Source organism: Quercus lobata, chromosome 11 (genome assembly GCF_001633185.2).
Source record: "Quercus lobata isolate SW786 chromosome 11, ValleyOak3.0 Primary Assembly, whole genome shotgun sequence".
Taxonomy (NCBI): Eukaryota; Viridiplantae; Streptophyta; class Magnoliopsida; order Fagales; family Fagaceae; genus Quercus; species Quercus lobata.
Window position 1 is genome coordinate 45,702,496 of NC_044914.1, and position 72,089 is coordinate 45,774,584.

General features: G+C 37.0%; 2 protein-coding genes and 1 pseudogene across 2 annotated transcripts; all 3 read right to left on the reverse strand.

The window, feature by feature from the left end:
• LOC115966966 overlaps positions 1-5,957 on the reverse strand; it is a 10,641-nt pseudogene extending 4,684 nt beyond the window's left edge.
• Positions 5,958-24,377: 18,420 nt separating this feature from the next.
• On the reverse strand, positions 24,378-40,471 carry LOC115967963 (phospholipase D delta-like). The gene is made up of 10 exons (XM_031087140.1): positions 39,662-40,471; positions 31,421-31,570; positions 30,698-30,892; positions 28,854-29,120; positions 27,787-27,837; positions 27,537-27,666; positions 27,221-27,366; positions 26,846-27,016; positions 25,379-25,609; positions 24,378-24,978 (listed from the first exon to the last, which is right to left on the reverse strand). Exons 1-10 carry the CDS (start codon positions 40,445-40,447, stop codon positions 24,640-24,642), a joined length of 2,466 nt encoding a protein of 821 aa, XP_030943000.1. The 5' UTR covers positions 40,448-40,471; the 3' UTR covers positions 24,378-24,639.
• Positions 40,472-45,451: 4,980 nt separating this feature from the next.
• Positions 45,452-54,606, reverse strand: LOC115966967 (phospholipase D delta-like). Its single transcript, XM_031086089.1, has 10 exons — positions 53,725-54,606; positions 52,048-52,206; positions 51,039-51,233; positions 50,551-50,820; positions 50,035-50,088; positions 49,522-49,651; positions 49,228-49,367; positions 47,671-47,838; positions 46,972-47,175; positions 45,452-45,754 (listed from the first exon to the last, which is right to left on the reverse strand). Exons 1-10 carry the CDS (start codon positions 54,601-54,603, stop codon positions 45,452-45,454), a joined length of 2,502 nt encoding a protein of 833 aa, XP_030941949.1. The 5' UTR covers positions 54,604-54,606.
• Between the last annotated feature and the right edge of the window lie 17,483 nt (positions 54,607-72,089).

A 72,089-nucleotide genomic window follows, 5' to 3' on the forward strand; every position in this document is an offset into this window, starting at 1 on the left:
CGTCTTTGTGGGATGGCCATGCATATGACGACCCAATAAAAAATTGATTCTCGATGTATATAAAATGTTGGGCAGATCTGATCGCTTGGATGTATGCTGATTGAATGCTCTTCTCTATAATCAAATTCTGCAACAGAAGTGAAATTCATATAAGAAATCTGAAATTCAAAGAAGCATGCCACTCTTATTTAATTATTTTCACACTAGAAGAAGTAATTATTAATGTATTATACTCTATAATCTATATATAAAAATCGAGTATGGTCACAACAAAAATTTCTCAACACTTGGGCAAATTTTGCACACCACCTCACACATATATAAGTCATTAAAAAAAAAATTGTAATTACAGATTGTAGTAAAACCAAACGAGTCAATATCATACTGGAGACTATTTCAATTTAGTCAAAGAAACGAAATATTTCGGTATTGATTAATACCGATGTACCGTTTCGGAATCACTGCTATATATTACAAATACTTAAAATTTACATATTTTGCATAAGTTTAATATATTAGTCACTGTACATTACTCCAATATATTAACATAAATTTCATCAGAAAAATGTATTAACATAAATGATATATTTATAATAATAAAAAGAAAAAGAAAAAAAAGAAACATGCACACGTGACATCTCAAAAATACTTTAATCCCAGCCCACTCCAACTCTTACCCAACCATCTGACATAGTTTAATGAGAAATTTAAAAATACACAAAAGCACAAAGCTATCTTGCATTGCCAATGGAGAAATCAAGAAGCAGAAAAGGGAAAGAAAGGAAGCAGAAGGAGAAGAAAGAAGAGGCTGTAGAGACAAGCTGCTATGGAGGCTGAACAAGATCCAAATAAGAAAATGTTTAAGAAGGAAAAATGAAAGATTTGGAGCACAGATCAAAACCCACAAATCAGGCACTGTGTGGCTGACCCATTCTTCTCTTTCTCTTCTTCTTTTTCTTCTTCTTTCTTTTTCTTTTTATTCTCTGTTCTGTACCGGGCCGAAATATCTTTTCTAGCCATGAGACCGGTACAACCTGGTATTTGAGGCGATACGAATCACAACTATTTCTGTACTAGTTTAGGCTCCGGTGTGGTAAATTCTGGCCGTACTGGCCAGTATGGTACAAAATTCACTCCTTTAGGCAAAACTAGGTGTGAGATGATAGGCAAATTAGAAGATTATGCAATTGTAGTGAATTTTTACAGTGATCCTAATTTTATTGATATAATCATTAATGTAGCTATCCATTTTAACTTAAAATGTAGTAAACCTGATCAGTTGTTCTTGCAGGATGTGTTTTCAAACTCTCTGAATCGATTGAGCGGAAAACCTGCCAATTTCAGAATAAACAACTAAGACATAAGACAAAAAAAGAAGTAGAACTAAATGACTTTAATAAAGGGTGAATTACAATAACTTCCTTCAAGGTTTGAGGAAATTTCATAAACCCCTCCTATTTTTATAAAGAAACTCCACCCCTTGAGATTTTTATTTATATAACAAGTAACTCCTATAGCTCATCTAGAACAAGCTCAAAATAATGCTTACTAACCATGCATATTGGTTATATGTTATATAACAATTTTAAAATAAAAATAGTAACTTCAAGGAGTTATGCATCATTTTTAAAAATAAGAGAAAGGTTTTTGACATTTCCTCACATTTTAAGGAAATTTAATGTAATTTACCCTAATAAATTATAGGAAAAGTTTTTGCTACATACTAGTACACAGCAAAACTTGCAGCAAAACTTTCCCCTAAATTATATAAGCACTACTTAGGGAAGAGCAAACTAGTTTATAACCTGAATATGCCAGTTTTCAGGATCATCTTCCTTGTAAGTCCAAAATGTAGGGTCGTCCTCTGGAATTGATTGGGAATGACTCAGTAAGGGCATGTCTAAAAATCTTGTCACAACATGAATTAGAAATTGTGCCATTTTGGAGCCCTGCTTGAAATCTGACGGTTTTCCGAACTTGTTCCAAAGCTGCTCAAAATGAATGAGCATGAAATGAGCAGCAGGCCCTTCTATCTTGCAATGTAAATCATGCCATGGTAGCCTTGGACCCGTCACTCCTTCCTATTATTTGATGAGAGAGAGAGAGAGAGAGAGAGAGAGAGATCATCCAATCTGTGGGTTACATATAAAATAATTACTATAAATTGCCATTTTTTTATAACTCATCAATGGTACTGATAAGTGCAAATTCTTCTTAATTTTCATTTCATAAGGTAAGATTTTATTTTTAGTATTTGACAGTATATATACAATATCACTTCATTTAAAAATTTTAAATGGTGGATTAAAATACTCACAAGAAGTGTTGGATTAAGATAATCGTTCTTAAATACAGTGTCACGATCACGAAATAGTCTATGCTCAGGAGTATCATAACGGCCATCGCAAAGGTCTAAACCTCCAACAAAAGCAGTTGTCTTTCTGCTATTTTCATATGCTCGTGTATCCACAACCACAAATTTTTGATGATGCGAATAAAGAAATGCATTGACCTAATTCACCAAAACCACGAGATAATTGTCAGCAATTTGCTCAACTATGCAACAACTAAATTTCCTTCTAATTTGCAATATACTACATGTAAGATAAATTGACAAAGCCGATGTCTTATTTTGCCTCTGTAGACATCCGTTAACATGTTTTCCATAGCCCCCTCAAGTTCAATTTATTTTTTACGCAACTTTTTTTTAATATAAAAATCTATAGTTGGGAGAGGAGGTTTAAAATTTTGAATCCTCAGTGTCTCTTTTAAAAATATGAAGAGATGTTAGTTAAGTTACAACACTCGGGTTTTTTTTATGCAAACCTTAAGATCTTAAGTTCAATTAAATGGGTCATTAATCTTTAGTATAATAATCAGTTTTCTAAGAACAAAAAACATTACAAAATATGGAAAGGATTACATATGGAGCACTAAATAATTGTTCAACCATGGTTTCTCAACCAAAAAAAAAACAAAAAAAGAAGAAGGATTAACCATGGTATTCTCCGATGCTATTTAGATTGAGGAACTCCTCCGAGTTTGGAGAGACTTTTAGAAAATACTATATTTTTGGAGAATATTAAATTATTAATGAAAGTTAACTACCTTCTCATAAATAAATAAAAAATTGTTTAACCGTGGTATAAAGCGTACCGTATCCTTATGATCTGTTTGGATTGAGAGGGAGAGAGGAGGAGTAGAGTAGAGTAGAGTAAAATTAATCTAAAATTAGCCTAATTTCAGCCAATTTTACTCTACTCTCCCCCATTTTCCCTCAATCCAAACAGGCCATTAATGTTAACCGTTGGTCCTCTAAATGTGATTATATATACACACACACACAAAGAGAGGGGTTCCCTTTAAAAAAGGAGTTTTGAAAAAAAATAATCTATCCCTTTTTAAAGAAATAAAAATTGTTTTCAACAATCTGATCCTTTTATGTACTTTGACTAATGAGTTTTTTTTTTTTTTTTTTTAATTATTTTATTTTAATGAAGACTAATGAGTTTGATATATGAATGTATAATATACAAATTATGAAATTATTTATTTGTTTTAATTTTCAGTTATTTGTCGATACTTCTTCAGAACATTAAATTCATTATTATAGTGCTTAAAGGAATAATATATAGCATAGTAGAGATTTAAATTTAACATTACAGATGATAATAGTTTTTTTTTTTTTTTTGAGAGAAGATGATAATAGTTAGATAGGGGAGATTATATATATATATATATATATCATAAATATGGGAGTTTTTCCTATTAATTGCAAAACTTTGCTATAAAATTGATAATAGGTGAATTTTATTATATTAAAGATTGTCAAGGTGCCTAAATTAACATAAATTTAGAAAATCTTTGTATTCTAGTTAAAATTTGGGAAGGCGTTAAGTTTTTTTTTTTTTTTTCAAAAACAATCTATATGAGTGTCACAGTGTAACAAAATAGATAATTTTGTATACAAAATATTAATTTAATTATAAAAAATGACATGCATATCAATATATATATTTCCTTAAGGAATGCTTTTAGGGCTTAAGGTATCTGTTAACCAAAATATATATATATATATATATATATATATATCAAACTTATTACCATATGTTGGATGCCAGAAAACAAACTTTCTATTTTCGTCAATGGATAATGAGAATTTTTTAACTCATTAATGACGGCCGGGACGAGTCGAGGTGCCAGGACACATAAAACGGAGGAGTTCTCAAAAAACTTGATAGTTTCTTTAGCGTGAGTGTTGATCATATCAGCTGACTGCATGAAAAGCTTCATAAGTTAAAACATGATTTTTTTTTTTTTTTTTTTTTAATTTTAAGTACACTCAATTAACCTATTAAAAGTAATAAAAAATAATCGTAAAGAGTAAAGTAGACATTACTAAAATCTTCAAATGGAAAGTTATTATAATCCACAAAAGAACCGATTTGCATTTAAAAAGAAGTACCTATATGAATATCGGATACATATATAATTAATCTCACCACAAAGTTTGGCTAAAAACTTTTTTTTTTTTTTTTAAGAAACAAACTAATTGCTAAATACACACACTTTTTTTTTTTTTTTGAGAAACAAGACCAGAAAGTCTGGGAATTTATTTAGAAACTAAACAGTTCAGAGAGCATTTCTTACAACTAAAACGTCCCTAAACACACACATACTTTAATTACACTCTTTTATCAAACTAAAACATATTACTTAAACCAAAGTACCACTATAAAAGTGTCTGACTAAAAACATGGTTGTAGCCTAAATCTACAATACTCACTCAAAAAATTAATATTACTACATATTTTAAAATCTATTCATTAAATTCAATATTCTTTATGTTCTTAACATGTATGCTAAATTTTGTGACAATTGGATGTTATTTACTATTTGATCTATAAACTTATTTTTTATGTATAATTTTAAACTACAAAAATTTCCTATTATATTTGAGTTATATATATATATTGAGAGGAAAAATTTTTAGGTAATCTCAAAATATGAAAAATGATATTAGAAAGAGTATCATCCTCTAGAGAGTATCTAAAAATTAGTCACGTGAGAGAAAAAAAAGAATAAGAAAAAGAAAAAGAAAAGTATATTCTTTGACTACCCAACAATTTTCCATATATATGCACACATACGGGATTACTCCAAACAATGACCAAAACTGGCACGCCCTGCTCGGCCTTATACTTGAGCAAATTCCCCAAGTTGTAATTGGTAACACCATTAGGCAATGGCCTCCTCGTCTGCTCTCTTACCAGCTTCACCTTGTGATAAATGGACCAACCAACAATGTACACCATTTGTTTTGCCTCCAATATCGCATGGCATATATCCACCCAACACTTTTTCTGCTCAAACACCTTCCCTCCATCTAACTCTATCTTTGGCAGCATCCCATCTGGCACGTGCGCGTCCTGATACAGCGTCACCGATCCGCTTTTCAGAACCGGAAAGTCAGTATTCTGAAGCCCGAAATTTTCCGGGTCTGACGCAATGCCGTACCGGTACAACGGACTGTACTCGCAATTGTTGAACGTCATTTCGATGAGAATGGCGACACCACCTTGACTCTCTGGCTCAGAGCCACTGTCCAATATCGGGAACCATTCGAGGATCGTTTCGCCGGTTAGGATTCGTTGGATCGGAACGAAGGCGGTTCCGACCGTGATTTTGTTGTGCTTGAGGTCGAAGTGGATCGAGTCCGAGTTGGGGAGCTGGTGAGCCAGGGGAATCTGCAAGGGCTGGCCACTTGTAGATGGAGGCATATCAGTTTTGCTACAAAACAGGACGCGCGTGGAATCCAAGTTGAGTTTACCGAGACGGACTGTGACGATAGGGGCTGGGGGGTTATTGAAGGCCGAGTGCATAGACCTGCCTTTGATGATTTTCACATGAAGGTCTCCGTGGAGGTACACCTGCGAGTCTGAACTACGTTCGGCCATGGAAAATGAACAAGAGGAAGGGAGGGTTGGCGGGAAAAAGAGGAAGAGAGAGAGAGAGAGTGTGATTAATTATTTGCGCAATGCTTCCTTATATGGTGTTGGTTGGACATGTGGAATAATAATCTCCCTCATTTTACATACTTGGGGGAACTTATTTTCTCTTTTAATCAAGAAAAGGGATTCTATGCTTTGTGCTCAAGTAATTCTTGCCTCGTGTAAACTTAACTCTCATTATTTTTTTTCTTAAGCTTTGTTTGAAAGAGATTAATTTCATGGGTATACAGTGTTCTTTTTTTTTTTTTGGTAATTCGATAGTTAAAGTACTGAGGATTTGAACCATAAATTGATTTGTTGGAATCCAAGAGATGACGGTTAAATTACAAGTCACTTGATAATGATATATAATATTAGTTACAAGGAAGGCAAGTTAAATAAATTAAGAAAATTTTAATTCAAAGCATAACTACTAATTAAATTTATACATAAAAAAAATGTTGAGGAAATTACATAAAAAGAAAAAGTTTATACCAAATGTTAGATAGGTCTCATAGTTTTAGTTTTGTTAATTAAAGTCCATAATATATGACATCGCTTCAATTTGAAACTTTTGTATATATCTCTGTTTTTTGTTTCTATTATTATTTTTAGTAATAAAGTAGAGAAAAAAAATAGAAAACCATCAATTAAACTCTGTGTTTCACCTAAAGTTTGTTCATAATTAATTTGATAGCTATTGAGAGAGTTTCACCTAGAGTGAGAAATTGAAAATCAATCTTCTATGCTATAAAATCGAAGTAGCATTACTTAAATGAAACACAATTTATTATCAATGGTTTCCATTTTTCTTTGCTTTGATACTATCATATTAATGAAGATATGGAGGTTTCAAATTGAAATTATTTCATAAGTTTGAGACTTTAATTGACATAATTATAAATATGGGACCTAATCTTACAAAATGTATAAACTCTAGGATTTTTTCTATAATTTCCCCAAATTTTTTATAAACATAATTTAACAGAATTTATATTCTCACATATAACAAAAATATTTACATCAAATTATTCTTTATATGATTGAACACATCTTTTTTTTTTTTTTTTTTAGGTCATTACTTCTTATAAATCACATTAATAACAATTAATATTTTTTTAACATTTGAAATCAACATTTTTTGTTAAAAATATATAAGAGATTACACAATTAAAGTACACTAATAGCTTTAAAATTTATTAAACTTATAAACATATAATTAATGTTAATTAATTTAAATAACAGACATCACTTTTACATGTCTAAACATAAACGAGTTTATATAAGAAAACTACCAATATCATCATGCTATATTACCAATTGTTACAAAATTTTAAACTATTAGAAAATTATGAATTTAATCATAATTCTAACAATCATTTAATCATATATAGTCATCTATGAAAAGAATATAAATTTTCACAAATATGTAAATGAGGAGATAGTATTAGTGTGCATTTAGCTCAGTTTAAAAAGTCAACTTATTTTACTATTTAGCTTATTTTTGTTATTATTTATAGGACCCACCGTACTTTTTGGTACTATTTATAAGTTTCATTGTACTATTTCAACTAACTTTTACCTTTATTTACAGTACTTTTAACAAAAAAATTTCAGTTTCAGCAAAATAAGTGAATCGCAAACAGACCCTTAGTCTCCACATTTACCCCCACACCAATGGCAAAGGGAGAGAGGGACAAGACTAGCTTTTGACAACTGCCCTTCTCCTTATAATTTTATAAAAAATTTAATAATATTTGATTACATATATGTCCACTCCTTATAATTTTATAAAAAATTTAACTATATATGATTACATATAAGTGGGGGGTTTTCAAAAGCTAGTCCTAACCTCCCTCTCCCTTTGCCACTAGTGTGGGGTACATGTAGAGAATGATATTATCTCCTCATTTACATACTTATGAAAATTTATATTATTTTCTTGACAAAGAAAAGGGTTCTATGCCCTATGTTAAAACAATTCTTGGCTTGTGTAAATTTATGTCTAATTTTTTCTCATAGCGTGTTTAGAAAAACTAATTTGCCCCTAGTATGGGGTATATGTGGATCGAGAATAATACTATCTTCTTGTTTACGTACTTGTGAAAATTCATATTCTTTTCTTGACGAAGTAAAGAATTCTATGCCCTATGCTAAAACAATTTTTGGCTCGTGTAAATTTTTGTTTAATTTTTTCTTAAACAAAATTTTTTTCTTAAGGCGTGTTTAGAAAAGCTAATTTGCAACTGGTGTGAGCTACATGTGGAGAATAATACTATCGCCTCATTTACATATATACTTGCAAAAAATTTATATTCTTTTCATGACAAAGAAAAGGGTTCTATGCTCTATGCTAAAGCAATTCTTAGCTCATGTAAATTTATGTTTAATTTTTTCTTAAAGCGTGTTTTGAAAAGCTATTTTGCCACTGGTGTAGGGTACATGTGGGGAATAATACTATTTACTTGTTTAAATATTTGTGAAAATTTATATTCTTTTTCTTGTCGAAAAAAGGATTCTATGCCTATACTAAAGCAATTCTTAGCTCGTGTAAATTTTAAGTTGTGTTTAGAAAAGCTTTTTTTCATGTGTGAAGAAAAGCTTGTTTTGAACGAAGAAAGGCATTTTGTGAGCCTATGTTGATTAAATTAGAGTCAATTAAGTAATTTATGAGAAGTTGTTGTAAATTAAGGTTTGGTATATAAAGTTAAAAAGCTTTGATAGCGGTGACGGGGTTTTGACGACGACTACAAATGGATTTTAATGGCATGAAGCGTGTTGCTTTCGTTGATGCAACAACTGATAGTGATCAATGGAGGCATCAATGATTTGTTTTTTATTCTTTGGTGCAATTGCATGCATGCATACACACACCCCAAAAGAAATAAGTGGAAGCTAGGGGTAGTAATTTTTATGAAAAATTGAAAAAGTTGTAAAAAAGAATTAAGTATTTATTTATTTTTTCATAAAAATTTCATGAAATAGTTTATTATAATATATGTCATAAGAGCATTCATTAGTAAAATCTTTAAGAGTAATGTTACAGTTACATACTATTTTATAACATTTTTACAAACTGTTAATGTAACTAGCTTTTTATTAGTTTTCATCTAGACCCACTTTATATTCTACTTGATTTTCTGTCAATTACAAATTGCCACATATTTTCTTTTCTTTCTTTATAAGCCCACTAATTTTTTTGAGCAGGTTCATTAAATTTTAAAATAGGAGAAAAAAAAAACAAATAGCAATTTTTTATTTGTGGAGCGTAAAATTAGGAAAAATGATTTCTAATTTTTAAGAGAACTAAACAATGCTATTGAGAATTGCAAATGAAGTGATGAGTTTTGTGGGGCCCGGCCCAGAAATGATGGGCTATTCCAAATTCAGGCCCGTCCGAGGAGCGTCCTGTCCGAAGAGAAACCACGTATGAAGCATTACTCAATCCCAATAAACGCCCAGGAAACCTGTCCGAGGAGTAACTACTCCTCGGACCTCACGAAGCCCAGACGAGGAGCTCTCCCCAACCACTTCAGTTCATCCTCCCAACATATAAAATGAATAAAATCCAAAATATCCCATGGAGAGCTACCACCACATTAATTGCGCCCCAACCACCCTCTTGGCCGCATTAATGAGGAAATGACCCCTGAACAGTACCGCCTTGGCCTCTGCAACTCACATGGGGAGAGATGAAGGCGTCTGATGGGACAGCCACTCAAGTAGGTGCTTAGATAGTCAACAAGTGTAGGGTTGAGATGAGAGGAGGGAACTATATAATGTAGTGGAGTCCCTTAGAGAAGAGGACGAAAAATTCTGTATGAGGAGCTAAAGAAATAAACTTATATGTGAGAGATCCATTTTCGTGTCTTTATTTTCTGCAACCATATTGCCCATGCATCAGACTGAATAGACTCGCTGAGGCCAAGTTCTTTGACCCATCCTCTACAAATATTTATTGTGGGTTGCGCTTTGGGCCAGGGCCTGATCAATCGAATTTGGGCTAGGAAAATCGTGCAACTACAATTGGCGCCGTCTGTGGGAAGAACTAGAGCATCAGCTAGCACAACGGTCAAGCATGGCAGAACTAGGTCCGCACCAGGAGAATCCTCAGCAGGCTAACTCCCAACAGACACAACCCGCCGAGTCCCAGAGGCAAAATAATCCCGTCAACCCAGGCCACAGGGAAAATCGTGAGGGAAGTGTGCATACTATCCGGACAAGCCAGAGTCACACTCAGATAGGTAGTCACGTGTCCCAGAAGCGAAATAGTCACCAGGCCATGCAGCGAGAGATAGATGATCTGAAGAGGAAGCTACGACGAGCACAGCGAAGGCGATCTCCTTCAGACTCAGACAAGTCCTCTAATGCGGAGGATGTGAGTTACCGACGGACCCCCCAAGTGAAACCTTTACCTACGAAAAGGAATTACGCCCTGTGCGGAAGTATGAGAGCCCATCTAGTAAGGGTTCGGGAAACGACGCCATGAAGAAGGCGTTGGATCAGGTTTCAAGGTCCCCCTTCACGTATAGAATTGAAGGGGCTGAGCTGCCTCGACGGTTCAACCAACCGGCGTTCGCCATCTATAGCGGTCGATCAGACCCGGTAGAGCATGTGAGTCAATTTAACCAAAAGATGGCCATCTACTCGCAAAATGAGGCCCTTATGTGTAAAATCTTCCCGTCCAGCTTGGGATCAATGGCGATGAGATGGTTCAACGGCCTGAAGACAAATTCCATAAGCTCTTACAAGCAGCTCACTCGGGATTTCTGCTCTCGCTTTATCACCAACACCAGAGTCCCCAGGCCCCTCGGTTCGCTATTGTCCTTGTCCATGCACGAGGGAGAGACTCTGAAAGCATACTCCGATAGATACTGGGAAGTATATAATGACCTGGATGATAATCACGATGCTGTCGCTATCAGCACGTTCAAAAGCGGCCTCCCCACCGACCATGGCTTAAGGAAATCCCTCACTGGCAAACCGGTTGCCAACGTTGATCAGTTGAGGGATAGGATAGACAAGTACAAAAGAGTGGAGGAAGATCAGCTGCAAGGGAGGGGGAAGGAGAAGGTTATCCACCCCAAAGCAAATGATTTCAGGTCGGAACGGCACAATCATGGTCAGCCGAGGAGAGATTTTTCGCGATAGGCTGGGCAGAGTAACCCGCAAACAGTGAATGCCATATTCAGAGAGCCCGTACAACAGGTACTGGAGAAAGTAAGAGATGAACCCTATTTCAGGTGGCCGGGAAAGATGGTTGGAGAACCTTCCAAACGTAACCAGAACCTGTACTGCCACTATCATCAAGACCATGGGCACACTACTGAGGACTGCAGGAATCTGTGGAATCATCTGGATCAGTTGGTCCGAGAAGGAAAGTTACGTCACCTGCTGCACCCATCGAGTGGCCACACCGGCCAAGCAACACAAGAGCCTCGAAAGGACGTGACCTTAAGACTACCCACCGGGACGATACATGTCATCTTCGCTGCACCAGGAAGAACGGGACCACCCATCCCCAGGGTGTTAGCTGTTGATCGGCTCCCCTCCGGGAGCAGGCAGAGGGAACACAAAAGGTCAAAAAAGGGAAGCTCTTTGATACTGGGGTTCTCGGATGACGATAAGAGAGGAACTATTCAACCTCACGATGATGCCTTGGTGGTCACTCTGAGGATTGGGGGCTTTGACATGAAAAGGGTGTTGGTGGATTCGGGAAGTGCAGTAGAGATAATGTACCCTGATCTATACAAGGGGCTGAACCTGAAGCCAGAAGATTTGGTAGTTTATGACTCCCCCCTTCTTAGCTTCGAGGGAAGAATGATTACGCCAAAAGGACAAATCCGACTACCCATACAGACTGGGACGGAGGTGGTGGAAGTGAATTTTATCGTCGTCGACGTTTACTCACCCTACACCGCGATAGTCGCCAGGCCATGGATCCATGCCCTGGAAGCCGTAACCTCCACACTTCATCAGAAGGTGAAATACCCATCCAAAGGACAAGTGGAAGAGATCCGAGGAGATCAGACCGTATCCAGGCAGTGTATGGTGGCCGCCGTCTTACATCGGCCCCATGCCGAGTCCTCGGCCCCTGAAAGTTTATAGCAATCAGCCGCCTCGGCAGAGCAAGACGAAGGACTGGCCGAGGAGATAGGGTGTGAAAGTTTAGATAAAATCGCCGTCAACGACGACCCGGAGAAGTTCTTTCTGGTTGGCTCGGAATTGCCCTCTCAAGAAAAGGAGGAATTGGTCAGATTTCTTAGAGAAAATGTCGACGTGTTCGCATGGGAAGCCTACGACGCCCCGGGCGTCGATCCCAGCCTTATTTGTCACCACCTGAACGTCAACCCCTCTTCCACTCCGAAGAAGCAGCCACCCCGACGCCCTTCAAAGGAACATGCTAGTGCCGTAAAAGACGAAGTGGCAAAGCTAAAAAGAGCGGGGGCTATCAAAGAGGTCTTTTACCCAGAGTGGCTGGCAAACACGGTGGTGGTAAAGAAGAAGACAGGGAAATGGAGGGTCTGCGTAGACTTCACGGACCTGAACAAGGCATGCCCAAAGGACCCATTCCCCCTACCCCGAATTGATCGATTGGTAGATGCAACCGTGGGGCACCCTCGAATGAGCTTCCTGGACGCATTCCAAGGCTATCATCAGATACCCCTTGCGCTAGAGGACCAAGAGAAAACGGCTTTCATGACGCCCATCAGAAACTATCATTACAAGGTGATGCCGTTTGGGCTAAAGAATGCAGGCTCAACCTACCAAAGAATGATGACTCGGATGTTTGAACCACAACTGGACAAGATCATTGAGGTTTATATAGATGATATGGTCGTCAAGAGTAGAAGGGCGTCCGAGCACGTGAAGGACCTCGGAACAATCTTCACCATATTAAGGGAGCACCGGTTGCGGCTGAATGCCTCCAAATGTTCATTCGGGGTAGGGTCTGGGAAATTCCTAGGGTATATGGTCACCCATAGGGGAATAGAAGTAAGTCCCGATCAAATCAAAGCCATTAACAGCCTACAGGCTCCTCGGAATCCGAAGGAAGTACAGAAGCTCACTGGTATGATTGCGGCATTGAACCGGTTCATATCGAGATCGGCGGATCGATGTCGGCCTTTCTACCTCCTGATAAACAAGTGGAAAGAGTTTGCATGGTCGGAGGATTGCGTTCAGGCTTTCCAGCAACTTAAAGACTACCTGTCCCGACCACCCATCATGTCCAGCCCTGAGGCGGATGAGGTGCTGTTTGCCTACATCGCCGTAGCTCCCCACGCTGTAAGCCTGGTACTGATACGGGATGATAATGGGGTGCAGCGACCGGTGTACTATGTGAGCAAATCACTACATGAGGCCGAGGTGCGATACCTACCTTTAGAAAAGGCAATTCTGGCAATAATGCATGCAACCCGAAAACTTCCTCATTACTTTCAGGCGCACACGGTCATCGTTCTGACTCAGCTTCCCCTCCGAGCAGTGCTTCGAAGCGCTGACTATACAGGGAGGATCTCCATGTGGAGTGCGCTCTTGGGAGCCTTTGATATGAAATATATGCCCAGATCCTCCATCAAAGGGCAGGTCCTCGCAGACTTGGTAGCGGAGTTTGCTGAGCCCTCCATAGAAACAATAACCGAGAAGAGGGACATGGATGGGAAGTCGGTTGGTGCGATCTCAACAGGGAGGAACACGCATTGGAAGGTCTACGTAGATGGCGCAGCCAACCAGAGAGGGTCAGGAGTCGGGATAGTTTTAATATCCCCGGACGGTGCTGCCATTGAAAAATCATTAAGGCTCGGATTCCCGGCTACGAACAATGAAGCCGAATACGAAGCCTTACTTCAAGGGATGACGATGGTTCAAAGGTTGGGCGGAAAAATGATAGAAGCGTTCTCGGACTCCAGACTGGTAGTCAGACAGGTGATGGGTGAGCTGGAAGCCCGAGATACTAGGATGTAAGAGTATCTGGGACAAGTCAAGCGGCTGCAGACGAATTTTGAGTCCTTCAATCTGACACACATTTCCAGGAGTGGCAACACCCATGCGGACTCGCTGGCCACCCTCGCCACGTCCTCGGCACATAATCTGCCGCGAGTGATCCTGGTTGAAGATCTAGCCCAGGCAAGTCCCATCAGTAGAGGCCCTGCCAGAGTCCACCAGATCAGAAAGAGTCACAACTGGATGGATCCCATAAAGAACTTCCTGCAAAACGACGTATTGCCGGAAGAAAAATTGGAAGCCGAGAAGATACGAAGGAATGCTCCTCGGTTTTGGCTGTCAGAGGACCACAAACTATATCGGCGCTCCTATTCTGGACCGTACCTACTCTGCGTACACCCAGAAGAATCCGAATCTCTGCTTGAGGAGTTACACGAGGGGATTTGTGGAAGTCATACCGGAGGGAGATCGCTGGCACACAGGGCACTTACCCAGGGGTACTGGTGGCCGAACATGCAGAGAGAGGCCCAAGAATACGCTAAGAAGTGCGATCAGTGCCAAAGATTCGCCCCGAATATCCACCAACCCGGAGGAGTTCTCAACCCCCTCTCGAGTCCATGGCCGTTCGCACAATGGGGCCTTGATCTAGTTGGACCCTTCCCCAAGGCCGCAGGGAACAAGCGATACATAATAGTCGGAACGGACTACTTCACTAAATGGGTGGAGGCTGAACCATTGGCCAACATTAGGGACGTGGACGCCCAAAAATTCATCTGGAAGAACATCATCACCCGCTTCGGGACCCCGCGTACACTCATTTCCGACAATGGTCTGCAGTTCGACAGTAAAAACTTTAGGGAGTATTGCCGCGAGTTTGGAATCATCAACCGATATTCCACCCCCGCCTACCCTCAGGGAAATGGACAGGTCGAAGCCGTGAACAAGGTCATAGTGAACGGACTGAAGAAGAGGTTGGACGAGGCGAAGGGGAGATGGGTAGAAGAACTCCCCCATGTCTTATGGACTTATCGGACGACGCCGCGACGATCGACCGATGAGACCCCCTTCTCGATGACTTACGGGGCTGAGGCCGTGCTCCCGATTGAGAACAACTTTCCCACACTGAGGTCTAGATCGTTTACCCCAAGCGATAACGACGAGTTATTGGAACGGAGTCTGGACCTAGCCGAAGAAAGAAGGGAAAAAGCGATGATTCATGTGGCCTATTATCACCAGAAGCTGAGACAAGGGTATGATGCTAACGTCAAACCACGGCCTCTGGGGCCAGGTGATCTCGTAATGAGGAAGATTCTTGGCAGCGCAAAGAACCCCTCTTGGGGCAAGTTGGGGCCCAATTGGGAGGGACCATACCGTGTCACGTCCGTGGCCGGAATAGGCGCCTACTACCTAGAAGATTTAGATGAAAAAGCTGTACCTCGACCATGGAATGTAAATAACCTCAGAAGATATTATTATTAATGAGAATGGCTTAGCACACGTTTTCTTTCATGATTATCCGCTGCTTGCTGGGCTACTGACCACTATTCATAGTTTTAAACAGAACCCAAGTCCTGCATGGCTCCTCGGACCACAGATTTGGGGGAAATTATTACTAATATAAGTTTTAAATAGAACCTAGTCCTGCATGGCTCCACGGACCATAGACTAAGGGGAAATTAATACTTAAGGCAACTATTCATAGTTTTAAACAGAACCCAAGTCCTGCATGGCTCCTCGGACCACAGACTTGGGGGAAATTATTACTAATATAAGTTTTAAACAGAACCTAGTCCTGCATGGCTCCACGGACCACAGACTAAGGGGAAATTAATACTTAAGGCAACTATTCATAGTTTTAAACAGAACCCAAGTCCTGCATGGCTCCTCGGACCACAGACTTGGGGGAAATTATTACTAATATAAGTTTTAAACAGAACCTAGTCCTGCATGGCTCCACGGACCACAGACTAAGGGGAAATTAATACTTAAGGCAACTATTCATAGTTTTAAACAGAACCCAAGTCCTGCATGGCTCCTCGGACCACAGACTTGGGGGAAATTATTACTATATAAGTTTTAAACAGAACCTAGTCCTGCATGGCTCCACGGACCACAGACTAAGGGGAAATTAATACTTAAGGCAACTATTCATAGTTTTAAACAGAACCCAAGTCCTGCATGGCTCCTCGGACCACAGACTTGGGGAAATTATTACTCATATAAGTTTTAAACAGAACCTAGTCCTGCATGGCTCCACGGACCACAGACTAAGGGGAAATTAATACTTAAGGCAACTATTCATAGTTTTAAACAGAACCCAAGTCCTGCATGGCTCCTCGGACCACAGACTTGGGGGAAATTATTACTCATATAAGTTTTAAACAGAACCTAGTCCTGCATGGCTCCACGGACCACAGACTAAGGGGAAATTAATACTTAAGGCAACTATTCATAGTTTTAAACAGAACCCAAGTCCTGCATGGCTCCTCGGACCACAGACTTGGGGGAAATTATTACTAATATAAGTTTTAAACAGAACCTAGTCCTGCATGGCTCCACGGACCACAGACTAAGGGGAAATTAATACTTAAGGCAACTATTCATAGTTTTAAACAGAACCCAAGTCCTGCATGGCTCCTCGGACCACAGACTTGGGGGAAATTATTACTAATATAAGTTTTAAACAGAACCTAGTCCTGCATGGCTCCACGGACCACAGACTAAGGGGAAATTAATACTTAAGGCAACTATTCATAGTTTTAAACAGAACCCAAGTCCTGCATGGCTCCTCGGACCACAGACTTGGGGGAAATTATTACTTATAAGTTTTAAACAGAACCTAGTCCTGCATGGCTCCACGGACCACAGACTAAGGGGAAATTAATACTTAAGACAACTATTCATAGCTTTAAACAGAACCTAAGTCCTGCATGGCTCCTCGGGCCACAGACTTGGGGGAAATTATTGCTTATGGTAGATTGGGAGATCATTACTTAAAGGAGACCATTTTAATACGTGCGCGTAGTCTGGCACCATCGCAACCCTCAGATGCGCAGCCCAAAAACCCATTTTTATCTTGACTGTTTATCTGTATCTACATAGTTGCAAATGTTTAAAGAAGAGCGCTACTGACGTGCATCCATAGTAAGCAAAACGAACATTTTATATTAATATTCCGAGTACATTAGAAGGAGAGGTCCTTACAAAAGAGCGGGAAAATTGGACGACTCTCGGTCAAAAAAGGAAAGAGTCAAAGATCAAAAGCCTAGAAGGCTAAGCCTCAGTAGGAGGATCTCCTTTCTGCTCGGGCTGAGGAGGCGGAACCTCGATGGTAGAGTCTACGACGGGATCATTCGCCATATCGGGCACAAGGACGGCATCAGGCGTTGCCAGATCCTGCTCAGAGGCAGCTTGGACACCATCAGGATGCGCTCGGATCTCTTTAGGATAGAAGATGCTCTCGGGCAGTCTCAGCGCCGAGTCAGCAGGAACTCCTGCAGCGTCGAGGGCACGAGACCATGAGATATCGCAATACTCCCGGCATACCTCGGGGATTTCCTCGGATAGCCTGGCCTCCGTCTCTTCGGCCCCGAGCTGGCGTGCGGTACTTTTCTTAGCCTCTGTGGCCTCTCGGATCAGTTGGGCCTCCTCTTTGGCCCGTCGCAGCTCATCCTCGACCCTTTGCAGAGCGGTCTTGAGATCCTGCACTGCCTGTTTCTCGGTGGCAAGGTTAATCTGGGTCGAGAACAGCTCCTTGCGCAGGTCCTCCGCCTGGGCCTCAGCACTCTTCAAACCAGCCTCTGCAGACTTGCGCCGGTTCTCCGACTCCTTGAACTTGTCCATAAGTTCAGCGTAATCGTGCTGGAGGGACCCCAAGGTTTTCTCCACCTCCGCTCGCGCCTGGTTCTCGACCTCAGCCCGACTACTGTTACCACGGCAAAATTCCTCAGCCACGAACACCTGCTGGGTAATCTAAAAACGAAACAAGATTGCTGTAATCTAAGGTCAAATAAATTAATGAAACAGTAAAAGGATTACTTACCATCGCGAGATCCCTTTTAAGGGATAGGAAGATCTCGGGCTGAGAGAACCGCCTATAAGCCTCCATATCCCGAGGAAGGAGTAGGGGCTGCTCTAAGGCCTCGGCCACGTAGCCCGCCCGGCCTCGATTGTACTCTCGGATCGAAGCATTGTAGGGAATGGCCACCCCATCCAGTTCCAATTTGGGGCCCCATACACGCGGAGTAGCACGTACATCCGCAAGAGTCTCCTCGTCTCGACTCTCCGAGGAGTTGCCCCTTCTGCTCCTTGGCGCGCGAGTGGTTTTTTGCTGCTTGGTCGGTTGGGCAACCACCTCGCCCTCCTCAGGAGTGTCGGCCGGCCTTTTCTTCTTTAAGTCCGGATTAACCTTAAGGCCAAGGTCTGAGGTGTCCGTAGGAGCCACAGGAGGGAGGGTCTTGCCCTGTGGTGGAGTTGGCGCCTTCGAGGACTGTCCTTTCGGCAACCGGCCTTTCCCTCGGAAGGCCATCAGCTCCTTTAGAGTTTTTCCTTTTTCTGCCATGGGCTCTATCTCCTCGTCCGAAGTATCGTCCGAGCAGATAACGATGGAAGGAACACCAACTGCAGAATGTCGGTCCCGCTCTCCTTCGGGATCAGAAAATTCCACCAGGGGGGTCTGTTGAACTTCCTCCTCAAAATAAAACTCGTCTATTTCTGCCTCAAGGGAAAGACGAGATGATTCAGCTTCCCCTTCGACCTGAGCGGCAGCACCAGGCTCGTTTGGCGGAGGTAGCTGCTCTGCCAAGTAGGGATCTCTAACACCGGGCAACACAACTGGTGGCAGATCGTGTTCAGCTAGGAGCCCGTCCCTGGACACGTCAATCCTAGCCAATCTCGGACTACCAGCCCTTATGGCGTGACCGATAGCCTGGAAAGAGCTGCTCAGGGGTTGATAGCCCAGAACCAGATGGGCAGCACGCAACTGCCCGTCCTCGGAAACGTAGATCTCTGACCTAAGAAGGTAGTTCAGCGCTGGCACGTTCACAAAGTTTAGCTGAGGGGCGACGTGAATTTTATCTGCAAACAATCAAGGAAAAGAGGATTAGTCCACGAAATCTTCTAAGTATAAAGAAAGCAAAAAGTGTAACCCCTCAATACTAAATCCTATCCCAAAAGGGACCGATCCTAGAGACGCCGCACCTGGGTTTCCTGCCCGAGTTGGACAATGAATACCGTCGAACCACTCCCCAGAAGTAATAAGGAAATCATTCTTCACTGTCTTATTGGATATTGGGAGACAAGAGATCAACCTAACGTCCTCGTTCCGGGATTTAAGATAATACCCCTCATCCCCGAGGCGATGACATTCGTACAGATAAGCCACATCGTGCTAAGTAAGGCCTAGATTCATCCGCTCGTTTAAGACATCTACACAGCCTAGTATCTTGAACATATTCGGGGCACACTGGTACGGCGTCAACCTATGGTTGAACAAGTACTCCCTTGTAATCCTACGCATGGGAAGTGTCATCCCTCCCTCTATAAAGGCAATCATGGGGATAACGACTTCTCCCGCACGCCTATCTGTCAATATTCCTTCAAGAGGACAGTACCGCAACCCAACCCCCGGGGGAATGTGATATTTAGCCCTAAAGGCCTCCATAGCGGCGGGGGTGTTAACTAATTTCTCAAATCTACCCATCTGGACTGAACCGGGGAACAAAAGTAAAGACTCAGAAAAAAAAAAAGTAGAGTCCGAGGAGGAAATTGAAACAGCAAGATGAACGAAATGTACTGGTACCTTCACAAAACGTTCAATGAGGCGCCTGGGAATCTCTCGTGGACGAAACGCTTCACAAAAACGGCTACGATGGCGTAACGGTCGCAAGTGTTCGTGTATCTCTGGGGTTCGATGGAGTTCTCTGGAAGCCTCTAAGGTTTGTGAAATGCAGATAAAAGAAGAAACTGAACCCCTATGACGTCTTATATAGCCAGGAGGAGAGAGAAAAGATCGCTCCTGCCTAAAAATACGGGAAAAAACGATAGCCGTTCGATCTACGCCACACCGTTGGATGAGGGAACATAACGCCTCCAGAAGTTAATGGCCGCGCCTCGTAAATTGCAGCGCGTCAGAAGTAACGGTCCGCACGCGCGCCACACGCTCTCCTTATTTCCACCCTCTCCCAAATATTAAAACCCCGTCTTTTCCTCCTCGGAGGGAGATAGAAACCGGAGTTTTGAGGGGCTAATGTGGGGCCCGGCCCAGAAATGATGGGCTATTCCAAATTCAGGCCCGTCCGAGGAGCGTCCTGTCCGAAGAGAAACCACGTATGAAGCATTACTCAATCCCAATAAACGCCCAGGAAACCTGTCCGAGGAGTAACTACTCCTCGGACCTCACGAAGCCCAGACGAGGAGCTCTCCCCAACCACTTCAATTCATCCTCCCAACATATAAAATGAATAAAATCCAAAATATCCCATGGAGAGCTACCACCACATTAATTGCGCCCCAACCACCCTCTTGGCCGCATTAATGAGGAAATGACCCCTGAACAGTACCGCCTTGGCCTCTGCAACTCACATGGGGAGAGATGAAGGCGTCTGATGGGACAGCCACTCAAGTAGGTGCTTAGATAGTCAACAAGTGTAGGGTTGAGATGAGAGGAGGGAACTATATAATGTAGTGGAGTCCCTTAGAGAAGAGGACGAAAAATTCTGTATGAGGAGCTAAAGAAATAAACTTATATGTGAGAGATCCATTTTCGTGTCTTTATTTTCTGCAACCATATTGCCCATGCATCAGACTGAATAGACTCGCTGAGGCCAAGTTCTTTGACCCATCCTCTACAAATATTTATTGTGGGTTGCGCTTTGGGCCAGGGCCTGATCAATCGAATTTGGGCTAGGAAAATCGTGCAACTACAAGTTTAGTTTTTGAGAACATAAGTGAAGCTAGAGTTATAGGTAGATAGCAGACAAAAGTGTTATTGAAAAAAATGATGTGAAATCAATAAAATTACTGTCAAAATTCACAACACTACTGAATTTACCAACCACCTCACCTCACACACATATACCAACTATAATCTACCATTTAATTTTTTTTTTTGTTGATGACCCATGTTTAAAGTGATAGAAAAAAAAAAAAAAAAAAAAAAAAAAGGTAAAATATCATTTTTCATCTCTAAATTTTCACAAAAGTTTGTTTTTCGTCCTTAAACTATTAAAAGTTTATTTTTTGTCTCTAAACTTTTCAAACCGTTTTACATTTTTTCCTTCTATCTATGTCTGTTAATTTGTATCATACGTGGCCTAATGAAGTGCCGACATGATATCTGACTTCAACTAAATTATTTTATATAAAAAAAATAGACACATGGCAAAGAGTTATTGGTACCCTAATAAATATTATTTAAAAGGACAAAATTACGCCCACACCTTTAATGATCCTTTAGGCCTCCACAATTGATTATTGAATGTTACTGTCCCATGGTCTGTCCATTGATGTGATGCAGTTAGACATTGATCTGTTTTGGGAAAGCTGAGATAACCCTCCAGAGCTTTCCCTGCCAGACCCAGTACACACACTAGCACACATTCATCTCTTTGCGCATAAAACAAACTCCTGAATTTAGATCGATTGAATTAGTTCTCATTTTTGTGCAGGTTACACCCTCGATCAGAAAGTGATGTTGAGTACTTGCATGGGATTTTAGAATCAATTGCACGTATTGAGGTATAAGGACTCCCTTCTATTTGTTTTAACTTTCTTGCATATTCGTAAAGAGGGAACACGTAATCTTCAACTAGAAACTAATGACTTGGACGTGTTATTATATAATATTCAGGCAAAGGCTTATAGCTTATTGAAGGATCTAGGAGCAACCCAAGTTGAAGAAGTGTTGGTGCAAAAAATGAGAAATGGTCGAAGATTCGAGAGAGGGTACTTGGTTTGCCTATGAATCGTGCAATTCAAACAGAGGCTGCTTATGGAGCTGCTTTATTGGCATTGAAGGGTGCCCAACAATGTGCCCAGTGAGAGAAGGGTGGAGGGGATAGACCTAAGTTGCACCGACACATATACGGATACGGATATGGGAGTACGGCAATTTTTGAAAAATAAGAGTATGACACGGTGTGAGTATAGCAATTAAATATTTAATTAATTTTTATATTTAGAAAAATTTTTAGACATAAAATACGTTTATGTGTAAAATTTAAATTATGTAAGAACTACAAATAAGTAAACTAACACCTAAAGTAGTACAATAATACACATAAAATGTTTAGAGTATGAACCAAAATTTTAAATAGGCTACATTCAACATCAAACTAAAAACATAAAAGGAAAACAAGCTTTAAACTTTCAAGATTACCATAGAACAAGTTCAACATCAAACTAAAAACATAAAAGGAAAACAATTTGTGAATTTTTTTTTTTTTTTTTTTTTTTTGGTTTTCACTACTGGCGTGTCCATGCCATGTTGAAAAAAAAAACCACTTGGACACCGAAGTCCGGCGAGTCTTACCAATATCGATGTCCAACACGTGTCGGACACCGGTACTTTGCCAAAAATGGCATGTCAGTGCAACCTAGGAATAGACCATGTAGATGGCAATGGAGTGAAGGCAACAGAGGAGAAACCCAACATTAAGTGATGATTCTTGTTGGGTTAAAATGAATTGACCTCTTGTAAATTAATTAATTATCAAAGTTAATTAATTAGTCAAATTACATGCAATAGCATAGTAACACAAACAAATCACCAAATAACTAAATACAGCAGAAAATAAATTTGACACAGGTGATTTGTTTATGAATAGAGAAAACCACTGAGGCAAAATCTCATCGGGTAAATTTAAGGTCACTACTCTCGAGAATCCACTATTATCACTTATAAGTGGTTACAAGTATAAGGAATCTTACCAAACCTTTTGGCCTATATTGAAATATCAACTTACAGTTGAACCCTTACCCCAATACCCAATTTGACTTGTATTGTAGCGGCAATCTCTCTATTCAATGCACGAATCCACGTATGTGACTAACCAATTATGCACGGATCCCAGTACGTGACTAAATCACCAACTTGAGAAAGATGTTGGCTGCAAAGTTTTTCAGTTCATCAATAATGAAGATCAAAAGACTCCATGGTCACAAAACTCTTAGCGTAAAGACGCAGTAACTTCTACAGAGAGAATGATGAACTAGAGCAATTCTGCCTTCGGTCACACAATGCATATATTATTCTTTTTGCATCACCTTGTGACGGCCCTTAAAATAATTCTTATATATGTCTAAAGTTGTGAGAAAAGAAACCTTACACAAATACTTAAGGATATGCGTGTAATCAGATCTGAAAAACCTGATTTCGTAATTCTCAATAGATACAACTTGTGCCAAGCTTCTGTCGAGTTTCAACATTAAATCTCGATAGAAAGGATTCTATCGAGACTTCTATCGAGACTTTTGTCGAGCTTTAATGAACAGTGCTTCCTTCACTTGTTTCTTGGTCAGACTTGTATAGCTCCAATACTTAGCTTGAACACTTATTTCTTAAAGTACTAAATCCATCCTAGATCTATTCAATTACAAGTAAAATGCTTTTTGTCAAAAGATTAGCCAATTACATAAATATGTCTCTAACAATTCTTCTGGTGAATAGCACCGGTTTATGATATCATGATATATTTATTTTTTGTTGTGATCATATCTCATATTTATTGAGCATAAATTTGCACTATTTTCTCGAGATAAACTCATAAAAAGGAGATCTCAAAAAAAAAAAAAAAAAAAAAACTCATAAAAAGGAAAAAAGTTACGAGTTTTTTTCTTCTTAAAATTTCATATTAAAATAGGAGGAAAAGTATTTATTTTTGGATTTAGGGGAAGGGGATAATTTACACCCTCATCTTCAACTTTTTTCCATTATGGACTCACACATTATGCCTATACAATTATATGGAGATTATAGAGATTCTATTTTTCATTCAACAAGTGGGATAAGGGATTCAAATCCAAGTTTTATTGCTTCTGTTACTGCGGATATTTGGGTAGTTCTAAATCTTTTTTTGAGAGGAAGGATTTCCATCTCCTTCATTCCAAGTCTTGTTTTGTTCCATTTAGAAGGAGATTGTGACAACACATTTTCAACTTTTGTCCATTGTGGACACATCATACCTATACAATTATATGAGGATCATGAAGATTTTTTTCCTTACAATAAGTGAGATGGAGGATATTCAAATGCAAATTCTTTTTCATGGAACAAATTGAACGATACTACTAAATCACAAGACTCTTAATAGAATTATAAGAAGTTGAATATATACATTTGTAAAAAAATCATAATGGAAAAGTTGAAACCAAAGTCCCAAACAAATTGCTCTATTTGGGTCAATAAAAATTTTCATTAAAATAAGAATTCATTTTCCCCAAATATTAATTAAACAACATTAGAATAATGTATTGAATGGTATATATGCCATATATTACAATCCAACACGCATTGCATCCTTTACAATGCAGGTAACAAATTATGAGCAAGCATAAATTCAATCAACAAGGCTCCTGTTGTTGCTCAAGCTCGTCAAGGAACCATTTTTGCCCCCTCTTTTAAGTCCCAATTAAATGCACCTTATTACTTTTAATTATTTTTATTTTGACTAAATAATGCACATTAAATTATGAACAAGAAGTGTACCTATGTAGTTAATAAAGACAAATCAATGTCAACCGAAATGGATCCGAGCACTTTAACGCTAATAGTTGGAACGTCAACAGATCCAAGTACTTTAACGTTAATATCTGGGAAAGTCTCTTGTTCATCCAAGCACTCTACCTTCCCATTGGCATCAACCTTAATGGGGTATTTAAGGAGGTGCCCTTGCAATAGCGTAAAGTCCTCGGTCTTGTACTTCCTCCAGTTTTCTTCAGCAATCTTGTTCACACTCTCAATGCAACCCAATGTTTCAGGCTCCATGAAGTAATCATCTAAAGTCCCCAAATGTTCTGCCCACAGAGACATTCTATATCCGTATATCTGCATATGTATTGATCAAGGTGGTTAACTTACATAACAAGCAATTCTGTGCTCGTGCATGCGCACGTGCACATAGATATATATATATATATATATATATACACATATATATTGATAATGCAATACTTGGGAATGAGAGGATTTGAATTATAAATATCTTCGTTAAAATGTCAATTAGTTGAGTTATAAGGCTATTGCCTCTAGATAACTATTACACATATCTGGTGCTGATGTTTGAATGATGAATTAAACCAAGACATCAAATTATTTGAGCTACCTTTGATACAACCAAGACATTAAATTATTTGAGCTACCTTTGATACGTCCACCAAAACTTGCAATCATGCAATAGAAAATATAGTACAATGTATATATACTAGGTCTAAATGAATGTGCAAACCTGGCCATGTGGGTGGCCCTTCCTCTTACCCCAAGTTTGATGGGGTTGATATGCACCCATGGCTATCTCACTGTCTCTTGAACCATCCAAAGATCGTTCATTAATATTGGCAGAACCTAATATCACGTACTCGTCATCTACAATCATTCCCTTGCCATGTACGTAAACCATAAACCGTTGAAACTTTTGTGAGTTAGAAACCTGCAAGTTTTTTTTTGAGAAACTAAAAACCTGCAAGTTGATCATGAAAAAACTCTCAGTCACAATTTCTTGCGTATGGTATAGGAAAATGTGATTTTTATTTATTTATTTATTCACTCCTAGAATTCTATTGACGAAAAGCTAACGCTCATCTACGAGTAAAAAGTATACAATTTTATGTACATACGCTTGATCAACAAGGATATACACATTTACATATGTGCAACTTGTATATGGCACTGTTTAATTGTGCTAGCTCAAAATAAAGCAGTAAATGTTACTACATCAGTCTTCCAAAATATATTACAAATAACAAAAAATTCAAACATTTGTTTATTATATATTAAATAATTACCAATCACATTAATTTATAAGTATTTTGTAGTAAAATTAGTAGTTGTTTTAGTAATTTGCTAAATTGAAACAATCACAGTCACACTCATGAGTTTTGGTTAAGTTAGTTGATTTATTTATCAATTTTAAAATGAGTTGATTGAATTTTGTACATACTTATTTTTTGGAATATTTCACGTGTAAGTGACGTAGTTAGTTAAGTAGTGAAGTATAATAACAAAAATAAATTGTTGATATAATATAATTAGGCCCAAACCCATAAGCTTAAACTTTTGGGTCAAGTCTTTTCAAAAAAAAAAAAAAATTATGTCGAGTGGTATATATATTATATTATTAATTACTTGATTGGATTCTCCCTAGATTTCTAATGACCCAAGTTTTTTTTGTTTTTTTTTTTTCGAAGGAAAATGACCCAAATAATTAAAGACGCTAACTACATATGTACTGTATCCCAGTATAGTACCCGAAGTAAGACTTAACACACACTTAATTAAGCATTGCTTGGAATTTGTAGTCTATGATGTCCATTGCCAAGATACTTTCTTGACTTATGTATGGCAACTATATTGCCACATAATCACACCAAATTTTTTGAAGGTTAATTAAACTCATTGTATTTTCGTGTGTTTTGCGCTAGATCTCTGAGGATGTATAATTGTTTTGTGAGGGTATTTTTGTGTCATCTATTTAATCTCTCTACCTTTTAGTAAATCTTTCTTTTAGACACCCCATTAACATAGGCCTATGAAAGAATAAATAAATATTTGGGTTTCCTATTTGATTGCTTCTTTTATCTTTCCATTCTATTTTCTCATAAACTCATATATGTATAAAAAGTTGAAACTTCTGCTATCTCAAAAAAAAAATAAATAAATAACACTGGCCCGAAATTTTCATAGAGCATTATGATACCTTCTCCACCTTCTTGACGGATTGAATAGGTGGAGCTGACACTTCTTTGGTCAGTTCTTCCCGCTTACCAAGACAATAGAAATTCAGGTAGTCTTGGGGACGTGAATCTTCAAGATGCATGGATTTCAACTCTCGTGCTATGATTCCATACATCATTTGCATTGTCTGGCTCTGAGAACAGCAAATTAAAAGAACAAGATAATAATATGGAATTTAATAATACAATTATTAAATGTAACACTGTAACTACAGTACCCCATGCATGGAGGAAAACTATTATCTACTTGATTTAACGTTTTGGACAACCATGCAAGGTTCAGTAAGTAGAAGGAAAATAATGTAAATGCTAATTGGTTAAAGAATTGTGAATGTTACCTGCCAAAATAGCACTTCTTCTGTGACTATGCGCCATGTACCTTCGGGGCACATTGGTATGACAATGTAAACTGCAAATCTCTCCTTTGCTCTAATCTTACTAGCAATCTTCAATGCCAGCTCCATTGGAATTAAATTATTGGCACCTGATCAAACCCAAAAAAGAGTCATTGAAGTAAGAGTTTGATGAATAAGGGGAAAAAAAAAAATATATATATATATATATATAGAAGAGCCATTGGACAGTTGAGTTTGAGCATTGTAGAGCGAATGGCAAGGTAATAATATTACTAATTGTAGAGATTGGGTCTATGACCTGGGTCTTTGTCAGATTGCCATGCATATGAAGATCCAAGAAAAAATTGATTCTCAATGTATATAAAATGCTGGGCAGATCTAATTGCCTGGATGTACGCTGATTGAATGCTCTTCTCTACAACCAAATTCTACAACAGAAGTGAAAGGCAGAGAACTTCCCTAAGCAGCTAGCTCTGTACTTATTTAAAACTAAAAGTAGTGAATGAAGAATCAATTAATATATCATTATCACTTAGAAAATGGTAAACCTGAGTTGCAGGAAATATTTCCAAACACCCTGAATCAACTGAGCGGAAAACCTGCCAATTTTAGAATGAACAACTAAAGACTAAGTAGAACTCATTGAATATATGTAATAAATTATAGGTTTAATTCCCATTTTAGCTCCTTACCTTGGTTTTATCTTTTATGTTTAAAAACGGTCCATAATGTTCTAAATGTGCTATTTTACTCCTTAATCTTTTGATATATTGTGCCAAAATAGCCACTACCATTAAATAGTGCATAGAAAAATCTAACATGACATATGGTAATATTAAAATAATATTTTTGATTATAAATGAATGCCTATGCCACGTGACCTTTGTTATAAGGAGTATTTTTTTAACCTTTTGACTTGTCAAATAATTATGTGGCTTTTATATTTTTCCGTGTTCAAAGGTGGTATAGTGCTTATCAAAAATCAGATATACGAAGTCTTCATGAACGGCAATGCTTCGGCACAATTGCTTCAAGGTCTGTAACATGCCGTTCATAAATTGATTTGGGTTTTGGATGGTCTGATGTTAAGGGAGTAAAAAAGGCTGTGGAAAATTATGATAGATCAGGAAAAAGATTTGAAATTCATGACTTTGTCCTTTTCCATTCACTCATATCTTCACTCTTGCTACCAAAAATATCTTCCTTCACTTTCAAGGAAAAAATATACCCTTTAGTGGGTACATATATGCAACGTCTCTTTCATAACGATTTGGGATTAGGCACAATAATTGTGCAATTACTCTCCATGGCTGAGATTGAGAATTAAAAAATGAAACTTTCAGCCTCAATCTTTGAATTAAAAAAAGTTCAAAAGTAAAAATATTTTGTGAGAGAAATGGAGCTAATTGCACCCATGTAATATTCTAGATTGCACAAGTCCTAATCCGTGTAGGAACTGTTTTGACACAAATTGATCACAACATTAAAGACTAAAATAACAAATTTGAAATGTCAAGGACCATTTTAAAACATGAGACAAAAGTGAAGAACAAAAATAAGGATTAAACCTAATCATATAAGCTTTATTTTGAGAAGCGCATACTAACTACTTTACCTGAACATGCCAGTTTTCCGGATCATCTTCTTTGGAAACCCAAAATTTAGGGTCGTCATTTGAAATTGATTGGGAAGAACTCGGCATGGGGATGTCTAAGTTCATTAAAGCACGAAAAATGATTTTGCAGCACTTCTTAAGCCCTGACGACCATTTTGCAGCTTTGCCCCAAAGCTGCTCAAAAGTAGTGAGCACATCATATGCAGCAGGCCCTTCTATCTTGCAATGTAAATCATGCCATGGTTGCCTTGGACGGTGAGCTCCTGCCTATTATTTGAGAAGAAACGAGAAAGAAAGATCATCCAATCTGTGAGCTATGATGGCGTTTTGAACCCAAGTTCTCCCTAAGGGTGGAGATGGTGGATTAGTGGCGGAGCCACTTGAAGGACGTATGCTTTTTATTTCTATTTTTAATGTTAATATAGGTATAGTTATAATTTTTTTTTTAAATAACACTTGGCCCCTGATTTTTTTCAATATTTATATTATAAGCATATACATAAGGTTTAAATCACATGCATTAGTTTTTAATTATAGTGAATTCCAATGATAATATTCCAAGCGCAATGGATGAAAGTGGTGTGACTAAAGCATTTGTAAATCTTCAGCCCAAAAAAAAAAAAGCATTTGTAAATCAAATGATTCTGATTAAAAATTTTAAAACATGAGGTGTGATTAGAAAATATTTATCAAAGGTGGAATAATATATGTAAATTTCATTTATTTATTTATAATTATATGAATCTTGTACAAAGATATTATTTTTTAAGGATAATTAGCATAAGGAGTCAGGACAATCCTGGCTTTCTTCCATCGAACTTTTTTGGCCAAGTCACTAAGGTGGTGGATTGAGGGGTGAAATTTTACAACCAATATTCTTGCCAAAATTTTCGAAGTTTATGTATTAAAACTTAAATCCCCCCAACCCCAAAGTTTATGGATTTCTTTTATATTTTTCTTTTTTATATGTCAAATTTTATTAAAAAAAGAAAAGAAAAATATTTCATATTTTATCACTGATTTTTAAAATTAAAGTTCAAAACCTACAAAAGGTTGAAGAAAAAAGAAATAATTTATTCATCTTCAATAAATTTACTCGAAAAGAGAAGAAGAAAAAAATGTTAAAAGAAGCTCAAATTCTTAATGCAATAATTTATTCATCTTCAATAAATTTTTTCGTTAAGTAATAAAATATAAGGATATATACATAATAAACTCTAAAGTTTAATATTTAAAAAAAAAAAAATCGATTTCAAGTTTTTTTTTTTTTTTTTTTGGAGAAAAATATCGTTTTCAAGTTAAACTTTGAATTCAAGTGCATATATATTCTCTTCTAAAAAAAAGTGAATGTATATTCATAGTATAGTTTTTTTTTTTTTTTTTTAAGTTACATTTTGATTATTTTTTGAATTAACCAAAATATCAAAAATCACATGAGCTATACTCAACATTTGTCTAGCTACTAAAAATATTTTCGTGAGAATCATAGATTCAAATTGAAATTTAAAAAAAGTCACAAAGTTTCTTATTCACGTGTAAAAAAAGCCACAAAAAAAAAATCATAATACATAAACACAATACAAAATATAGCTTATTATTAACGTGAATCATTTTTATCAATCAATTACGTTTTAGGTACTTGTGTGCATGTATGCGCATATGTGTCGCTTATGAATTACTTCCCCCCCCGCCCCCCCCACGCCCAACAAATAAAATCATGCCCCATTATTGATTCTTCACATAGAGAGAATTGGACGATAAAATTCGGTTACAAGACTCTTGGTAATGGCTTATACTACTAAAAAGATAATAAAACTCTTCAAGATATAATAGTAAATACTCACAGGAAGTGTTGGATTACGATAATCGTTTTGATATACAGTGCAATGATCACGAAATAGTCGATGCTCAGGGGTATCATAGCGGCCATCACGAAGGTCTAGACCTCCAATAAAAGCAGTTATCTTCCTTGTATCATCAGACGCTTGTGTATCCACAATCACACTTTTCTGATGATGTGAACAAAGAAATTTATTGGCCTGGAGCACCACAAGATAATTGTGAGCAATTTGATTTGCTTAATCATGCATCAAGCTAAGAAATAAAATTCAGGCTTCATTCTAAGCTAAGAAGTGCAATTTTTTGTCTAATTTGTAACCTACCTTGTAAGATAAATTTGTATACAAAAGAATTTTGAAGGAGCAAGTGAAGCATAGACATGCATTAAGATGTTTTTCTTCTCTGAAGTCCAATTAAATGGAACCCTAAACTCAAAGTATTAAACTCAAAGTATTACAAGTAATTAGTTTTCTAATATTAAAACATTACACCATTGCACACTCTTAGTGTGATGGTCACTTCACAAATATAAGTGCTTGTGAGAGGGAGGGGGATTCAAGCCTCCAGAATGAAGCTTCACACACATACAGTTAAATTAAACTATAGTAAAATTCTATCTCAAATAAAAAATAATTCAAAAAAATAAAATATTGATTAATTCTAACATTGGAAAAAAAATGACACATTTTAAGCATGTTTTGAATTAATCTTCAGTAAAATATCAATACCATAAATTTCCTTGTCAAAGTCACAATTCCTGGTTCACTGTCTAGATATTTGAAAAGGTTTAGCTGACTTCGAGATGACAATATACATTGGACGGAAGAGTTCTTGAAAAAATTCTGAGTTTCTTCATCATGAGTGTCCATCATACCAAACTGCATGCAAAGCTCTATGAGTTAAATATTTATTTTGTAAGGGAAAACCTTTAGATATAATACCTTAATATCTATAAAAAAATTCAAATAAATGATGGTATTGATCAATATAGATTTAATGCAGTTATGTGTTTGAATTATATTAATTTAGTTCCTCAAATTTTAAAAGTTAGTATGATCATTCTTGGATCTCCTTTACATTTGCATTTTATTAAAATTAATAGTTGAAATTGACTTGTGTAGGGATAAGGGCCCAAGGTTGTATATTGGGCCTTGGACTTGGCCGAGGACGTTGGATGATCCGAGGACGAATAATAGTAGCGAGAGCGTTAAGCTCAGAGCCCCATAAGTAAGATGCAAATAGAAAGGTTGGGAAAGGTGGTCCGAGGAGGAGTATCTCCTCGGATGGACAAAACACAGATCAAATGTATACCCTTTCATTCAAGGTGACCCTCTAGGAAATTCCACTGATAGGAACGTGCATTATGAACATACAAGAGGGATGGAAGCTCAGAAATATCTAAGGAAAGGCTGTTGCCACCGCATTAAATGCTCTATAGCTAACTTTCTGGCTGTATTAATGTGAAGAAGACTCCTGAACAGTACTACCTTGGCTACCCCAACTAACAGAGGACCTAGGAGGGTGTCCGATGAAACAAGCACTCAAGTAGTGGTTTAGATGATCAACAAGTGTAGGGCCAAGATTGCTCAAAGGGAACTATATAATATAAAAGACCCTCCATGGAAAAAGGAGGAGGGAGAAATCAAGAGAAACAAACTGTAACAATCAAGAAACAACTTGTAATCAAACTTAAGAGAAATATATAAGAACCGATCTCCTCGGATTGTGTCGAGTACGATTTTCTTTAGTTGAATCATTCTGTCTTTTTGTTCTTGTCATTGAAACCCACTATATTGGTCATCCAACTCGTCTAAGCCCAGTTTTCCAACCCACTCTCTACAAATTCATTGTTTTGGACTTTTTGAGCTTGAGTCCATCTATCATTTGGGTTGAGGTCCAAATTTGGTTCATACAACTTGATTTTGAAATTTTAACCTTTCCATGATAGTCATTTAAAGTATGCTCCTAGAAAGCACCTGTATAAAGTACATGTTCGGTATTGTATAGTGACACAACATTTTTTGAAAAAATAGGATACAGGTACGATGGATATACATATATTAATTAGTTATTAAATATATATTTATATATAGTTAAACATTTATTTTTCATAAATATTAAACATATATCAATTTAAGATAAATAATGTATGTAAGGACACGATTCGTGGCGGACCGTAACAGTGTCGGGTTCGCACGTAAAAAGGCCCCTAACAATATCATTTGTAGAGCGTGGGTTTGGAAGGCTAGGCCCTGGTTGACAGGCGGTGAGTTTTTCGCGGTGTTCGTACAAGTTTAAGTTTTCCTTCACCCCTGGAGTCTTTCTCCTGGAGGTGGGCTGGGAGGCTCTGGTTTTTGGCTATTTTTCCCAACCCCCTCTGTTGGTGCACCTTCCTTTTTATTATATAGTCCGTCTTGGTCGATCCTGACCCTCCACTTGTAGGTCAGGCAGGAGCTTATTTCTGTATCCATCCCATCAACCGTCCCGTCTAACTTTCTATTAGTGGCATGGATCGAGGCTTACACCGTCCAAACGTCTTTTCTCATTAATCAGCTCTGGGTATTGGCAGGTGCATTTACTGAAGAGGGGACGCATTTTCCTTGGTCCAATTTCACACCCTGCTTCCCTATGGGCCCCATTCCGTTCTCATCCCCTTAAGGGGGCTGTTTGGGGATTGCCTACACCATGGTGTTGGTCTTCCCATTGAAGCTCTGGAATGCCGAGGACAGGGTAAGGTCTCAGCCGTTCCCCTTGCTACCTCGGTCACTGATCATTTGTCTTCGGCAAGATACCTCATCGACACGGGCCCTGGGCCCAAATAGAGTTTGGGCCGGATTGCAGACCTCTCGGACCCACAATAGCCCCTCAAAATCCTGCTATCCGTCCCCTCGGACGGATAGGAGGGTTTTGATGACATCAGGGATCTGCCAATGCCTATCAATCCTTGTCATCTATCGATTCCCGAGGTTTTTCACCTGCCCAAGGCACGTTCCTAGAGCCGTTGGAAGGCGAAACGTGGCCTCATTAAATACGGGCGGCTTGGTGCTTCCCACGTTCAACGGTGTGATGGAAATCGAACGGTGGTGATCTCCTGGCCTCTTTGGGCGGGAAAAAGGGCGTGCAGTTTACCCTAGAAAGTATAAAAGATTTTTTGGGGATGGATCCGTCTCTCCAATTCTGTACTTAAGAGGTTTAGTGCATGTATCCAGGGTTCATCCGAACTTCCGCCCAAATTCAAGTCTATCTCAAGCACATATAGCCCATCCGAAGCGTAATTCTCCTTTTATGTAAGTTCCCTATCTCCATTAACTCGCGTTTTTTCTTTTCTGAGTTTATTTCTCTTTGGCTCCCTTTCTTTTCCGTCGCGGGTTAGGTTTGTTTTAGCAAATGACAAAGGCAACTAAATTGAGATTGAGGAAGTTGGTCGATACTGAAGAGGCGATGAATAAGTTCATCGTTGATTATAGGATTCCCCCCAACGTAAGTCTGGAGCACTGTAAGATGGGGGAATGGCACATTAAGAGGGGAACGGGCGCGGTTGTAATTCCCGTCCTCGCTTTTGTAGAGGGAGGTATGAGAATCCCTATGGGACCAGTGACGAGGGGTTACCTCAGGCATTTCCGTTTAGCCCCTACCCAGTGCGCCGGCAACGTTCTTAGGATTTTGGGTTGCGTGGACGCTTTAAACGAGAAGATGGGTTTAAGACTGACCCACCATGATGTAAACTGGTGCTATAACCTCCAGAAATTGAAAGGAAAAACCTACTACATGAGGTCGAGGGATGATAGGGTTCGGTTGATCCAGTGCCTCCCTAATTCCAACAAGGGACTGAACAAGGATTTCCTTATCGTCTCTGGGGAGTGGCATGATGGCAATCCATGCCCCGTAGTAGAAGGAGAACCAGGTGGGGTATTAAGAATGGAAGAGGGATAACCCTTTAAGCCATTCTAACCTAACGTCTTCCGATAACTAACCATGCATATATGTTTGTTGTTTTTGTAGATGAACGCGCCTATACACGGCATTTTCATTTAGTCAATCGGGCAGACTTGGAGACCGTTTTACAAGCGGCGATTTTTGTGAATGACAGTGATGGCCAAGTCCGTGCAGCTCACAAAATACTAGGGTACCCTCCGGTTCAGAAGTCATTCGGGGACGCAAAGCACGTGATCAGTGCCCGCCGTCCTTGGCTTCCAAAAATTACCGTGGTAGAGAAGGGATTTTTAATCTCACAGGAGCCAGCTGTCCCCAAGAACATCCCCCTGGTGGGTTCCTCTTCGTCTCATCAAGCAGCAGAGGACGAAGGTGAGCCAGATCAGCCGGAGGAAGGGTTCGGGGTATTTGACTTAGTCTACCAATTCGAGGACCCTCCTGGTGACCTAGGTGACCCAGCCTTGTCCGAGGCGGAGTTGTCATTAATAGGCACCTCTTCTCAAGCCGAGATGTGAGTCAAGAGAATACCTTTAACCCCCCTTCTTCAACTCCTCGAGGACCAACCAGGGAAGGATACCCAGGAGGCACCACAACCCAATGCTCCTCCTCCACCACCTCGGCCCCTTACAATCCAAACCAGGTCATCCTCCACCAAGTCTCAGCCACAATCCACCCGCCCCGAACCTCCCACCTCCTCCCAACCAGCTCGGTCTCCTCGACCTGAAGGTGCTGATTCCAAGAGAAAGAGGAGCCCTAAGGGCAAGGACATCGTGGACGAGGGAAAATCCCAACCTCCTAAGGAGAAGGATGAGACTCCGCGCACAAAACAACTGAAGATCGGACCCCAAGGCAAGGGCAAAGGACCCACAGTTCAAACCTCTCAAGGCAAGGGAAAAGGAATTGATTCCCAATCCCTACCGAGCGCCTGGCTTCCTGCCCCAATGCTTCACGGGGGTCCATTACTGGAAACTGCCTCTCTGAGGGACCTTGGAGACGGCGAGGGTGGATACGTGGCGGATGCATTAGGGAGAACCATGTTACTCCCTAATGACATGGATGAGCTGAAGAGAATGAGGATGCAGGAGGTTTTTCTCAGTACTAAGAGATACTTGGGCATGGTAAGATTTCTTGAAACCTAACACTTTATTAACTCTTGTCACCGGTTGGTCACTCACTACACGTTCATCTTTCTTGACAGGCTTTCTAGGCAACCTATAGGATGGAGGAAGAAGTGCATGACAGGAGTAAGGCGGCCGAGAATGAACGCAAGAAGCGCATAACGGCCTCAAAGACTCTCGAAGCTTCTGAAAAGGAACTTGCCAAAGTCAAGGATGACTTAACAATGACTACCCGCGAGAGGGATAACGTCTCGGCGGGCCTTGCTAGTGCCCAAAAACAGGCCAAGGACCAAACCAAGCGCGCAATTGAAGCCGAGGACCAGCTGCGAACAGCCAGAGATCTGATCGAGGATTTAAATAAGCAGCTGGCCGCGGCTCTGCATGAGAAAGGAGTGGCAGAGTATGCCCGTGATGAAGCCGTAAGGGCAAAGCAGGAGGCCGAGTTTGCCAGGAATGAGGCAGAAGCTGCCAAGAATACGGCCGAGGACGATGGTTACAACATGGGAGTAGCTGAAACCCAAGCCACCCTTAAGGCGCAGATTCCTGGAGTGTGCAGGTTTTATTGCTTCCAGGTCTGGGAAGAAGCATTGAAGCGAGTTGGGGTGGACGCTTCATCAGATTTGTGGAAGGCAGAGAGCGTATTCTACCCGGCGGCCATCCGCGAGACCACTTCCACCAGCTCTGCGACCACGGATGATCAACTCGAGGAAGGGGTCACCCCGTCGGAAAACTTACAAGCCAGTGGTTCCTCTAGCAAGGCGCCCAAAGAGGGAAAACTTCAGGATGTGACAGTGATATCGCAGCATGCGGATCCTGGGGCACCTACAGAGGTTACTGAGCCCAAGGTTGGCATTCAGGTGTCCAGTACAGAAGAACCAGCCACACTTGCACAGCCGCCACAGGCTATTCCCCTTGCCGTGGTCCCTCAGAGTACCAGTGCTGATCCTGTTCAGCCTTCCCCAGAAGGAACCGTCATTCCGGGCATCGAAGCTGATCTTGTTCCCATCTCCCAAGATGTCACCGACAAAAAAGCAGAAGAGTAGAAACCTTGGTTGGGCTTTTGTATTCGTTTTTATTTGAACGATTAACTTGTTTCTTTTCCTTTCACAAACTTCCTAATTTATTGATGGTTTACAAGCATTTGAACATGTATATATGAAATCTTGTTTTTCCTTTTCCCTTCTGATTACATCGTTAACCGCCCTCGTTGATGCGCACTATTTGCTTATGAACTCTGCGCTGATTCATTTTAACATGTATAAATAGCTATGCATGCAATACATTTATCATCATGTTCCCCAAACCCTAACTTACTTGCACCCGCAGAGGCCTTAGATTCATTTCCAACCTTCGTCTTACGAAGATATAAGCACCATTTTCGACGTCACGCATAATAGCTAAATCTCGCTTAGTGCCTGGTTTTCCTCATCCAAGTAGTTGGATTCCCCATAGGCTTGAGTCCGAGGACCATGCAATGCCCTGGTTCTGTCCAAACCTAGTTTTCCTCATCCAAGTAGTTGGTTTCCCCATAGGCTTGAGTCCGAGGACCATGCAATGCCTTGGTTCTGTCCAAAACCTAGTTTTCCTCATCCAAGTAGTTGGTTTCCCCATAGGCTTGAGTCCGAGACTGCAATGCCTTGGTTCTGTCCAAAACCTAGTTTTCCTCATCCAAGTAGTTGGTTTCCCCATAGGCTTGAGCCCGAGGACCATGCAATGCCTTGGTTCTGTCCAAAACCTAGTTTTCCTCATCCAAGTAGTTGGTTTCCCCATAGGCTTGAGTCCGTGGACCATGCAATGCCTTGATTCTGTCCAAAACCTAGTTTTCCTCATCCAAGTAGTTGGTTTCCCCATAGGCTTGAGTCCGTGGACTATGTAATGCCTTGGTTCTGTCCAAAACCTAGTTTTCCTCATCCAAGTAGTTGGTTTCCCCATAGGCTTGAGTCCGTGGACTATGCAATGCCTTGGTTCTGTCCAAAACCTAGTTTTCTCTTTGTGTGGGATCTTGGCTTTAGGGGAGTTAGCTCCTCAGCCAAGCCCCTAGAGTTTATCCATACGATTAACGCTATCAAGTGCCTAGTTTGCTCTTTACGGGGGACCTTGGCTTTAAGAGAGTTAGCTCCTCAGCCAAGCCCCTAGTCAAGAAACGTAACCCCTAGCAGAACTTTATACTAGAACTCTATAACTAACGGTTAGAAATAACGAAGAAACTCTATCGACCCACATCCTATACCAACACACAAGCCTTTCCCACAGACGGCGCCAATTGTAAGGACACGATTCGTGGCGGACCGTAACAGTGTCGGGTTCGCACGTAAAAAGGCCCCTAACAATATCATTTGTAGAGCGTGGGTTTGGAAGGCTAGGCCCTGGTTGACAGGCGGTGGGTTTTTCGTGGTGTTCGTACAAGTTTAAGTTTTCCTTCACCCCTGGAGTCTTTCTCCTGGAGGTGGGCTGGGAGGCTCTGGTTTTTGGCCATTTTTCCCAACCCCCTCTGTTGGTGCACCTTCCTTTTTATTATATAGTCCGTCTTGGTCGATCCTGACCCTCCACTTGTAGGTCAGGCAGGAGCTTATTTCTGTATCCATCCCATCAACCGTCCCGTCTAACTTTCTATTAGTGGCATGGATCGAGGCTTACACCGTCCAAACGTCTTTTCTCATTAATCAGCTCTGGGTATTGGCAGGTGCATTTACTGAAGAGGGGACGCATTTTCCTTGGTCCAATTTCACACCCTGCTTCCCTATGGGCCCCATTCCGTTCTCATCCCCTTAAGGGGGCTGTTTGGGGATTGCCTACACCATGGTGTTGGTCTTCCCATTGAAGCTCTGGAATGCCGAGGACAGGGTAAGGTCTCAGCCGTTCCCCTTGCTACCTCGGCCACTGATCATTCGTCTTCGGCAAGATACCTCCTCGGCACGGGCCCAGGGCCCAGATAGAGTTTGGGCCGGATTGCAGACCTCTCGGACCCACAATGTATATTTTATTTCTATATATTATTAATCATTTATGTTTTTTTTTTATCAAATTAAGAGTAATAATGGATAATAAATCAAATTCATTACTATTAAAGGATTCTCATAAAACAAATCAAGAATAAAGATATTTATTAATTTTTTAATGCAATATTTTTATTTAGAGCACAAATGTTTTCTTTGTTTTGTTAGAAAGTATTTGATCCATCTTGATTTTGTGTCTCGGTTGTGTCCTACATTTTTTTTTTTAATTTTTAAAAAATGACACAACTGGGACATGCATGCAAAAGTATCCGAGGAGTGTCAAGTGTTTGATGTGTCTAGCAAAGGTACAACACTCCAAATGAAGTATTTGTGCTTCCTATTTATTCCATTTACCTCATCAAATAATTCCGTTAAAAATAAAGCAAAGAGAAAACTAAATAATGAAATTGACTTGATTTTAAAAATTGAAAGTCTAATGAAAAATGACTGGCAATTCAAGGGAAAATAGCTAAAACATATTTTAGTCCTTAAAATTTATTTTTTTGTCATTTTTGTCCTTAAACTTTAACATTAAAATTAAACTGATTATTCCATTTGTTTTGTCTATGAAAGAAACTATAACCATACACATATATGATTTGACCCTACTTTACTATATTTAGCGGTAATCGATAGTCAACAAAGGTCGCAAGCTCTGTCTAAATAGAAATGTTGAAGTTAAAACACTACAATAACAACAATTAAAAAAAAAATTATAGACATAATTATGTGAATTTTAATTAACTCAATTAATAAAATTTTTTGTTATCAAATAAAAAATTTATAAAAAAATATAATGATTGGCCAATTATAGGTTGAAATTATACCGTAGTTATCTCATTAAAAAACAAAAAACTTAAATGCCTTTTAATCTTAAAAATAAAAATAAAACCATAAATGCCAATTCATTGTTAGCTCATACCACATCGTTCCAAAGCAAGAGCAAAACTCGAACGCCCTGCTTCGACTTATGCTTGAGCAAATCTCCCAAATTCAAATTCCCAGCACTAGGCAATGGCCTCGTCGGCTCTCTCACCAGCTTCACCTTGTGGTAAATGGACCACCCAACAATGTACACCACTTTTTCTGCCTCCAATATCGCATGGCACATATCCTCCCAACACTTTTCGTGCTCAAATACCTTCCCGTCTTGTAACTTAATCTCCGGCAGCACCGAGTCTGGCACATGCGCGTCTTGATACAGCGTCACAGACCCGCCTTTCCGAACCGGGAAGCGACAATCTTGGACTCCAAAATTATCCGGATCAGAGGCAATACCATACTGGTACAACGGAGTGTCCTCACAGTTGGTGAATTTCACTTCAATGAAGATAGCGGCATCGGGTTTCATTTGTTTACCGGAACACGGGAACCAATGGCTGATAGCTTCGCCGGTGACGATTTGCTGGACCGAGACGGAAGTGGTTCCTATCGACTTCGTGTTATTAATGTAATCATTGTACTGCAGGTTGAAGCGGAGCTCCGGTTTGAAGACCGGGTGGGCTAGGGGAATCTGGAAGTGCTCATTCCATTCTGGACTTCCAGAGTTGTACACTACGGTGCGAGTGCGAGCCAAGTTGATATCACCGAGCAAAACCGTGACATAAGTGTCTGAGGGGATCTCGAAGCCGCGACCTTTGAGGATTTTCAGATCAAGGTCTCCATGAAGGTACTGCAGCGAGTCTGAATTAGTATTAACTTCGGCCATGAGGACAGTATAATATCTTGAAAAAGAGAGAGGGTGGTGGAAAACAAGTTGCAAGTGTGTGATCCATTATTGATGTTCCATCCCATATAAATTATAGTGTGGGACACATGAGGAATAATTTCTCCTCGTTTTACACGGTAATTGATTTTCTTTTTTTTTCTTCTACATGAAATCATGGATAGAGTGATTTTATACCTTTTGAGTTGTGCTAAAGCAATTCTTGTCTTGCGTAAAGACCAGTAGTTCATGATTCTCGTGAGAGTGTTCTATAAATTTGGATCATATAAAAGAAAATTCATGATATATGTTAAAGAATCTATTGAAGTGAAATGTCACCAATAATAACAAAATATGATAAAGATTATTGGAAAAAAATAAAGCAAGTTCTTTATTTCTTTGTTAGATGATTTACTAAAAAGGGGATCTCATCATCATAATTTCATAAACAACATTCTCACTCATGTGTTTAGCCAAAAAAAAATTCTCACTCATGTTGTTGCTAGCACGCATATCATTTATGGGGAAGAGAAAATAGCATATTTAAGAATTATTAAAGAGAAAAGGGAAAGTAATAGCAAGTAAAAAATTGGCAATAAATTGATAAACCAAAACATGATTGACTTGGGTTTAAATCTAAATTTTTTTACATGCTTTGACAAGCTTATTTTATATGGGTTTATTTGGTTTAAAAACTAAAATGGATAAAATTACAATTATACTTAAAATAGGTGAGGTAATTTAAAAAAATCTTATAACTCAGTGGCATTATTTGATTCTCTCAATAAAAGAAAACTTGAGTTTGAATCTTCCTCCCCACTTATTGTAAGAAAAAATGAAAAAGCTTAAAAGATGTGAGACTTAAAAAAAAAAAAAAAAAAAACCATAAATAAGCTTGCTTTGAAATTAAAGAGGATTTTAAGCAAAAACAAATGAACCATGCATTAGTCTGAAGTTTAAGAAAGGAATCGTAAAATCAAGGTGGCTTTTTTCACCTCGATGGGAATGACCCACTTATATTCTTTTTATTAGTAATAAAGAAAGGTATTTTGAGCCCATGTCAATATTAAAGCAATTCTTAACTTGGGAAATCTCTGTATCTAACTCGTTTTTAGCCAAAACTTCAAAGAAAGGAATTGTATAATCATGACTGTGCGTACCCAAAATATAAGACTATTGGGCTTGATTTCTATTTGGACTCACAATCTATTTGTTTTGTGGGCTTTTGGGTTTCCTACTGTGGGTGGTTCTATGCCCGGCAGACCCAAATATACTTCTATTTCCTCACACCTTTCATTTTTCCTCACAGAATCACTCCTTTGTTTTCTCTAAGTGTTTACTCTTTTTTTCTAGTGCTTTTCCCAAAATTGCTTACCCCCTTTCCTCATTCTCTCTCAAGGATGAGTGGAGGAGTTATGATTACTTCTCCTTCTTAGTGCGAATAGTGGTCCAATTCCATCATCTCAAGGTGGACGTTTCGTTGGGAAAGTGGGAGTGGCATTAGAACTGATTACTACTTCTGTCGTTTGTTCAGTAGTGACATTGTCAAATGCACGGCCGAGCAGTTGGGCACAGGGCGCCTCCAGGCAATAACTCTCCCGTCCCGGCCAGGGATAAAGGGGGAGGGGGGGGGGCTTGCTCGATGTGTCCAATATGGTCTCATTTCAGGTTCCCGAGTCCAAATTGGGCTCAGAGGCATCTAGGCCGAGGTTTAAGGCCCAAGTGTGAGGATGGGTGTATGACGTGATGTGGGCTTTGGGCCCTAGGAAGATGGGTTCAAAGGCCTAATCCCTATATCGGGGGCTTAATTCCCGTACAATGACGGCTTGCTTTCTTTCGATGTGAATGATCCATTTATACTTAGTTTTAATAATGAAAAGGACTCTATAAGCCTATTATTTTCCACAAAGAATTGTATGCCTTTGTGTTGAAGCAATATTTGGCTTGTATAAACTCAAATATAACTTCTTTTAGGTTTTTTTTTTTTTTTTTTTTATAAAATTATTTTCATTTATTTATTTTACTTAGAAACTATGCTAAGTAAAAGTACAAATAGCCTTAAAATATGCTTAAAAATTATAAATAAGTTGGTAGTGAAAATAAGTTAAATTTTGAGTTACAAAGCAAATGAACCATTAGCTAGAAGTTCAAGAAAGGCGTGCAATTGTGTTTACTTTTCTCCTTTCAATATGATTAGTCCCCTTATATTCTTTTTAATAATGGAGAAAGGGATTTTGATGTCACAGAAGTTACAAGAAAACAAACACATTGCTTTTTGAATGGAAAAAGAAACTAAACATGTTAGCTTCTAAATGAAACCTCGAATCGATGAGGGATCTCTTGAATCCACAAGGTGATAGGATTCTGGAATCCACCAGAGAGAAATAGACAAAGTCTGTATTTCTTACAATAAGTTATAAATAGTAAAAGCAAACCTAGGGTGGCTAGGAAAACGCCTAAAAACCCTAATCCGCGCTAATAATGTAATTAGGTGGCAAAATAGTAAATTTTTTTCCAAAAATATCAAAATTTAGATAATTGAAGAAAATGAAAATAATGTCTCTAAGAGATGTCCCAAAACAGATGGGATCTTATTCTGACTTTTAAACTAAAATTTATTAAGGAAAAAAGAATACTATAAATAGCAAAAACACTGTTTTCGGACCTTAACAAAGGAATTTGTTTAAATTTAGGCGACGCTCGAGATATATCGAGTTTGGATTAGAATGCTGTTTCCTTTCAACCTGCCAAATTTCATATAATTTTGACACCATCGCCCCGATGGCCTCTACTAACACCCCCTTGATCTTGTGCTGTGACTTCCAGCGCCTTTACTACTCCAAAAAGATCTGTGCTGTCTTTTCTACATCAGATTCTATGAGCCTATGTTGAAGCAATTATTGGCTCATGTAATCTCTTGACCTAACTTTTCTTAACCCCCCCCCCCCCCCAAAAAAAAAAAAAATCCAAAAAAGAGGTAGAATTTTATGATTGTGGGAAATACTTATTCGTATCCATTTTTTCAAGCTTTGTGTTTGTTTGATTATTGATTATACTTAAAAGAGAATATGTTAAAAGGCCTTGATGGATAAAGTTAAAAAAATGTTTAGTATAAAGTTAAAAGGCCTTGATGGCAACCAAATGGTGTTTTGATGACAATTGAAAGGGTTTGATAACAGCATAGAATATTGTTGTCCATAAAACCTATTATATTGAGAGTGTGTGTCTATATATATATATATATATATATTACAACAAGTAGGATGGAGGATGCAAATCCATGTATAGGGAAACTTTTGGAGCCATGGACCCCTCCTCCTCCCCTAGGTTTTGCTCAGATAAACTTTGACACAGTTGTGAGATACTCCTCGGTCACTTTAGCTTCTGTGTGTTGGGATCAAAAGGTAGAGCTCTCTTTTTTTTGGACTAAAGTCTATGGGTGCAAGACTGCGAGGGATCCCTTGTGGGTTGAAGGCTTGAAGCTCAAGTAGCGTTGATGGCTATTAAAAAAGCTAAATAATAGGGTCTTTCTTCAATTATTCTTGAGGGGCATATGCGCTTAATGTTACTGAGCCACTTGTGTGTGCTACTGTTGTGTTCCATTGGTCTATTGCTTCTAATATTGCGGATAGTTTGGCAGTTTTAAACTCCTATGCTTTTTGTTAGGTTTCTCGTATTTTGAGATTTGGTAATTCTCTTGTTTATGTTATTGCCGGTTGGAAAAGCGTTTGTAATCTAAGAGGAAGGATTTCCATCTCTTCCCTTTCGAGTCTTTTATCATGTTTTTAAAGGAGAAATCTCTCTCAATCTTGATAATTTTTTTTTCTCGTTATTCAAAAATAATTTCTCATAAAATGGAATAAACCGAATCTTTACGTAGAAGTTGTTGGGACATAAAAAGTTGAATATTTGTGTTACATCAAAAATCATGAGCTTTTATTCTAACAAAAAAGTTTTTTTTTAGCTCTAAAAAAAACCATGCTTTATTCGGGTTGCTAAATCTAAATTTTTTTTAGTAACTTGCTACATAGATTGCTACGAGCTATCTATAGCAACTACTGTAGCAATAAGTTAAAAAAGAAATCAATTTTTTTATTAACTCTCTCGCTCTCTCTCAATTTAATATCCACTCTTCTCAAAAATATCTCTCTCTCTATGGATTATGGTTCCAATCTAGTTTTCAATGGGGTTTCGGTTATCCAATTTGGTTTTTGATGGTGGGGTTTGATGGCGATGGTTCATGAATTTGATTTGGATCAATGGGTCATGGGTCACGGTGGTTCCAATCCTCATTGCGTGGCTTTTATGGGTTCCAATATGCATAGTTTTCATAAGTCATGCTGGTTGGGGTCTTTGTTTTTGTTTGGTTTTATTTTATTTTATTTTGTTTATTTTTCGGCTAGTGGTGGTGATGCAATTGTAGAGGTTGGTTGTTATTTTGGTGGTTATTTTAATAGGCTTTACGGTGGTGGTCTTTGGGTTTTGGTGGCTAGTTATGACAATCAATGGTTGCTATGGATTTTTGTGGGGCTGTGTTCTATGCTATTTTAATGGGTGTTTATATAATTTTAATGGGTGATGTGCTAAAATAAGAGATGGGATTGTAGGGTGTATTGTTAAATATAGTATTAAATTAGATAAACTAATTTTTTGAGTTGCTAAAAACTAAATCTTTTAGTATCACAGAAATGAATGCTCAAAAGTTTAAAGTGGAAACCAAAATCTCAAATAAATTGCTTTATATGAATCTCTATAAAAAATTATAACATTAGACCAATGAATTGAATGGTATACACATCACATATTTCAATGCAAAACGTATTGCATCTTTTACACTGCAGGTAAGAAATTATGAGCTTAGCCTAAATTCAACCAACAAGGCTCCGGTTGTCACTGACTCTTATGTAAGTTATGTACTTATGTCCAAGCAAATGCCCATTAAATTATTGTTATTATGATTTGCTAAAAGTGTACGTTCAATTATGTACAAGAAAATGCTTGTAGTACCTACGTAGTTAAAGCATAAATAACCTCCTTAAAATAATTAAAATAATTGTTGCCCTGATCATCATCTGAAAAATAACGCACTTTTCCAGGCAATACTTCTATCTTCCCATTGGCATTTACCTGAATAGGGAATTTAAGGAAGTGCCCCTGCAATGGGGTAAAATCCTCGGCCTTATACTTGCTCCAGTTAACTATAGCAATCTTGTTCACACTCTTTACGCAATCCAAATCTTTAGGCTCCTTGAAGCAATCATGTAAAGTCCCCAAATGTTCTGCCCAAAGTGACATTCTGTACCCATATATCTGCAAATGTATTAATCAATGTGATCAACTTACATAACAAGTAACTTCTTTGCCCCAAAACACTTCTAAAACTTTAAATGATTGAATATCAAAAAGCTTCCAATAAAAAAAAAAAAAAAAAGAAAGAGCTATCCATATCAATGCTGAATATTCAATTAAACCAAGTCTTTTTTCTTCTTTTTTTCCCTACACATGCTAATATAAGCATTTGCTTCCAAATATTGAATGGCCATCCCTTTTGTTGCGGGACAAAAAAGAGAATATAAGTCAAGGATGACGAATTTTCTCAGCTAGCTAGTGACAGTGCATACTACGATTCCCACACTTTCTTCTTAAAGAAATTAACCAATCTTTACCACAGTAAACAATTTTCTCAATTGGTCTCAAAGGCCCCGCCGCCCTGGCTCAATAACAATACTTAGGTAAAAAATCCAATACCCCATCTGAATTTAGGGAATATGTGTTGCATTATGAATGGTTAGAGCATGCCATGAAGGTGGCATAGATGATAAAAACAAGTCGAATAAGATCAAACAAAAATGATACGAGACAAGGACTATGCCCTAAATAATATGTCGGACTGAGAGTCCTATATGACTTGGAAATGTTACTAAGTGGAGATACCTCACTTATATGAATAAATACTTCCACTTTTTTTATTTTTCTATAAAAAGTTTTTTAAAATAATTTATTAATATATACTTTAAGGACATACATTCATTAGTAAAATCTTTCTGTGTTTCCATAATTCCTCAAAGCCACCATCCTCAAGTAATTCCCTTAACACGTTACATATAATTATAAGAAGTAGGCGCTTTAATCCTTGTCCATGGTCAAGATAGCATGCTAGCCTTTGCTAGAGTCTTAAACCTAGATATATATAATCCAAGTTTGTTGTCTTAATCTCATGAATTGGGGCACCCCGAAAAGAGTAGGGTTAGTTATCCAGTCAAATATATCTCAATGCATCTTAGCGACGTCAGTCCACATATATTGGCGTATCATTTTATGCTTGTGCAACACCTTTGATCAACTCTAAATCAATATGCATTCTCAAAAGAAAAACTCTAAATCAATACACAAATACACACTATTCATGCATAACACACACAATTGGCTCAGCCCTCCTCTACAACATCCATCAAAACTTGCAATCATGAAACATAAATTACATAATAAAATACATACGAGGTCTATCTGAATGAATGTATACAAACCTGACCATATGGATGGCTCTTCTTCTTAGCCCAGGTGTGATGGGGTTGATATGAACCCATAGCTATCTCGGTGTCTCTTGAACCAGCCATAGATCGTTCATTAATATTGGCAGAACCTAATATCACGTACTCGTCATCTACAATCATTCCCTTGGAATGTACATAAACCATGAACTTTTGAATCGGTTGTTCTGAGTTGGAAGCCTAAAAGTTGGTCATAAATTTCTTTTTTTTAACAAAATGAGCTAACACTCATCATCTACAAGAATAAAAATAAAATATACAATTTTATGCATATGCTTGATCAAGTATAGCTGTATAGGATATATATATACACGTGTAACTTGCAAATGACACTATTTAATTTTTCTACGTCAAATTTAGAGTCATACACACACTCACACATCCTACCAATCATTATATTAAAACATTCACACACGAGCTTTGGATAAGTGAACTCTACTAGGAAAATTATCGTATGATTATGAAGCAGTTTTTTGAAGCCATTGTAACAAGCGTGGAATCTATAAACTAATATGTAAATTTCATAGGGTGTGAGAGAATGATCTCATAGATCCGTCCCTTGGGATAGTCCACCTAGCACCCGAAGAAATTTGAGATCCCAATCATTTTCAAGTTAAAAATGGATGGTTTTAATGAAAACAATGGGAAATAAATTACAAAGAGTATATATGATACCGATCCATTTTGGGAAGATTGATCAGGTGGAACTGACACTTCTTTGGGTAGTTCTTCCCGATTACCAAGACAGTAGAAGTTAAGGTAGTCTTCAGGATGTGAATTTTCAATATGCATGGATTTCAACTCTTGTGCTATGATGTCATACATCATTTGCATTGTTTGGCCCTGAGAAAAGGAAAATACCGATATTACAATAATAATATGACATTTGATGATATTGATTAAATTCAGTCATATTTGCCCGTGGGAAAAGAATAATAAAAAATTACAATTTAAACTCTACCATTTTAGAAGGATTTTCAAATTAACCCTTATAGTTCTATAAGTTGAAAATTAAACTCTATAATTTATGGGATTTCAATTTTACCCTATAGTTTCATAAGTTACACATAAAATCTTGAACATTTAAATCCGCCTCAATTCAAACTCTCTCTCTTCTTTTGTTCTCTATTACTAACCGTTGGGCTCAAGGTTTGAATTGATGCAGATTTGAAAATTCATAGTTTAATTTATAACTTATAAAACCATACTAATTAATTTAAAACCTCCTATAAACTTTATGAATTCATTTGCAACTTATTACACCATATTAGTTTAATTTGAAACCTACTCAACTGTGATTTCCCCAAAAAGGGTTTTATCACCATTCTTATTTAAGTTGACAATTTGGATGAGTCAATCACCCAAAAAGGGTTTTATCACCATTCTTATTTAAGTTGACAATTTGGATGAGTGTGACTGTGTGAGGGAAATATATGTGTGTGTCTATATATATATATATATATATATATATATTACTACTAACACCAAAGCTCAATAAAAAAAAATCATAAAGATCATTCTAAACATTCATGTCTCCTTTAATTATCAACTTTTTTTTACTAGATGCAATAAGATTTGAACATATGGTGTATGCTCCATGATAATTACTTTTTATCATCATGTTAAGATATAAACTGGTTTTTTTGCGTAGGTGTGATTTGAGTTCAAGTCCCTTATTTGAACAAGTAATTTTACCAATTCAGTTAGCTGAAACTCACTATGATCCGTAATTACCAACTTTTGGGCAAAACATTCTTATGGAAAATGATAAAATTACTACAAAACATTTATAGACTGATGTGATAATTAATGTAATTGTTGTACTTCAACAACATAAGAAATGACTTTTTGAGTTCATTTTTAACAATTAGTGACATATTAGTTTGTAATATCTATGTAGTACTACTAAAATTTATACTATCCCTAACATCACTCTTTCCTTATATGCAATACATTATGCTGTCAATATTTACTTGTCTTTAAAAAGATAGCGGTAGTGCCTTACTGGTCAATATAATTTATGTATGTGACTTTAATTAAAAAACTTAATGAATTGTATTTAAAGAATTGTATCTAAGTTTCTCTTTAACCTTTTTAATGCCTTTAACTTGAGCGGAAAACCTGCACAATTATTGTTTTTGTGTTGTCAGTAATCTCCTTATTTTTATTATTATAATTATTTTTAGATGAAATCTCATTGTAATTAATTGGTTGAAGAATTGTATACATTACCTGCCAAAAGAGAATTTCAGTCGTGAAATGGTGACCCTCGGGTTGCATTGGTATGACAATGTACACTGCAAATCTCTCATTCGCTCTAATCTTACTAGCAATCTTTAATGCCAATTCCATGGGAATTAAATTATTGGCGCCTGATCAAAATTCAAAACCCAAAAGACTCATTGGAGGAAGAATTTGATGAACAAGAAACAAAAGAAGCCATCAGAATGTTGAGTTTGAACATTGTGAGAGACTGACAATGTAAAATTCAATGTACTAATTGTAGAGATTGGGCCTATATATGACCTGCGTCTCTGTGGGATGGCCATGCATATGATGATCCAATAAAAAATTGATTCTCGATGTATATAAAATGTTGGGCAGATCTAATCGCTTGGATGTATGCTGATTGAATGCTCTTCTCTATAATCAAATTCTGCAACAGAAGTGAAAGGCAGAAAACTTCCCAATTATTGGAATTAATATAAGAAATCTGAAATTCAATGAAGCATGCCACTTATTTAATTATTTTCACACTAGAAGAAGTAATTATTAATGTATTATAGTCTATAATCTATATATAAATCGAGTACGGTGACAACAAAAATTTCTCAACAATTGGCCAATTTTGCACACCACCTCACACATAAGTCATTAAAAAAAATTAAATTACAGATTGTGGCAAAACTAAGTGTGAGATGTAAGGCAAATTAGAATATTATATAATTGTAGAGAATTTTTAATTTTTTTATAGTGATCCTAATTTTATTGATATAATCATTAGTGGAGCTATCCATTTTCACTTAAAATGTAGTAAACCTGAGCTCTTGTAGGATATGTTTTCAAACACCCTGAATCGATTGAGCGGAAAACCTGCCAATTTCAGAATAAACAACTAATTAAGATATAAGACAAAAAAAGAAGTAGAACTAAATATAATAAAGGGTGAATTACAATAACCTCCTTCAAGGTTTGAGGAAATTTCATAAACCCCTCCTATTGTTATAAAGAAACTCCACCCCTTGAGATTTTTATTTATAGAACAAATAACTCCTATAGCTCATCTAGAACAAGCTCAAAATAATGCCTACTAACCATGCATATTGATTATATGATACAGAACAATTTTAAAATAAAAATAATAACTTCAAAGAGTTATGCATCATTTTTAAAAATAGGAGAAAGGTTTTTGACATTTCCTCAAATTTTAAGGAAAGTTAATGTAATCTACCCTAATAAATTACAAGAAAAGGTTTTGCTACATTCTAGTACACAGCAAAACCTTCACCTAAATTATATAAGCACTACTTAGGGAAGAGCATACTAGTTTATAACCTGAATATGCCAGTTTTCAAGATCATCTTCCATGTAAATCCAAAATGTAGGGTCGTCATTTGGAATTGATTGGGAATGATTGAGTAAGGGCACGTCTAAAAATCTCATCGTAGCATGAATTAGTGCCATTCTATAGCCTTGCCCGAAATCTGACCATCGTGCGAAATTGTTCCAAAGCTGCTCAAAATGAATGAGCATGAAATAAGCAGCAGGCCCTTCTATCTTGCAATGTAAGTCATGCCATGGTTGCCTTGGACCCTTCACTCCTTCCTATTATTTGATAAAAGAGAGAGAGAGATCATCCAATCTGTGGGTTACATATAAAATAATTACTATAAACTGCCATTTTTTTTATAACTCCTCAACGGTACTGACAAGTGAAAATTCTTCTCAATTTTCATTTCATAATTAATATTTTAGTTTTAGTATTTGACAATATACAATATCACTTCATTTAAAAAATTTAAATGGTGAATTAAAATACTCACAGGAAGTGTTGGATTAAGATAGTCATCTTTAAATACAGTGTCACGATCACGAAATAGTCTATGCTCAGGAGTATCATAACGGCGATCGCAAAGGTCTAAACCTCCAACAAAAGCGGTTATCTTTCTGCTATTTTCATACGCTTGTGTATCCACAATCACAAATTTTTGATGATGTGAATAAAGAAATGCATTGACCTAATTCACCAAAACCACTAGATAATTGTCAACAAATTGCTTAACTATGAAACAATATCAATTTCCTTCTAATTTGCAACATATATATATATATGTAAGATAAATGACAAAGCCGATGTCTTATTTTGTCCTTGTACACATGCATTAACATGTTTTCCCTCCCTCAAGTTCTCTTTTTTTCTACGCAACTCTTTTTTTTTTTAATATACAAATTTATAGTTGGGGTTTAGTCTAATCTAAATGTATATATGTGTGAAGCTTCCTCCTGGAGACTTGAACCTCTGGCCCTTACCCTCCACACCTCACAAATACTTATTTATACTTATGGAGTAACCATCGCATCAAGCGTGTGCAATGATCAATGTATTTTTTGAAAATACTAGGAGATGTTAGTTGAGTTACAAGACTCTTGGTTTTTTTATGCAAATCTTAAGTTCAATTAAATAGGTCAATAATCTTTAGTATAATAATCAGGTTTCTAAGAACAAAAAAACATTAAAAAATACGGAAAGGATTACATATGGAGCACTAAATTGTTTAAACATGGTTTCTCAACCAAAAAAAACTTTACCATAAAAATAGTTGACTAATGAGTTTTTTTTATTTATTATTTTATTTTAATGAAGACTAATGAGTTTGATATATGAATGTATAATATATAAATTAAGAAATTATTTATTTGTCGATACTTGATTGAGATTCAAAACATTAAATTCATTATTATAGTGCTTAAAGGAATAATAGCACAGTAGAGATTTAAATTTAACATTACAGACGATAATAGTTTATATATATATATATAAAAACTTATTACCGTATATTGGATGGCAGAATCCACAATTTCTATTTCCGTCAATGGATAATGAGAATTTTTTAACTCATTAATGACGGGTCGAGGTGCTAGGACACATGAAACGGAAGAGTTCTCAAAAAACTTGCGAGTTTCTTCAGCGTGAGTGGTGATCTTACCAGACTGCATGAAAAGCTTCATAAGTTAAAACATGATTTTTTTGAAGTACACCCAATTAACCTATTAAAAGTAATAAAAAATAATCGTAATGTAGACATTACTAAAATCTTCAAATGGAAAGTTATAGTCCACAAAAGAACCGATATGCATTTAAAAAGAAGAACCTATATGAATACCGAATCCATATACAATTATTCTCACCATAAAGTTCGGCTAAAAACTTGGTTGTAGCCTAAATCCTTGAAGATTGATCTATTCCGCAAAATTGAGCTTTTTGGATCGCTCTCTTATATGGTTGATCTTCTCACCAATTCGCCTCAATTGATTTTTATTTTATTTTTTATGAAATTTGTCTTAATTGATTTGAATTTGAAAATTTTTCACTTTCAATAATTACCTTTTTAAAGTCTGCTATATTTTCCATGACAATTGATTTTGTTAAAATTTAAGTGGGGGACAAGACCAAAATATGAAATTAAATTATTTAAAAAGTTGAATGACTAAATCAACACATCCAATGACCTTTAGGTTAAAGGACAATCTATATTTCCAACAGAGATATTTAAGATTTAAATATTTTAACCTCTACTTGAAATGCATAAAAAAGAAAGACTAAATAGACACAATTAATTATTAAGTGATTTAATTAATATAATTTCCAGTTTATGACCAAATTGGTAAATTAACCTCATAATTTTAATAAATTGTAATTACATTAAAACAGAGTTTTAAAATAATGTAATAAAAAAGATTTTAAACCATGAAATTTTACTTCGATAATACCTTAAACTCAAACATTAAGGAAAAAAAAAAAACATCTAGTAAAACTTGTCATGTATAAAATTTAATAATAAGAATTTTAATTCAATCATAAAACAAGTAAAACAAATTTTATTTTTCCGCAATCATCTCAAAAAAAAAAAAAAAAACAACACCCACAAAGAACAACAACAAAAATTCTTACATTTACTGCATATAAAAGAAATTATTACACAAAGATATTAGTATAAATTCATGTAAGAACCGATACTTGAACACTTACATAAAAATGAAAGCCTTAACTTTTTATTCAGTTATTCTAATTTTACCACATAAGCATTTGTAAGAACATATTTTAGTTCAAATTATTCTTCACAAAATTTCCTCCTAACTGTTACGCGAGTGAAAAAAAATTTAGATACCAGAGTATGGAAACTTTCTCCTCTTGTATTCATGATTTACCCTACAATAAATTTAAATAATGAACTCTATCATAAATGTGAGAAGAGGAAACACCGTTCTCTTAACTCCAAAAATACTTAGTGAATATTTGGATAACGTTTTGCACGTGAGTCCTGTGCACTATTCATGAAACCTATATATCTCTTTTTTCAACAAAATTTTCATTAAAAATTATTTTATTACAGTATTTTCTCAGTTTTTAATTTTTAACAATAAGCGAAATCCAATCATATCCTTTAAATTACTAATGCGAGGGAGAAAAACTACCAAACAAATATCTATACATGCATATAAACGTACCAGATTATTCCAAACAATGACCAAAACTGGCAAGCCATCCTCGGCCTTATACTTAAGCAAATCCCCCAAGTTGTAATCGGCAACACCATTAGGCAACGGCCACCTCGTCTGCTCTCTTACTAGCTCCACCTTGGGATAAATGGACCAACCAACAATGTACACCATTTGTTTTGCCTCCAATATCGCATGGCATATATCCACCCAACACTTTTTCTGCTCAAACACCTTCCCTCCGTCTAACTCTATCTTCTCCGGCAGCATCCCGTCTGGCACGTTCGCGTCCTGATACAGCGTCACCGATCCGCTTTTCAGAACCGGAAAGTAAGTATTCTGAAGCCCGAAATTTTCCGGGTCCGACGCAATGCCGTACCGGTACAACGGACTGTACTCGCAATTGTTGAATGTCATTTCGATGAGAATGGCGACACCACTTTGACTTCCTGGCTCATAACCATTGTCCAATATCGGGAACCATTCGAGGATCGTTTCGCCGGTTAGGATTCGTTGGATCGGGACGAAGGCGGTTCCGACCATGATGTTGTTGTACTCGAGGTCGAAGTGGATAGAGTCCGAGTTGGGGAGCTGGTGAGCCAGGGAAATCTGGAAGGGCTGGACCCATAATGGAGATGGATGCATATCAGTTTCGCTGCAAAACACGACGCGCATGCAAGCCAAGTTGAGTTTGCGGAGACGGACTGTGACGATAGGGGCTGGGGGTATATTGAAGGCCGAGTGCATGGACCAGCCCTTGATGATTTTCACATAAAGGTCTCCGTGGAGGTTCACCTGCGAGTCTGAATTACGTTCGGCCATGGAAAATGAAGAATATGTGGAAGTGTAGAGAGGACGTGAGGAAGGGTGAGAGAGTGTGTGACTCATTATTTTTGCAATGCTGCTTTACAAACTTGTGGGGTACATGTGGAGAGAGTGGGTGATTCATCATTTGTGCAATGCTGCTTTACGTACTTTCCAAAAATTTATATTCTTTTCTTAACAAAGAAAAGGGTTATATGCCATATACTAAAGCAATTATTAACTCATATAAATTTATGTCTAATTTTTTATTAAGGTGTGTTTAGAAAATCTAATTTGCCATTGGTGTGGGGTACATGTGGAGAATAATAATATCTCCTAGTTTACATACTTGTGAAAAAATTATATTCTTCCCTTGACAAAGAAAAGGGTTATATGCCTTATGCTAAAGCAATCTTTGGCTCATGTAAATTTATGTCTAATTTTTTCTTAAGACTTGTTTAGAAAAACTAATTTGCCATTTGTGTGGGATACATGTGGAGAATGATATTACTTCCTCATTTACATGTGAAAAATTTACATTCTTTTATTGACGAAGAAAAGGGTTCTAAGCCCTATGCTAAAGCAATTCTTGACTCATGTAAATTTCTGTCTAATTTTTTCTTAAGGCATTTTTAGAAAAGCTATATTGCCATTGGTGTGGGATACATGTGGAGAATAATACCATCTCTCGTTTACATACTTGCGAAAAATTATATTCTTTTCTTGACAAAGAAAAGGGTTCTATGCCCTATGCTAAAGTAATTCTTGACTCATGCAAATTTATGTCTAATTTTTTCTTAAGGTGTGTTTAGAAAAGCTAATTTGCCATTGGTGCGGGATACGTGTGGAGAATAATACTATCTCCTCGTTTACATACTTGTGAAAAATTTATATTCTTTTCTTGACAAAAAAAAAGGGTTCTATGCCATATATATGCTAAAGCAATTCTTGGCTTATGTAAATTTATATCTAATTTTTTATTAAGGTGTGTTTAGAAAAGCTAATTTGCCATTAGTGTGAGATACATGTGGAGAATAATGCTATCTCCTCGTTTACATGCGAAAAATTTAAATTCTCTTCTTGAGAAAGAAAAGGGTTCTATGTCCTATGCTAAGGCAATTTTTGACTCGTGCAAATTTATGTCTAATTTTTTCTTAAGGCATGTTTAGAAAAGCTAATTTGCCCTTGGTGCGGGGTACATGTGGAGAATAATATTATCCCCTCGTTTACATACTTGTGAAAAATTTATATTCTTTTCTTAACAAAGAAAATGGTTCTATGTCCTATGCTAAAGCAATTCTTAGCTGATGTAAATTTATGTCTAATTTTTCTTAAGGCATGTTTAGAAAAGCTAATTTGCCATTGGTGTGGGATACATGTGGAAAATAATACTGTCTCCTTGTCTAAATATGTGCAAAAATTTATATTCTTTTCTTGACGAAAAAAAGTGTTCTATATATATATATATATATATATATATATATATATGCCCAATACTGAAGCAATTTTTGGCTTGTGTAAATTTATGTCTAATGTTTTTCAAGGTGTGTGTAGAAAAGCTATTTTTCATGTGTGAAGAAAAGCATTTTGTGAGCCTATGTTGATTAAATTAGAGTCAATTAAGTAATTTATGAGAATTTGTAATTTTTTTTTTCATTGAATTAATTACTATTAAATTTCACATTGGTACAGTGCAGTTGGATAAGAACAACGTTTTTTTTTTTTTTTTTAAAGGGAACGATAAGAACAATGTAGAAGTCGTTGCTTGCAATGATTCAAAAGCCATTAATGGAATTTTTTAATCTTCCACCAAACACATCCTTATCCGATCTTTATCAAATTTTACAGATCACAGTGCACGGAAATTGGGTACAAGTCCCTTTCTCAAAGCCTTTTCCCCAGCAGATCTAAGAACTCTCTCTCCGATTTGGCTTTGAGGAGACAAAGCCCTGATCTTCATCAATGTTTGGTATATAAAGTTCAAAAGCTTTGATAGCAGTGATGGGGTTTTGACGACGACTACAAATAGATTTGAATGGCATGAAGGATGCTGCTTTCGTTGAAGCAACAGCCGATAGTGTTCAATGTAGGCATCAATGATTCGTTTTTTTCTTTCTTTTTTTTGGGGTGCAATTGCATGCACGCGTGTACACATACTCCCAAAAAAATAAAAAAAAGTTCAAGTTTTTTAAAATTTACTTAATAATTAACTAATGTATGATATAAGAGTATACGTTAATAAAATTTTTAAAAAACAAGTTTTTATTTTTATTTTTTTTTTTTAAGGAAGATGTTATTTGCATCTTTGCAAAATGAACAACTAAGATTTGTCCAAATTTGAAAGGCTCTATATAAAATTAACTTTCTAAAACGGTGTGGTGCATGGGCATTCTTCAACTTGAAATTGGGTGATCATTTGAAGGCTTATGGCACCAAATTCTGCTTCTACTTTGGTTCAAGGAAAAACGGATTTTTTTTTTTTTTTTTTTCTAGATGTTATGGGTGTGCAAAGTTAAGAAGCACAAATAGGTCATTTGAAGTATCATATTCGTATCATACTGATATCATATTGACTATATTATGCTATTAATTTTCAAAAATTATTGTATCATACCCCTACATATGATATATCTCTATATTTGTGTCCATATTTCCTAAGTGAAAAAGCGTTGGAATAAGAAATTGAATTCAAAATATCTTTTTTTTTTAATATTAAAAATTGTCACTTGAATTAGAAAGTTTTTATTCAAAGAATCCACTCTCTCAAATTTTCCATCCATCCTCTTACATGCTAAATTTCTCAATTTCACCCAAAATCAACTCTTTTCTCTCACTTTGTAATCCCAAAACCAAATTGGAATTGAAGTTAGATGGATGCATTGGAGCTACTCCTCATCATCTCGACCCAACGGTATTGGAAGATTTGAATTTGATGTTAGAGTGAGATTAGTGATGGTCCGATAGAGATTCTTGTCCATACTTAGATTGTTGCTATGATTTTCTTTATATGTCTTTTCTGTGTATTTTGTGGTTATGGAGTGAAGATAAATTTAGGAGTTCAAATGCTCTTTTAGGCTTAAAAAGCCAAAACTAACGAACACTTAAGTCATATGGTATGTTACTATATTGTATCTAAAAAAGAAACTAAGGTATTTATGATGGTTGAAAAATCATAAAACTGTGTCTTCTATGGCATTATTTTAAAAGGGTATTATTAATGTGTATTTTTAGAACATTTATAATAAATTATTTTAAAAAAAAATTTATAAAAAATAAAAAAAATTAACAGTTTTTTTTACAGTTTTTTTAAAATTTTATAAAATATATTAAAAAATAGATGACTGAGCAAATCAAATCAATCAGAAAACGATCAAATCTGTTTGATTTTTCTGACTCACTTCTTGATCATGATCTAATATGTGAGAGAGTGTCATTCCAACCGATAGATCTTTGTCATAAACAGAATCATTCCAATTCAAGGGTGAAAGATCAATAATGGTGACCATTAAACTGAAGGAAAAGTTGGAAATAGTAAGAACTTCCAGTAAAAGCCAGACAAAAACTTCTTGTCTCATAAATGAAAAGGATACATTCGGCCGCCACTTTAGACAGTGCTCCTCCTCCTCCTCGCGATTTTGTCAAAAGACACAGAGCACTGAATCCGGGCATTAATTAGCTCTGCATCAACGTAATCTTTCTTTTAAGCTATAAGTTGCAGTACATTTGTAATCATGACGAAAATTTTTCTCTTCCATGGTGATGTTTATCCCACGAACACTCTTCCAGGCACGTGCTCTTGATGGGCTCCACACATTCCAGTCATCCTGTGGCGCCTTGTCCTGGTTTTTTAGTTCATTCCTTTTAAGTTCTGTTTGATCGGAAGATTGAAAAATTAAAAGGATATAAAATTAATGAGAGGATAGAAATGGGGAATATAAAATATTTAGATATTCTTCGTATGTGTTTGGTTAAAGAGATAAAAAAATAAGAAGGTAGAAATTTTTTTTATTTGATTGAAAAGAAAAGTGAGAAGATAAAAAATGTAGTTTATATAAATTGACTATTATACATTTGTTACATAATAGATAAGAAATAGATTTATTTGTACTCATTAAATAATATAAAATTTACCAACAATTATATTTTTCAATGAAAAGTATTACGTCCACAACATTTTTCACAATACTTTCACAACAAAATTTATGTGGAAAGTTGTTACTAATTCTAATTTGAACCCACCATCAAAATTATTTTTTTACTCACCAATATTAACTGATAACAATCTGTTACTTAAAATTTATTATAAAAATATTGTGGTAACATTTCTCAATTAGAATTTTTTATTCATTATATTATTTCTCCTATCTCAACCTTCATTATATCAATACATTTTTTTTTTCTTTTTTTTTTCTTCTTTTTCTCCTTCACACATGTTGTCCTATCTTTATCCCCCTTTTTTTATTTTCTTTTTCTTCCTCGTTTAAGAACGTTCCAGCACAGGCGCAGCTTTCATTCTCTTTTTTTTTTTTTCCAACGCTCTCTCTCTGTTTTTTTTTTTTTTTTTACTTGATTCCAATACGAGGTATTTGTGTAAAAGTACTGTGAGAGCACTTTTCTCTCCAACCTTTTCCTCCCGATTTGAGAGGATGAAAATTGTGGGCCCGAGAGAGAAAACTTTCTCCCGGGTTTTGCTTCCTCCCCATTTTCCTTCTTTTGCCAAACAATGAAAAACACTGTTTTCCACCCTATTTTCCTCCCTCTGTTTTCCATCCTCCCTATTTTCACCCCAATCAAACATAGTGTTAACAACTTTTTAGTATCAGGCTTTAAGTAAGAGCATTCTCATCTGCCATTGCAAAATTATGCTTTTTTAACACATTAAAAAACTTACTTTATTATTTTACAATATACTATTTATCACATATTTTATTCTTTAATTCTATATATTAAAATAATATATACAACACATTAAAATAATATTTACAACTCCTAAAACACAGTCAACAACCCCCACACTGTTGCCAACAACCAACAATCACCACCACACAACCACCACATCCTCCACAACCTAAAACACAATTCAAAACAAACCCATAGCCCACCAACACCAAATTGAAAGCCCCACCACCACCTCAACCACAAACCCCGAAAAAATTGAGCTTTCGCCCAAGACATGGGTCAAAGACAAAAAAAAAAAAAAAAAAAAAAAAAAAAAAAAAAAAAGGATGAAACAAAATATAGAAGCAGAGAGATGGCAAACCTCAACCATCAATCGGAACTCACAGCCTAACCCACCAAAACCCACCCACTGCCGACCCATCCATCGAAACCCATAGCCTAACCCACCCGAATCTACCTACAGCCAAACCTACCTACTACCGATCTGCCCATCTGAACCCACCCACCACCGTCGGAACCGAACCCAGCCAACACCATCTAAATCCACACATCACCGTCTAAACCCACCCATCAAACCACAACCAAAAAAAAAAAAAAAAATGCTAGAGAGAGATCGACGTGGAATTGATGCGTCGACATCAGCATGGAAGAGACGTGATGGTGAGAGAAAAAAAGATGAGAGATTGAGAAAGTATAGGATCGGTGTTTGAGAAAAAAGAGAGAGGAGAGAAAAGAATAAAAAAATCATTAAAATTTTATAACATCTGTCCATACGCTTTCATATTTGGGAGTGCACTGTTCATCAATGTCAAATATTTTGACATTTAGAAAATCTCATGAGAGATGTTTTTTGGTGTTTGGTGTGCCAAATGCCAAATATTTGGCATTTGGCACACCTGATGGTAATGCTCTAATAGTTTTGAGATCATAAATTATTTTTAGGGTACAATTTTGTCACATGAGACTGTGAGTAATTATTTATGTATAGATCTACTATTTTTTGACAGGTAAGTGATTAATTATTATTTATGTATAAGATCTACAATTTTTTCTTTGTCAATCACACTGTGTCACGTTACTGTTGTACTAAGAAGTTGTGAAAAATTTCTGAATTTGGACTTTTTCTTTAAGTATCATTTGACATTTTTCTTTTTTTATTTTGGTTTTTGACTTCTAGCACAACACTTTAATTAATTTTTGAGAAAATTATAAAACACTTACATGATCTGTAAACCATAATAAAACCTAAACTTGTTTTGAGTTTACTTTTCCTATGTTATTGTTTTAAATTTTTATGTTTAAGAACACTTACAGATAAATACATAATAAAAAAATGTGTCAAATTTATTTATTTTTATTCAAAAACTATCAACATTGGACAATTCAATATTGTGTAAATATACATTGTTACTAACAATGTAATTTACATTGGTACTATTTATTTAGCATTTATTTTTTAATTATATATTTATGTGTCTTGATGATAAATGAAGACAATGAATGATGGTTGTTGTGTATAAAGAAAGATAAATTTTTTTAAAAAAAATCAAGAAAATTTGATATTTTAGTAAAATAGAGTTTAGAAGAGATAATTAGATGTGAGTATTTTTTTTAAAAATTGTTATATAAAATAGAAAAATCAAGTTTTATGCTAAATTAAACATAATTTTTTTTGCTTGAGCAAATGTGAATGCTCTAAACCGTTAATTATATATCATTTAACCCTACTGAAGTTTTGACTCTTTTGAATATAACATTTAAGTCATTAGATCATATCATAGGTTGTTTGTAACACATAATATCGTGGTTTTCTTTTAAAGATAATTACAATATGCTGCTAATCTCGTAGTTTAAACCCTTTCTCCCTTAAATCCTTAAATACTTTGTGCATGAGAACGTGCCAATTCAACTATAAAACATTTAACCTCATGGTTTTTTTAAGTGTAACACAAAATCTCTTGTAGTGTTTTCTGTTAAAATAAAAATGAATAAGTGTAACCACTTGAGCAACTTATAAATTATTTTCCACCTATATTTAATGATTTACATATAAAATAGTACTGCATAAGGGATTAAGTATTACATTTAAAACTTTAGGGTCTCGTGTTTTATGGGAAATCATATAAGCATTTTTGGTTTTGCGTGTTTACCTTTCAATTTTTTAAATGTATAATTATATTTATAAATTATATCTCTCTTTTTTTCCATGCTCAATAAACTAATGCAAAAATATTTAGAAAATTTTACTGTAGCTTTATTTTTGTTATCTCTACTATACATATTAATGTAGTTATATATAGCAGTACTTTTATATTTTTATTTGCCACTCATGTTACCTAGACTAACTCCACATAATAATAATAATAATTATTATTATCTCTATATATTAAAAGGATTTAGAATGTTATTTATTGTCTTTTTGACTAATAAAAATACCCCTAATTTAATTAACTTATCCTTATTTCTAAAAAATAATAAAAGGAGTTAAAAACGTAAATCAACAAAAATTAATAACAAAAAAGTGAAAAGGTAAAATCTCTCCACAATTCCCACCTTTTCCTAAAAAAAAATCCCACCTACTATCCCAAAAAAAAAAAAAAAAAAAAAAAAAAAAAACTGCCCCATATCACATAAAAAAATAAAATAAAATAAAATAAAAAACTCACTCATAAATATAAAAAAATTAAAAAAAAAAATCCCTCAAATTGTAAATCCACAATATTCCTTCAGTTTATTCTTTGTTCTTTCTGTATCATATTCTAAATTCTTCTCAATGGTCAAGCATTTTCCTGTCAAAATTGGTAAGCCTCTGAACAAAATTTATATTCTACTTACTCAACTACCTATATTTTAAATGGGTAATTCTATGATTTTTGTAAAAAATTTGGTTATGAATATAAAGTTATGAGACTAAACTCCCAAAAAAAAAGAGCCTCATCACTCGCGTGAAGCACGTGTGATGAGGCTAGTTATTATAATAATTATTATTATTATTTTCCCAAACTTGCAACAAGGTGAAATAATATATATATATATATATATATATATTTTTGGTTGAAGAAACAACCACATGTACATAAGAGAAAGGGAATGAAATTCTAACCCAAAAACACACTATAAACTTCACTGGAAAATCATCATGGCAAAGCGAAATAAGATGGTATCTTCTTTAAATCTCATGATTACACTTTTTTTTATATAATAATAATAATTTTTGGTTATTGATGACAAAGTCATATACACATATATAATAATAACTGTAAGGATCAAAAAGTTTGTGGCCCAAGCCCACTTAATGTAACGGGTAGTAGCTTTCAAACTTGGCCCAAAATCAATAAAATTTGTAAGAGATGGGAAAGAACAACAACAATGAGCTCTGGCCAAGGACAATTATAGGGAAGAATCAGATTTGTATTCAAGTATAAATAAGCATCAAGCTTTACACAAAGACTCCCGAGGAAGTAGGATTCACCTCGGAAATAATACTGTTTCCCTCTCTCTTTTTATGCACTCTCCTTTATTTTTCTTTCTCTCTCTCTGCTCCCTCCGATCCCTCTTCCCAATGCTCTTTCCTTTCATCATATAGCTCTCCTCCATCGCATCCTCACCATCCATTTCTACCTAAACCCCTTTCATTTTCCGACACTTGTTACTTTTCACATCTGAAGAAGATGGTGGTAGGAATCTGCTTAGCTATAGCCTACACTGTTCTGGTCACTTCCTCATTAATACAGCTGATAAAGCTGTTGTCTTCCAATTAATACGGATGCAACAAGCTACACCAGGCCTAAGGCATCCCTACTGCCTACTGCCTACTGTCTTCCACTCTCCTCTGATCCTAACTTCCTTTTGAATGCCTCGGAGTACCATGATTTGTTTCCTCCCTTCCTCGAGTGGCTTCTTCCCTTGGGCCCGTGGCTTACTGCATCTTCACATCATTACTGCGACCCTTCAGCTTCCTCCTCAGTCCTCAGGCCAACATTGCAATCCTTTAGCTTCCTCCTCAGTCCTCGGGTACCCACAATAACTATATTACGTTCATTAATAACTCACATCATCTTATTACTTTATGAATATCAATATCCAAAAAAGGTTGGAATAAATTGATTAAGAATATTATTCTATAATAAAATAATATTTATTTAAGCTACTATCAACTTGTTTCAATTTGAATGATTAAGATTAATATAATTGTATGATGAAATTATCCTATCAAATATAGAAGATCAATTTTCCTTAACAAAAGATGCTCAAAAAATAGGGTTTCAATACAAATCCTTTGGCCTAATTTTTGTATGTTTATTTTATATTGCATCAATTATAATTTACCATGTTTATTTTAACTTTTCTTATAAAAATAACGAATAAAATTGAATAAATTCAAATAAATGTCATATTGTGATTAGTGGAGTATAAGAAGAACACAAAAAATAAGATAAAAGATTTGTATTCATAGGGTCCTATTCTCACATAAGATTAAAAGTGCCAATACATGTGCATGGATTTTTACAATGATCAAAATCATTGTAATTTTTAAGTTTAATACTATGAGGGTAAGCATACCAAGTAAATAAGTTGGGCTGTGGGCCACGCCCAAGGATACCTAGAAACTCGAGGATGGTCATAAGGTTTACTAAGTTTTGGGATCAACGGACCGAAGACGAGAAAGTATAACAACAAATTGGTGGTAGTTCCCGAGGAGCCGAGCTTCCTTAGGAAAGCATTGTGGAAGGTTGGAACCCAGCTGTGGTTGCACGATTTTCCTGGCCCAAATTCTATTGATCAGGCCTTGGCCCAAGGCGCAACCCACAATAAATATTTGTAGAGGATGGGTCAAAGAACTTAGCCTCAGTGAGCCTATTCGGTCTGATACATGGACAATATTGTTGCAGAAGATAAAAACACAAGAAGGGATCTCTAACGTATGATTCTATTTCTTTAGTCCCGAATACAGTTTTTCCGTCCCTTTTCTTTGAGGGACTCTACTACATTATATAGTTCTCCTCTTCTCATCTCAACCTTACACTTGTTGATCATCTAAGCATCTACTTGAGCACCTGTCCCATCAGACGCCCTTATCACTTCATTTGTGAGTTGCAGAGGTCAAGGTAGTACTGTTCAGGGGTCTTTTCCTCATTAATGCGGCCAAGAGGGTGGTTGGGGCGCAATTAATGTGGTGGTGGCAGTTTTCCATGAGATATTTTGGATTTTATTCATTTTATATGCTGGGAGGATGAACTGAAATGGTTGGGGCAAGTCTTTCGTCTGGGCTTCGTAATGTCCGAGGAGGAGTTACTCCTCGGATAGGTTTCTTTGGCGCTATTGGGACTGAGTAATGTTTTATCTGTGATTTCTCTTCGGACAGGACGCTCCTCGGACGGGCCTGAATTTGGACTAGCCCATTATTTTTGGGCCGGGTCCCACACCAGCCATCCCAGAAATGCTATACAAAAGGTAATCATTCATTTTATGGATAAGTTTCAAGGAAGATAACCAACAGCAAAGGAAGAAATATCTGGGAAGAAGGCTGCTACCACCACATTAAATGCTCTAAACCTAACCAACTGGCCACATTTATGTGAAAATGACACCTAGATAGTGATATCTCAGTTCACAGCTATTCACAAAGCTTCCAAGAGATTTCTAATGGGACAAGCATCTAAGGGATCACCTACCTGATCAATAAGTGGAAGGCTGGGATTGAGGATGGAAGGACTATATAATGGAAAGGCCTCCGTTAAAAATATGGCATGTAATCAAAGAGGAAAAAAAAGAAAACCAAAAGAACATCTTGTACTTAGGTGAACTTGAATCAACACAAGAACACTTCATCCTCGAATCTATCTAAGGAGCGTTATTTCTACTAAATTGTGTCTTTTTACTTTCTTAACACGAATCCAGTCAATTAAAGCCCACTCAATCTATAGAGTCTTTTCCCTGTAAAATTCACTCTCTAAAAAATAAATATATTGTTTTGGGCTTGTTGGGCCATTATCCATTGCTAGTGGACCGAGGATCCAAATCTAGTCCTTACAAATACTATTTCTCAAATTTTTTATAACAAAATTTTAAGATGATCTCAAATCAAAAGATATATCATCGATCAATGTTTAAATCCTAAGTTTTTGTATGCAAAATTGTTCATAAAATATTGCCTTGAATAGTAAATAGCATCCAATTCGCACAAAATTTGGTAAGCACATTGAGAACATAGAAAACATATAATCTGACAATGATATTTTTGAAATATTAATTCAATAACAATTTATTAGGTAGCATAATATTTCATTTCCTTCTTCTTCTTCTTTTTTTGGGGGGGGGGGAATTTGTTAAGTGTGCATTTGGCTCCAAATTAAAAAGTCTGTTTATTTTACTATTCAACTTGTTTTTGCTACTATTCATGAGCTCCACTGTACTTTTTAGTACTATTAATGTGTCCCACTGTACTATTTCAGTTAACTTTTACTTTTATTTACAATACTTTCAGTAAAAAGTTTTTAGTTTCAGCAAAATAAGGAGATTCCAAACTGACCCCAAGAACAAGAGTCTTCCAAAACAACTAAATAAAATCTAGGCAGACCTACATGAGGATTTATATTTATATATATATATATATATAAACACACTTATAAACTACTTAAAAATATCATATAAAAAAGTGAAGATTTAAAAAGACTTAGAAAATTTGTACTTTAAAAAACAAGTGTCTTAAAATTACTATTTGTTAAAATCAATAAAAGTATAATTATACCTAAAAATAAAGAGACTTTGAAAAAGTTGTGTCTGACAAAATGAAATGGAAAAAAAAAAGAGAATATCTTTTAAAACCTATAGTTTTAGGCTTTTAGCTACATATATTTCATTTAAACCTTAAACAGTCAAAATGTTTAATTTAAATCTCAAAATCTGAAATACATTTTATTTAAAAACACTTTCATTTAAACATTTTGTCACAAATTTTGATAACCCCTATTTTTTTTAAAAGAAATTTGTTAACCCCTATTAAGGTTAAATAAAATATGACCAACTGATTTAAATAAATTGTATTTCAAATTTTGAGATTTAAATGAAACATTTTGACAGTTTAAGGTTAAAATGAAATCTACCAAAAACCCTAAAGTTTAATCTATGAAATCAAAATAAATATTACCTAAAACTTACCTAAGAAAAAATGGTTGTACGTGAGAATTTTTTCTTTCATGTCAACAATTTTTCTTTCACATCATTATGGTAAAAATTAGGATATAAAAGGAATTAGGGAAGAAAAATTAGAGAAAATTATTGTAGGGACACGGTTTACAGCCCAAGCTCAAAATGTAAGGGATCTTAGCCCAATACAATAAATTTGTAGAGAGTAGGTCGAAGAACGAGACCCTAATGAATTTGACAATAGCTAGTATGGGTTTGGAAGATGATTAAGGCATTAAGCAAGAACAAGGAAAGTAAAGCTCAACGACTTCACCGTCCGAGGATATCAAACTTATATAAATTGGTTACAATTGAATACAAGAACAATTTAGATTGCTACAGTGTTCTCTCTCTATTTTTTTCGATTCCCTGGATATGAAGGATCTCTCACATTATATACCTCCCTTAGGATCATCTTGATCCTAAACTTGTTGATCGTCTAAGCCCTTACTTAAGTACCTGTCCTATCAGACACCTTCTTTGGCTTTCTATGAGTTGTGATAGCTAAAGCAGCACTGTTCAGAGGTCTTCTCCACATAAATGTGGCCAAAAAAGTAGTTGCAGTGCATTTAATGAGGTGGTAGCAGCTTTTCCTTAGATATTTTTGAGTTTCCTTCTTTCTCGTATGTTCATGAGGCATGTCCCTATCATTGGGGCTTTTTGGAAGGTCATTCTAATCGCTGAAATAGTTACTTGAGCTACATTCATTGTATCCGAGGAGAAGGAGGATCACCTTCCATTCGTTTCCTACTTATGAGACTTTAAATGGGAAACCCTAACAACTATTTGTTCCTCCTCGGACTTATCAACGTTCTCGAACAAAGTCCAATGCCCAATATATGATCTTGGGCCCTTATCCCTACAATAACCCCTCAAAATTCTGGTTTTTCCCTCTCATCCAAGGAGAAAAAGTGGGGTTTTGATTTTTAAGAGATAAGACCAATTGAATCCTTGATTCACACGTGCGAAAGGGCGGTTTTATGCGCCTCATAATTGCTACTGACACTTCGTAGCCCACGAGACGTTATTAATTACTCCAGGCGGCTTTATGTTCTCCGTATCCAACGGTGAGGCGCCAATCCAATGGCTGACATTTTTCCTAGAATTTTGATCGTGAGTATTCCCATTTGTTTTCTCCCTCTATATAAAGCCTTGAGGGAATTCATTTTCTTCTTTACTTCACAAATCTTCAAGTGTTCCAGAGAATCCCAGTGCTCCAACCCACAAAATATTCTAAGTTCCTAAGACTTTATAACTCTGTTCTTAAGAAATTTTTCGAAAGACCATTTCTAAAGGATCAGGATTAATATACTTACTTTCGTAAGTTTCTGTCTCTTTACATTCTTCTTCTCCTCCTTAGCCAACTCCTCGGCCTTCTTTCTCTTCAAAAAATTTCTTTCGCATCTTCTTAATTTGTTCAAATAGGTAGATTTAAGTGTTTAGTTGACTATCCGGCTGGCATGGAGGGCTTTAGGGCCAAATATCACATCCCACAAGGAGTAGCCCTGTCAAATTGTGCCATAGACCAAATTCATACCAATAGAGAGGCGAGTGAAGTCGTTGTTCCTATGATCGCTTTCATAGAGGGAGGAATGACGTTTTCCATGGGTAAGATAATCAGGGACTACCTGATTAACCATAGACTGACCCCCCATCAGTGTGTCCCAAACCTATTTAGGGTTTTGGGCAGTGTAGATGCTCTCAACGAGCAGATTGGCTTAGGGCTCACGTGGCATGATGTGGTTCACATGTACGAGTGCCACAAGCTCGCCGACGCGGGATACTATCTCAAGTCCCGATCCGAGGTCGTTAGGCTAATATCTTGTCTCCCCAAATCTAATAAGGGCATAAAAGATGACTACCTGATTGTCTTCGGGGAGTGGAACGACGGTCTTCATTGCCAACTCAGGCGGGAGAGTCAGGTGGGGTACCTCTAGGATCAGTCTCCTTGGCAGGGGATTTTAGCTTTCTTAATCTTTTTAGCAAAATTTTTCTTCTTCTTTTTTTATACCCTGCCTTAACATTTTGTCTTCTCAGGTAATACTCTCAATTGATCTAACTGTAATCTCCTTCTCGGATACTTTTTGCAGATAAAAACCACATCGGTCCGAGACTAAGTCTTGTCAACGTACCAGGTCTCAACAAGTTGCTGAGGTCTGAAGTATTTAAAAGTGAAGACGGACAATTAAGAGCTACTCATCTGATTTTAGATTATGAGCCTTTATCTCGTCAATTCTAGGACGCGAGGTAGGCGATAAGGGCTAGTGACTCTAGGCTGAATCACATAGACGTATCAAAGCCAGGATTTTTGGCTCGAAGAGATCTCCCACCAGTAGAATTGCCTATTCAACACGCTCCTCCTCAGGTAGCTGTTTTAAGAGAGGAGTCAGCCTTTTCTCGGCATACCTTTGACACTGAGATCGATCAGTTCCGCTTCACGGAGGAAAGAGGAGCACCAGAAAGACTTGTAGATCTCTCGGATTCTAAACACGAGTTTGATAGATTCTCTACAGCTCATCCTCTGAAGCTAATTGTCGCTCGGGTCAACACTAGCTCAGAAATCGAAGAAGAATGAATGGATTTGAAGCCCAGGTCCAGCATAAAGGGGTTGCTGGCAAACAGGAACAAATGGTCCACGTTAAAGGAAGCTCCTAAGACCCAAGTTCCTCCCAGTCTCCCTCTTCCTCCTTCTCTTCCACCTACAGACCTCGAACTGAAGGCCATTCCGAACTTAAGGAAGAAAAGGCCAATTGAAGACCTAGAAAAAGGCGAGGTGGCGTCTCAAAAGGGGGCCAAGCAACAAAAAAAGGGCAAGGATCCCCATGACAAAAGGGCCAAATCGGTGGAGAGTCGTGATGAAGCTAAAGTACGTCGAGGGCAGCGCTCCTGGGCCCCTTGGATAGAGGTGGATGGTGCTCTTATTCCTTGGGATGCCATGATCTGGGAATCCCAAAGGGGGTATGCCACCGTCCTCGCCAAGGCTCTAGAGCAACCTCTGCTTCTCCCCTAAGATATGAAAGGCCTTAGGTGTACCAAGCAACCCGACTTCTTCATGTCATTGAAGAGGGACCTTGCCATGGTAAGTCAGTCAACACTCTTCTGAGTTTAACGCAAGGATTCTTATTTATTCTTATGCGTATATTTGATCGTTCTGCTATTATCATGCAGCTTACTCAGAAGGTTTACGTGGCTGAGGAGTGGGTCAAGAACGCTTGTGACGAAGTCAAAGCTGAGGCCCACTCCCGCATTGAAGTTAAGAAGGCCCTTGGGGCCCTTAAAGAAGAACATGCCCAATTGTCTGAAAAATTAAAGGAGGCAGATAAAGCTCGCCTAAGCGTCAAGGCAGGCCTAAAAACCACGGAGAGGCAAATGGAGGATCAGTGCTAGAAACTGCACATAACTGAGATAAACCTGGCCACCGAAAAGCAAAATGTTTTGGATCTTAAGGCCAAGTTATAGAAAGTCAAGGATGCTGCTCGGGTGGCTAGGGAAGCCGTTGAGGCTGTGGTGGCCACATCCTATGAATGTGGGGTGCAAGACACGAAGGCCCGCCTGGCAGAGGAGGTGGCTGCAGTGTGCAGGGACTACTGCACCGAGTCCTGGGGAGTAGTAATGGACCGGGCGGGAGTCCCTGTAGACTCCGAGCTGAGGAGGGCTGAGAGTATCTTCTTCCCAAAGGATATTCGAGAAATTTCGAGTACGGTTCCTCCTTTTAAGCAACTCCCCACCACCCAGCTTCTCGTCCCGAAGCTGAAATTTCTAAAGGGGTTGGAGTGGGTGAGGAGGCTCAGCCTCCGATGAAGGCCAACCCCTCCGAGGATGCCCTTACAATCAGGGATGTGGTCTCCCAGGCCAAGGATGCAGAGGCTAAGTCTAAAGCTAGTGACGTCCACTTCAATGCTGCTGATCCACAGGAAAACCCTCCTCAAGCCAAGGCCTAGGATCCTAGATACAGGATTTTCTTTTGTAGTAGTTTTTTTTTTTTTTTTTTTTTTTTTTTAACTTTTTGTAATGGCATTCTGCCCATTGACAATGTATTCCCTCTTTTGTTTAATGAAAAACAATTTTCTTTTTATCTCTCGTACCTTTACTTTTATGTGCTTTGAAGTTTATGATTGTCATAAATAGTATCGAACTATTGCTGTGCTAACTTTAATAAAAACTGGAAACAACTGTGTATCAATAACAAAGAGATTTACCCTATGCTTGCACTATGAAATGATTCAACACTTGTATAAATAATCAAGGTCCTTGACTTACTCAAAGCCATCAATCCGAGGAGTTGTGCATAATCTTGGATCTATTTTGACACTTAGCGAGGGTCAGATATTGAATGTTAATTTCACCTAAGTATGCGGCCTGAGAGACCAGGCATAACTTAGGATCTGTCTAACACTTATAAAGACGACTTATAAAGATGCCCTTGAGTGTTAATTTTACCTAAGTATGTGGTCGAAGAGGCCTAACATAATTTAGGATATGTTTAACACTTATAAAGATGCCGTTGAGTATTAATTTCACCAAAGCATCTGGTCCGAGGATTCAGGCATGACTAAGGTTCTGTTTAAACACTTAGATAGATGTCATAGTGTGTTAATTTCCCTAAAACATCTGGTTTGAGGATCCAGGCATGACTAAGGTTTTGTTTAAACACTTATAAAAAAGAACAAATAATGGGAAGTGTCATGCCTTTATACAACAAATGAACATATTGATAAAGGAAACTTTCATTAATAATAATACATTTTCAGGATGTTTACATTCCAAGGGCGCGGTATTACATGTTCATCTAAGTCATCTAGAAAATATGCTCCTATACCAGCCACCGAGGTGACGCGATATGGTCCTTCCCAATTGGGCCTTAGCTTTCCTCGTGTTGGGTTCTTTGCAGTACCCAGAACTTTTCTCAATACCAAGTTACCAGGCACTAATGGCCTCAGTTTTACGTTGGCATCATAACCTTGCTTGAGTTTGTGTTGGTAGTATGTCAGCTGAACCATTGCACTTTCTCTTCTTTCTTCAATAAAATCTAAGCTCTTTTCTATAACTCATTGTTACTGCTCAGACTGAATGAGCTGGTCTTTAACATTGGGAAACCAATTTCTAAAGGAATGACAGCCTTTGCTCCATAAACCATTGAAAAGAAGGTCTCCCAAGTTAACCTCCAAGGTGTGGTTCGATATGTCCATAAGACATGTGGCAGTTCTTCCATCCATTTTCCCTTCACATCATCCAACCTCTTCTTGAGTCCATTCACTATAACCTTGTTAATAGCCTCGGCTTGTCCATTCCCTTGGGATAAGCTGGTGTAGAATATCTGTTCGTAATTCCCAAATCACAGCAGTATCTTCTGAAAGATTTGATATCAAATTGAAGGCCATTGTCCTAGATGAGGGTGCGAGGGAACCCGAACCGAGTAATAATGTTTTTCCAGACAAATTTCTTGGCGTCCATGTCTTTGATATTCGCTAAGGGCTCAACTT

Bases quoted from the DNA above. Each gene is read 5' to 3' on its own strand.
- LOC115967963 (XM_031087140.1), bottom strand. From the start codon at position 40,447: ATGGCCGAAGTTAATACTAATTCAGACTCGCTGCAGTACCTTCATGGA. The intron at 30,893-31,420 runs GTATTGATATTT...GTGGTGCTCCAG, and splicing joins CTTTGACAAGGAAATTTATG to GCCAATAAATTTCTTTGTTC. The intron at 24,979-25,378 runs GTTTGCACATTC...ATACATATGCAG, and splicing joins AGGGCCACCCACATGGCCAG to ATATACGGATATAGAATGTC.
- LOC115966967 (XM_031086089.1), bottom strand. From the start codon at position 54,603: ATGAGTCACACACTCTCTCACCCTTCCTCACGTCCTCTCTACACTTCC. The intron at 49,652-50,034 runs GTTTACTACATT...CTTCTGTTGCAG, and splicing joins CATATCCTACAAGAGCTCAG to AATTTGATTATAGAGAAGAG. The intron at 47,176-47,670 runs GTATCATATATA...ACCAACTTTTAG, and splicing joins AATCTTCCCAAAATGGATCG to GCTTCCAACTCAGAACAACC.